This window comes from Parasteatoda tepidariorum, chromosome 3, assembly GCF_043381705.1.
Source record: "Parasteatoda tepidariorum isolate YZ-2023 chromosome 3, CAS_Ptep_4.0, whole genome shotgun sequence".
Taxonomy (NCBI): domain Eukaryota; kingdom Metazoa; phylum Arthropoda; class Arachnida; order Araneae; family Theridiidae; genus Parasteatoda; species Parasteatoda tepidariorum.
In genome coordinates this window covers 30,906,430-30,969,148 of record NC_092206.1, presented here as the reverse complement: position 1 = coordinate 30,969,148, position 62,719 = coordinate 30,906,430, and the positions used below count along the sequence as shown (strand labels likewise).

General features: G+C 28.8%; 1 protein-coding gene across 1 annotated transcript; it reads left to right on the top strand.

Moving 5' to 3' along the window:
- The first annotated feature begins 21,569 nt into the window (after positions 1-21,569).
- Positions 21,570-34,041, top strand: LOC107456078 (acanthoscurrin-2). The gene is made up of 2 exons (XM_016073846.3): positions 21,570-21,700; positions 33,053-34,041. Exons 1-2 carry the CDS (start codon positions 21,689-21,691, stop codon positions 33,656-33,658), a joined length of 618 nt encoding a protein of 205 aa, XP_015929332.2. The 5' UTR covers positions 21,570-21,688; the 3' UTR covers positions 33,659-34,041.
- The last annotated feature ends 28,678 nt before the right edge of the window (positions 34,042-62,719 follow it).

Here is a 62,719-nt window from a genome sequence, read left to right as displayed (position 1 = left end):
AAGAAGCGGTTGATGCATTCAAAACGCATGTTTTGGAGTTACCTCAATCGGACTGGAAAAAGTGCTTTGAAAATTGGTTCAAACGCATGCAAAAGTGTATTGATCATCATGGAGAATATTTTGAAAAACAATAAAACCAATTTCGATCCTACATATTTGTTTTTTCATTATTAGGCCAGAAATATAAATAGCAACCCTCGTATTATGCCCATTATGCTTTACATTTATAATTCGTACTATGCTCAAAGTGCCAAAATTTCCCTTATAGGTAACTTTTGGAATTTTGTTTTTAGAAATTAAAACCCCAAATTTTACTGATTATATGTATCAATTTTCTGATATTTTAATCAGTATATCAAATGCTATTGAGCTTTAAACTCCTCACAGTTGTTATTTGCACCCGATATTTAAAGAAGCATTAAAATAAAAAAAAATAATAATCTTAGTAAGAGCACGAGTTATTCTTTGGGTTGGTGAGTGATAAGAAGTAGACGCCTAGCATGGAGAAATCATAATTATTTTATGAAATAACAAGAGCTGTTCCTTGGATTGCTGAGCGATAAGAAGTAGACGCCTAGCATAGAGACATTTTAATTATTTTATAAAATAACAAGAGCTGTTTCTTGGGTTGGTGAGTGATAAGAAGTAGACGCCTAGCATAGAGAAATCTTAATTACTTTATAAAATAGCAAGAGCTGCTCCCTGGGTTGGTGAGTGATAAGAAGCAGACGTTTAGCATAGAGAAATCTTAATTATTTTATAAAATAGCAAGAACTGTTCCTTGGGTTGGTGAGTGATAAGAAGTAGACGCTAATCATAGAGAAATCTGAATTATTTCATGAAATAGCAAGAATTGTTCCTTGGGTTGGTGAGTGATAAGAAGTAGACGCTTAGTATAGAGAAATCTTAATTATTTTATAAAATAGCAAGAACTGTTCCTTGGGTTGGTGAGAGATTAGAAGTAGACGCTCAGCATAGAGAAATCTTAATTATTTCATGAAATAGCAAGAATTGTTCCTTGGGTTGGTGAGTGATAAGAAGTAGACGCTTAGTATAGAGAAATCTTAATTATTTTATAAAATAGCAAGAACTGTTCCTTGGGTTAGTGAGTGATTAGAAGTAGACGCTCAGCATACAGAAATCTTAATTATTTCATGAAATAGCAAGAATTGTTCCTTGGGTTGGTGAGTGATAAGAAGCAGACGTTTAGCACAGAGAAATCTTAATTATTTTATAAAATAGCAGGAACTGTTCCTTGGGTTGGTGAGTGATAAGAAGTAGACGCTTAGCATAGAGAAGTCTTAATTACTTTATAAAATAGCGGGAGCTGTTCCTTGGGTTGGTGAGTGAAAAGAAGCAGACGCCTAGTATAGAGAAATCTTAATTATTTTATGAAACTTCAATGTTTCAATCTTTTAATACAGTAGGGAACCGATTATCCGGAACGATCGGGACCATCGATATTCCGGATAACTGATTTTTCCGGTTTTCTGAATCTCTACAAAAAGCCGTTTTTTTATAGTTAATCCCAACTAAAAAAAATTGTAAATAATCTTAAAAAGAAGAAAAAACGATGAAGTAATACACTAATGATTATTTCCAAAATGATGGTAAGGTAAACAGCTTTCAAAAAAGAACGAAAAATCCTAAAATCTTATGAGGAATTTTTTTTTTTTTAAAAAAGCGGGAAAACTAATTGAATTTCGTTGCGGTTTTTTGGTTTTCTGATTTCCGGATAATGGGTTCTGTACTGTACTACTGAATGCTAGTTTTTAGTTCACAATTTTATATCTTAATGAATACCGCTTAACTGTTTATAGCATTTAATAGTTTGAGTTTTAATAATTTATCAATACTCTACATACGGGATATTTAGTAGCCTAATTTGAGCGAACAACTTCTTCTAATTGATCTATTATGATTTAGTAGTTATGCATTATGAAGATAACTATATAGCCAAGTATTATTAAATAAATATCATGTTCAAGGCTTCGTGACTGGCCAATCATATTATAATAATCAGTCACATGGCATTATAATGATGATTTAGATGACAATGGATTTCACAATGTTAATTGCTCGTCATACTCGTGAATGGATTACGGTTACTTGAATTTGAGCAAAGTCTAATGATGAAATGGATTTTCAACAATTATGACCGTATAATTCAGATATAATTATGAAAAGAGACAGTACTAGTACTCACAAATAGGGAAAAATGGAACTTATAATACAACAAGTAAATTAAGAATATTATTTTTAAAAAAACTTAATACTTTTTCAGGTCATTGCAAAAGCACATGACTGATCTTCTAATTCTTCGATTTTTCAAATAAAAATCTACACAGACGCAAAAAGATGCATTTATTTTCGCAAAATCTAATGATGAATTCAATTTTCAGAAATTCTGATCAAATAGTGGACTATATAAATATACAAAGAGACGATATTAGTTTTCCCTATTGAGATTGCTGGCATTTATAATTCAATAAGCAAACAATGAGTAATGCTTAAAGTTAGAAATTAAAATTTTTTTAAAAGCTATTTTAGAACAGAAATATATCTATTTAAGTAATGCAAGCGTATATTTTGATTATTTAAAGTTTGACAATTATTCATCTCCTCTCATTTTATCATCATTCTCATATTTTATATAATTTTATATTTTATATAATGCCAAATTTATTAAAATGCATAAATGGTATTTAGCTTAAATTTGTTTTCTAACTCGGATATTACACTGGGGAAATTTTTTTAAAAATTTGTTTTCGATTGCATGGGATTTTTTTAACAGATCTTAGACATGATGCCAAATTTATTAAAATGCATAAATGGTATTTAGCTAAAATTTGTTTTCTAACTCGGATATTACACTGGGGAAATTTTTTTAAAAATTTGTTTTCAATTGCATGGGATTTTTTTAACAGATCTTAGACATAATGCCAAATTTATTAAAATCCATAAATGGTATTTAGCTTAAATTTGTTTTCTAACTCGAATATTACACCGGGGAATTTTTAAAAAAAAATTGTTTTCTATTGCATGGGATTTTTTTAACAGATCTTAGACACTTTTATATCACTGATTTCAAATCTGCAATTTTTCTTTCCCCAAGCTCCAGTTTTTTTTAATGGCATTTTTTGTCGAAATGCGCAATTTTATAAACGTCATGTACAGGAGACCGCATAAATGTTTCAACTTACTTCCAGTGAAGGTAGGAAAAATTATCAGGATTAAAACTGCATTAGAACCCAAGCCCAGAAACGCCACTGTACCCGGCTAAAGACATTTCCCTATTACGACCAGTTCAGAAACATACAAATAGTTCATAATAGAAAAGGGCCCCCAGTTGTGTATGCCAACATTTTCGGGCACCTGTAAAATTTCAGTCCTGATGATGTACCCTAACTCCCCTAGAAGTTTGTCGCAACACTTATGCGACCCCCTGTTACGGATAACGCTTTTAAACTTGTATATTTCGACAAAAAATAGAATAAAAATGTTATTAAAAAACTAGCTTTATGAGCCAAACTAATTTCAGATTTGAAATTGACATTTCCAGATTCAAGTATTTGTATAAATACTACAGAAAATTTGATCCCAGTGTTATTCATTACATTGCTTATCTAATTAAATATTATTGTTGAAAAACTTTTAAGAATACCTATAACCTTAAAACAGTTAGCTACCAGGTGATAATTATTTAACTGTATGGAATAAAACCGTCATAACTTCTGAATGGTTTGGGTGATGGCAATTAGTTTGGACATGCACTCGCAACTTGCGGTAGTCGACTATTTGCACGTGAAAATGTCATCGGAAATGTCACAGAGTGTCTTATCGTATATTGCTTGCGAAGGATGACAGCCCGATTGTGGCTCAAAGGAAGTTTGCAACCGAATCATAAAAGTGTGTTAACAATCAAGAATTTGATTCGCAAGTTTGAGAGAACTGTTGGCTTTTCTGATGGCAGTGTTGGTAATGTCGGTCTGCAAACGAGTGGAAATACGTCTGAATCCGTGCTGTGTTTTGAACTAGCACAAGAAAATTGACCAGACGAGCTGCACAACACGTGGGAATCAACCCTGCGACAAATTGCTGTTGAAGACCTGCATTTCTTCCCATACGAAATTCAAACTCATCAGCTATTAAGTCCCATGGCCATGAAAAAACAGTTGTGTCTCGCCAGCACTGTTGTCGAGAGAATCAACAAACAGTATTTTGTTGTGAATTTGGTTTGGTTTAGCGTCGAGGCCCAATTTTTTTATTTGGATTTGTTGGACGATAAGTGAAATTGGCACATTTGGGGGACTGCAAATTCACAATTCGTGATCTAAAAGTCTCTCTACCCTACACGGGTGACTGTGTGGTGTCCAATTTTAATTCATGGAAAAATCGATGCGATATTTATTGACGACAAGGTGATTACTGAACGGTGTGTGAAGGTTTTGGAAAATGATTTCATCCCCAATATCAAAAGCACCCCTGATTTCGACAAAATGTGGTTCATGCAAGACAGATCTCGATCCCATCGGATTAAGAGAATGCTTGATATCCTGGAGAAGCACTTTGGGGACCGCATACTGGCTCTAGGGTACCCAGAAGCTATTAAAATAGAACTCTCTAGGCTACCATATTCTCCGGATCTGAGCAGATGTGATCTTTTTTTGAGGGGCTACATTAAAGGCATGTGTTCCGAAATAACCCTAAAACCTTTGCTGAATTGAAAAATGCCATTCGGGAGTTCTAGAAGAACATCCTTAAAATGCAACGTTATGAGCACTGATGAATTTGATACATAAATGGACAATATAACTGGTTTTTAATGATTTGTAAAAGCATTTGACGAAATTAAAAAAATTATGACATTAAGAATTATCCTTTATGTAAGCAAAGTTTAATATTTCCCAATTTTTTTTTTGCTTTAAATGTTTTTTTTAATAATATGAATGCATTAAAATAAAGAATTTATTGTGTAATAATATTTTAAAATAAAAATGAACTTAGTATTGCTTGAACTTTTGCGCGTACTGTTAATACTAAGCTTTATAAAGGAACTAAATAAACTGTTATTCCTTTTCGTTCAACACAAAAAAAATATTTTTATTTCTTTCAGGTAAATAAAAATAAATGCTTTCATTAAAACCTATTGTTTCTATAACAAAGAGATTTTATTCTATTTCACATTTCGCTGGATTTGTGATTTGTATTTTTAAACTGATATCTCTTTTTTTTTTGACAAGGAACGAAAGAAGTTTAATAGTTGTTATGGTTCAATTTAAGAAGGAAAACGTGTGATGCTTACAAAGAGGTAAGAAGAAGATTAATTTCTTTTAAGGGTTAAGAAGTTTGATCTGTCTCATTTCCTTTTGTAAAGAAAAATTCTGTAAGCAGAGTCAATATTTGTTCAGTTGCAGATTAGCATATAAAGAATTTGATATTTAAATAGATCTGAGTTTGCTTGAGTTAAGATGTTTTCGTATTAGTAAGGTTGGGACTGTAATTATGTTAATTAATGCTCCAATTATGCTGAGTTTATCTGATTTTTTTTTTCTTTCAATTAAATCTTAAAAAAAGGGAATTTGTCCTTAAGAGTCCTTAACGTAGTTAGAGACTAACGACAACGCAGCAATCACCTACAAAATTGTTCGAAAAACAGAGGTAGCACAGTGTTGGAATTTTGATTCTAAAATTATGGAAAAATAGCCGACAGCGGTCTGTCTCGCTAATTAGTCGCTAATTATTCTGTCAAGAACATTAAAATTTTATACCTTTACGGCTTTGAAACCGTTTAAATTTTGTATGGTAAAATAAAAAACACATGAATACGAAAATATGCTATTTTATAATCTTTTACAATTACATGGTTTTCAAACCATCAAATAAAGTTTAACCAGACGTTGGAGTTAAATTATGTTGTGTTTTTCGTTACTTAACGATATTGAAGTTAGGATATTTTAGGCTTTTTGCTAGGTAATGGACATTGGAGTTAGGTTGGGATTGAGTTAACTCAAACGGTTAAGATTACATATGAATATTTTTAGTTGCGATATAAGTATGTTTATATTTTGATTCTCAAGTCTCTATAAACTCTAAATAAATTTATAATTTACAATTTCTGTATACTTCCATTCTGTTAAGCATAGTTCAAAATCATTTTAATATTCAAACTGCTACAGGTATTTTTGATTTACAAGCTCATTTTGTTTTGAGAACTAGTGCATTTATGCAACCTAAATTAGCGATTCACGCTTTTTATTGCTTTGTAAAAATTACTCTATTGATTCTTATCATATCTTACTGTAATTAGAAATTTTAGTGTTACCAAATATCAAACAAGGTCGATGGATAAACTACGTCGTTGGTCATGGATAAACTACGTTATACTAAATAGTGTAAAAGGGCATTCTAGGTGTTTTACAGTACCAGGAGCTATTCTTGTGTTTTGGTGCTATAAAAAATCGCTTTAGAATAAAGTTGTTATCACTATTTTATTGGTAAAATGGTTTAATGCATGTCATTCGTCGTTTTAAGTATTGGATTTGTCACAGCACAATAAATTTAAAATTCAACGTGATTTTTGTTTTATTTCTGGCTTTCTTGCTGTTAACATAGTTTCCCAAAAAGTCGTTTCCCATTTAAACCAACAAAATAATTAATTTTCAAAAGTCAAGAAATTTGAATACGGCAGCAAATAAAATGACAAAAGAAAAATCTGGCTAATGTTCCAAATAAAGCAGTTTTCCAGTTAACGAAATCCTTACACACACTTCAACCTCTGAAAATTGAAATTTGTATTTACTACAAAAATAAAAAGAGTGCCACCCTTATATCTTAATCATTTAAAATATTTTAAACAGCTAATTTTGTGTTCTTTTCGTAAATGAATTCAGGCGAATCTATACAAATTTTGCTTGAAGCATAAACAAATAAATATGCATAAGGTAATTTCACATCTATTATACATTCAAATCTTTTAGAAAATGCTTTAATTCCTTTTGTCTCCTACGCTTCCTGATTTCTATGATTTTCAAAGCAATTTCAACCTCTTTATGTGCCGCCTTATTAAAGATAACGTAAACGGTAGTTCATTCATACATGTCTTTATCATTTACGCAAACCAAAAGTACATGCTAACTTTAATATAACCCAAAAGGAAAAGCAAATATTTGAAGAATACTTTAAATGAAACTTCTGAAAGAAAAATATTGTTTCACCGTTATTTCCAACTTTTATTGAAACTGTTTTAAAAGATTTTGACATTGAGGTAACACATTGCCTTAAATTTAGAAACCTATTGTGGACTTAACGATAGTTTATTTAATGATTTCGCTGGAGATTCATTCAACTGGAAATTAAAAGTAAAGTAATAAAATGAGCTAGCTTTGAAATATTTGCGAAAAAATGTTTTAAATATGAATATTTACATTTTTAACTAGATAAGGACATTATTTTGAAACATTTTTTGCAATTTTGAACCAAGTTTTAGCTATACACTGTTAGAAATTTATCGGAAAGAATGGTTAAATAACAACTTATTTAATTGTTCTTCAACTATATTCAAACAAAACGGTTAAATAACCGTAAATAAAATGGTTTTCAAACTGTAAACCGTGAAAAAACCGTCTATTGACTACTTTCCCCTAATATGGTTAAGCAATAAAATTTTATTACACCAACTATGTTATCCTCATTAAGCAACTTAGTACCTTGCAGCTGAGTAGCCGAGAGGTCAAATCTGTTTATCTCATGACTGACAGAACAGGAGAATGAGTCCCAGCGTTGACGTCAAACATTCCTCCATTACCTTCAACTCCTAAAGAGTTACCAGGGTCCCGCACTTTCCAATTTATGACCCTGGACTACTAGAATACTATACTTTTATTCACACATAGATGGAGGCACCATAAACCTTTTTAGCACAATAAAGTCCATATCTTATGATAAGTGAATAAGTTTCCATATCTTATGATAAGTGAAAAAACCAGATAAATTTATTAAACCAGTCCCCATGGTTCATTTGATAAATTGATTTTATGATACAATATAAAGGAAGAATCAGTAATTTAGGTTGAATAATACTCTAATTCTTAAAATAAAATGAGTTTGTAAATCAAACATAAGCGTAGACGAAAGAGTATTAAGATGAATTTGAGTTAGGCTTAACAGAGCAGGAAATGATAGAAATTAGACATTATAAAATATTTTGTTACAGTTTGCGTATACACAGCGCAGAGAAAATGTTAAATTAATTCCAACTAGGCTTAACAAAATCGAACTGAATAGAAGTTAAATCTTATGAAAATATTTGTCGCAATTAACAGATTTATGTAAATCTTCCCAAGAAAACAAAAATATTTTTTCTACACAACTAAAATATACATGATTTTTTTAAACAGTTTATAGGATCATTTTGTCAAATATATTCTACAAGATAATTGAAATTACTTGGCAAACAATCGACTGCAACGAATATTCTTGTTCAATCAGTAAAGATTCTTAAATTCACTTGGTAATAAATAGGCTACGATCTGTTTGCCAAATCAATCCGACCGTGGCAAATAATCGACAATAATCTTACTAATATAATGAGTAGATAGTTAAGCTTAGTTAGGTTTTGATATCCGTTATCATGAATCGAAAATTAGAAAAGCTTATATCTTCAGAAATAATGTTGATAATTCAGTGAAGTTGTTCATTGTGTGTAGCTGGAATATTCTATTATCGATTATAGTACTTCTAATACAAATAAAATACCAATTTACCTTTAATTTCAAAAATGTAAGAGGCATTCAAAAACGACAACAACATATACTCCAGCTTGTTGCCTACCATAGATGGCATCTAACTTGTTGTAAGCTTTATTAGTTGTTGGTATTTAAATTTCATCCGGAGTTGAATATTCTAATTACCGGCTGTACAACTCTACTTAATGTGCTGCCAATTTTCGGATACTAATGTTGGGGGAGGGGATATGTGTTGGGTTCGGGAATTAACTTTTCTCGGTTGATTTTGACCCAGTTTTAGCTAGTTAAAAATGGAAGCATTGGTGACGTCTTATGAAACCACACTTTAAATGGTTAACCATAGGTTGATCTTGAAGTCTACAGTTTTATATGCAGCATATACAAGTGATTTTTCTTTTTTAAAAAAAGTGAGTAAATATCAAAAAAGAGCTGTTAAGGATTTAAAATATTTCCAAGTACTAGGTTAACAAAACTAAGAAAAGAACTACTAGATAATATGAAATTTTTCACAAAATTAAAAGTTACCGTGTGAAATATTTTGGTGTATTTTTGCCACCATTTTCGGTGTTGAGGTAAACTATTTTTTTACAGTACATGTAGTCACATTTTTATACTAAATTTTTAACTGTTATAATTTTATGTATTAATTTATCCTCTTTTTGCTGGTTTGTTTACTAACTACGAATTTTCATGTGCATTGGATTTAATTAACTGCTTTATTGCAAAAGCATTACTTTTAAAGAACAAGCACACTTTTAATAATATATATTTTCATTAATTCTTTCAAACAATTGTTATTTTGTCCATTTTATATAAAGTTATGCACGATAGTTTCTGTTCTCTACTTAAAAATATATTTAGTTTACCTCAACACCAAAAACTTTACAGTGAGGAAAAAGTATATTTAATTACTAATCATGAAATAATTACTATATTGTGGAAAGATGCAACTAAGTATTCAAACATTTTTTAATTGAAAGCTGATATAAATGATATATTTAAGTTAAAAAATTCGTCTTACAACAGGAAATTTTCTCTTACCCCGAAGCGCAACACCTACGCTTTTGCTGTAAATAGGAATAATGCCCAACATTGCTTTTATTTCGATTTTATTGCATAGCATTCTGTGACCGTAAAGTTTTACTAAACAACTTTTCTTACAAAACTACTTATAAAAAAAGGAAGTCTTTTCAAGAAGACAAAGCATAAAACCTGCATTTTTCGAATGGTTGAAAAAGTATAAAAAAAAATCTCTTTTTATTTTCAAAAGAGGTGAAAATCACTTACTATAAACATGTATTGTATTCAAGAATCGGTTAAAACTTTTTTTTTATCCCCCTATTTCAACTGAATGAGATTCAAAAAAACCCCTAAAAAACTTCAAAAACAGTATTTTGGGCTTTGCATTTAAAATATATTTCTGGAGTTAGAGGAATTGTATTCAACAGTTAAAATAGACGAAAATGTCTTTTGTATTCTAAAAGTAAGACTTATTTTAGTATTAGACTGAAAAAGAAACTAAGTTTGTGAAATAGATATGCTTTTAAAATATTAAAACATTGACAGAAATTATAATTAGACGAAAATAAGAATTTAAAATAATCATCATATTAAAAAATATAAACAGTAACAAAATAAAATTTAAAAGTAGGTAGGAATTTAACTTTATGAATTGTGTAAGCAAATTGCGAAAAAAAAGAAATTGTTGAGTTTCAATTTTATTATAAAGTCAGTTATGATTTAATGCAATAAAATTTAGGTAAACGCAGTATTACATATTTAAATTTGGATTAATTTAAAATGAATAATAAGCGATGAAAATATCTTGTAAATCATTTGTCAATTAAAAGTAAAAGTTCCAAATTCCTAAGATGATTTTAGATTAATTAAAAACACTAAAACAATAGATTTGAATAAAATAAATAAGTTCAAATTTAGTTTATTGTATACAAATCAGATTTACATACTTAAATTTCGTTCAATTTAGAATTAAAATAAATCATTAAAGTATAAATTCGCAAATAATATTTTAATTCGAAGAAATAACTCCAAATTCAGAAGAATTTTTTTTCTTCAGATTAATTAAAAGTGCAAATTAATAACATTGAATAAAATAATTTCAAATTTAAGTTATTGCATTCAACCTAGACTTACATATTAAATTTTGTTCAATTTAAAAAAAAAAAAACTTAAATGCAACTTAGTAAATCATCTTGTACTTAAAAACAAAAGTTTCACACTCATAAGAGTGTTTCAGATTAATTATAGCACTCAAAATAATACACTTGAATAAAAGGAATCATCTTAAATGTAAGCTATTGCATTTATAAATTAACCATTGCTTTTAAAAATTAACGAATCACGATATTCCAATTCTTAGTATGATGTGTAAAATTGAAAAGCTATTTAAATATATTTCGTATAAAGTATTATATTTATAAGTCATTTAAATACATTGAATTTAAAAATAAAAGAAGAACTTTACAAGAATGAAAAAGAAATATATGAAAAGTTTAGAACCGAAAGTTGCCTATTAAAATATCACTTTCAGATTTCCGTAAGTTGAAAAGTAATGAACTAAGGAGAGTTCACGTAAAAATTAATTATATGCACCGAAGCCATTATATTATGACCACCCTGCTAATATCATATAGCACCACCATTAGACATCAAAACTGCTAGCACCCTCCGCGGCATTGATTCCACAAGGTGCTGATAGGTAGTCTGAGATATCTGGTACCAAGCGATCACCAACTGGTCCTGCAATTCCCTCACATTGGGAGGGGGTAACGTGGCAGCACGAATTCGGTTTTCCAAGTAGGACCACAAATGCTCTATTGGATAAAGGTCGGGTGAATTTGGAGGATAAGGCATGACTTGAAAGTCACTGGAATGTTCTTCGAACCAATCCATGACGATTCGACCCTTATGACATGGTGCATTATCCTGTTGGTAAACACCATCCCCCGCAGGAAAAACTGTTGCCATAAATGGGTGAACGTGGTCCGCAACTATGTTCAAGTAGCTTACAGACGTCAGGGATTGTTCTATGAGGATTATGGGTCCTAATGTGCCCCATGAAAACATTGTTCCTAGGCGAGCCTATTGTTATCGATGGAGGCTGGTCATCATAATGTAATGGCTGTTCGGTGTATTTAAGACTAATATAGTATTCTTTTTTTTTAAAAAATACTTAATGTTTCTCCACGGTATCTAGATCTCTATACATAATTTGCAAGTGTTGTTCAAAAAGGATATAGTTGCTACACTTTTTCCCAAACTTTTTTTAGAGTTTGGTATTTTTTTTTTTTTTTTTTTTTTTTTTTTTTTTTTTTTTTTTTTTTTTTTNTTTTTTTTGACTTGACTGAAAAATACCGTACGGTTTTAGCTCTGCTGAGTATGGTTACTTCGGGCTAATCTACCACTCAACCTTGCATTCTATCAATCAATCAATTGCTTGTTAGTTTTTCTTATATATTCTTAATATTCACAGCATTCTTCTAAAAAACCCTTTTTAAAATAATTTATTACTTCAGATAATTTTAGACAAGATTTAAAATGCATGATATTAAAATGAAAAATTCAACATAGTGGCCAATGAAAATAATCTTCTATTTGAATAAAATAATCCAATTAATTTTACTTAAGATAATGCTTTTTTTTTGTGAAGATTACTCATTTTATTTCCTAGAAGAAAGCTTCATCAAATGGTTTAATGAAGCAAAAGGCAAAATAAAAGGTTTTTCGTCTCGTTAACCCATTAGTAGTTGGAATGAGGAGTTTACTGATGCCTAAATCCATTAAATAGGAACTTACTTTTTTTTTAATTTCAGAAAACTGATGCTGCTTTTGATATTACTTCCAGATCGAAGAAACAACATATTGGTGAAAAGAGTTGTTTGACTTTGAAACTTTCTTTGTTTGGAATTGTTTTTGTACTTGTTGAGTTCGATTTTAGAGAATAAAAGATGTTAGAAGAAAATTGTTTTTAAAAATTTAGCTTTCAAGGAATATCAGAACTCACGAAACAATTCACCTTATTGTCGAACGTGTTTCGCGTTTCCAACGGTAGGGGGCAGTATTTGAAAAAGTTGTCTCCATTTCCGGTAGAAGATACTAGTTAGAGAATATTTGCTGGTGTGAATTGCTTAAATCCGCATCTAAAGGATTAGGTAGTTGCATATTAATATAGGATAATTTTTGAAGTTATACTTCTTATGCGACTTCCAACAAGGTTGCGTTAAACGTTTAACGCTACATTTTTATTGGCCGGGAAAGCGCGTGGTAGGATCCAGTTTTCCCTCATTCATTTCAGTATTGTTTTGGTTCTCACTTGCATTAATGTATTGTTTTTCTATAAATATTTTTTTAGTTTGTTTTGATACACATATAATTTAATAGGGTAGTATTTTTTATTTTCAAATTTAGTGGATAACAATTGTAAAAAATGAGTGAAAACAATCCCACGGACAATGCGACGGATTTAAGGTTATGTCAAGGTACGTCTCTTGTGAATATCAATTGATTGTTAGGTTTTCTCTTCTGAAATTACATTATGACGCATTCACATACATTATTAATACAAATACATTTTCCAGGGCGAGACGATGAGGCAACCACAAGCACTTCCACTGGTTCAAGAGGTCCACGAGGGAAAAATGCACAATATTACCGTGATTACAGAGCACGGAAGCGAGCGGAGCAGGAAAAAGAGTCGTTGAATAGAACTAGGGATCCTTCTACGACTGCTGATTCTTCTACAATTAACGTCGCAGGTTGCGAAGTTTAACTTCTTCCGCGCGGAGGGACTCCACGCACAATTTTTTTTGATGTACTTTTTTATATATCTTCATCTAACATCTTTTTACGCAAAAACGCGACACAAAAATTAAATTCTGAATAACTGGATATAAAAACAAATTAGGAACGTTAACAAAATGATATGTCAGTGCTATGAAGTCAGGGGACGACAGCAAGACTTCCAGTAGGCTTTCTTTTGGATTTGGATAGATGGTGAACACAAATTCAGGCTATCGAAATTCCTATAAGAAGTTGAAAAAAAAGTTCCGAGAAATTGAATTTTAAAAAAGTTGTATAGTTAAAATTTTATTTCTCATGAACTATTCTACCGATTACACTCATATGTTACTCATGAGTTACTTTCTTTAAAATGATGTACAACATTTTATTCCTTACTATTAAAATTTTTTTCGACTATCATTAAATAAAATAATTAGAAATAATAAATATTAACTAAAATTTATTGTTTGCATGGAGTTGTTTTTGGATAAACGAATTTTATAATTGTATTAAATTTTTTTTTTAATTTGATTAAAAAATTTCTTGAGACGTGGCGAAATACCCAAAAATTAAAATTAAGACTACTAGGTCCCAACTTAATATCACTTTTCTGACCAAATTGTGGGGACAATATTTCTCAAGTTGCTCATTCAGAGAAAGGGCGTTCTTGTTTTCGTAACTCAAAATATTCTCGGCACTAATTAATTACCTTATTTGAGGTCATTCTCTTGAACCATTAAAATTGAGTCTTAGAATGTGAAGGCCCGATCATTAGATCAAACGTCACTCAGGGTTGTCCGTTTTTTTTCGTGCGCTGTACATTTGGACACAATATAGACTAAAAATGGCATTTAAAAAATTGTAATTTGATAGAGATAAACAGATTGCAGATTTGCAAACAGTGCTACAAAAGCATTTAGGATCTTTTAAAAAAATCCCTTGTAACTTAAAACAAGCAAAATGAATGAATGAATAATAAGTAAATATATGCAAGTCAGACGGGCGAGCGGTTAGCGTGCCTGACTGCTAGGCCAATGGCTGCTGGTTCGAATCCCACTTAGGGCATGGATGTTTCTCTCTGTGCTGTTCTCTGTTGTGTGATGTGTGAATTTTGCACACCCTATAAACGGCTATCTCTGGCAGTGGGGCGTGGGTAATGTTGCTCGCCTCCGTGACTTAGGTTCACAAGTTCCCACTGGGTAACGTTAAATGAGTAATACTTCCGGCATGTTCCTAGGCGAAGGACGTAAAAGTTCTGCCCGTGCTATTAGAAAAAAAAAATAGTGCGTGGAGTCCCTCCGCGTGGAAGAAGTTAAACTTCGCAACCTGCGACTTTAATTGTAGAAGAATCAGCAGTCGTAGAAGGATCACTAGTTCTATTCAACGACTCTTTTTCCTGCTCCGCTCGCTTCCGTGCTCTGCAATCACGGTAATATTGTGCATTTTTCCCTCGTCGACGTCTTGAACCAGTGGAAGTGCTTGTGGTTGCCTCATCGTCTCGCCCTCGAAAATGTATGTGTATTAATAATGTATGTGAATGCGTCATAAAGTAATTTCAGAAGAGAAGACCTAACAATCGATTGATATTCACAAGAGACGTACCTTGACATAACCTTAAATCCGTCGCATTGTCCATGGGATTGTTTTCACTCATTTTTTACAATTGTTATCCACTAAGTTTGAAAATAAAAAATACTACTATATTAAATTATATGTGTATCAAAACAAACTAAAAAAATATTTATAGAAAAACAATACTTTAATGACTTTTATTATTTTTATGCTAGTGAGAACCAAAACAATATGGAAATGAATGAGGGAAAACTGGATCCTACCACGTGATTTCCCGTCCAATAAAAATGTAGCGTTAAACGTTTAACGCAACCTTGTTGGAAGTCGCATAAGAAGTATAAATAACTTCAATAAATGAATGAATTGTTCGACAGTGTCATTTTAGTAAACTGGATTTTTATTTTTATTTTTAAAACGCGTCCTTCTGTGTTCAAGGGAATTAAAGGCAGAGGTTTTATCGCAAGCCAATATTTTGTTGGAATAAATCTACTCCATACGCACTTCTGCCAATATTTAAATGATTTACTCTAGCTTTAGAGAATATTCGACTCAAAAAAGCATATCCATACATGCATGAAAAAATATTTTTGAATAGGAACCACGACAAAAATGCATAGATATTTTTTTAAAGGTATCGGATATGATTTAAAAAGGGTAGGAAAATATGTATCTCACGGTTAACATTGATAAGTATCTACAATATTTTCTCGAACAAATATAAGAATGCGCAGAAATTCAGAATGGATATCCTGCTCTCTTTTATTTCCAGAGTGCTTCCGGAAGATCTTTTCATCAAAATCTGTGTCAGGAAAAAAATAACTGATTCTTTCCTATCCAGACACCAGCACATTTCCTGTCTGTTTCGAATCAAAACAAACTCTGATTTTTATAAATAAAATGATGTTTTCATAAAGGAATTCAATTTAAATTTTTTGTTGCGAATTCGAAGAAAGGATTTTTAAATATTTCACCGTAAGAATAAAACTTTTATTTCCGAATTTAAAGAGCAAAAATGTTCATACATTAGAGAATAGATAAACTTTGTTACTTAAACAGAGAGCAAAAATCTGATTTTAAGTTTTTATTAATTCAAAATAATTCACAATGTGCGATGATAATTTCACAAAGTGTGATATTCACAAAATAATTCACAAAAAGCGATACAGTAATAACTCTTTTAATACTTCTTTTGAAGATAATGTATTAATAATCTTTTAATTCCTTAATTTTGAAAAATTGAGAAGTGTTTTGTAAAAATTAAAAGAATGGTTTTAATTTAAAATTATTTCATATTTATTTTAGTTTGCAAATTCAATCTAAGTGTTATTTTTAATCTCATATTTATAACTCTTTCTGAATAATTTCGTTTCTTTTAACATAAAATTACTCCATTTCCTCTGAAGAATAAAAAGTCTTTTTGAAAGCTTCAAACCTTTTAATCCTTAAGTATAAATTAAGTTAAGGCAGTGTTATAAAGTTAAATTATTTATAAAAATTTGAGGCTTATTTTACGTTTTTAAAAATATGTATTAAGAATTTTCAATTACTTATTAAAGTAAAATAGAAAATTGAATTAGAACTTAGAAATAATGCATCTTAGCTGGACAACTCAAAAATGTACATACAAAGAAAAACAAACAGCTAGGATTTATGAATAAATGTAATGCTGCCCGCATAAATCTAATTTTTAAACAGTTTTTATTTCTTCAGAGAATCCTAATAAATTTATTACAATAAGGAAGTAAGTGGATTAATAAAATTTTAATATAATATGTATATAGTTTGCAATTTTTATAAAGTGTTTTTGGTATTTTAGTAAATATAAATATTTTGATGAATAGCATTACGAATTATAAAATAATAAACAATAGGAAAAGAAAAGGTTTTGAAAATATTTAATTGTTTTTCAAAATTGAGTCATCACTTTTTTTACGAATTCTTATATAGTTAAAGAAAATTTAAATGACGACATTAACCTTAACTAACGTTTCTCAACACATGTATATTTGTATTGACGAACAATATTACTTCATTTTTACAATCACTAATTGTAAGCAGCATTTGTGGAAGCTTAACAATATGTACGATTTTATTGATGAATAACAGTATGCGTTAGTTAAATTACATTATTATGTAACATCTATACAATAACAGATGAATTTGAAGAGATATTTTTGAAGGATTAAAATAATTAGGTGATATTTTCGAATGACTAAAAGAATATAACGCTTATAAAATGGCTTATAGTATAGTCTGTAACACTTAAGGACGACTTACATCATCATGAAATATTTGCGAGTGGCTAGCAGCATCATGTAACATGTAACACTGTAAAATAACAGTATTACAAAATATTTGTCAATTACGAGTAAAATTATGTCCCTTTTTAAAAGGACTAACAAAAGGTAAAATTTGAAAAATTGCGTACATTATTGAGTATTATTTTTGATTACTTACTGCATCCTGCAACAATTATAAATAGCATGAAATCTTTGTAATTAACTAACTAGTTATAGTTAGCTAATTTTTTAATATCAAATTAACTAACAATAATGTATATTATTTGTTATAACCAAAAAAATATTAATATTATTTTATTTATAACTTAAAAATCGAATTATTTGTTTGAACCTTGTTACTAATAATACAAGGTGCACTTGTTAACTGCCTACTGGCATAAAAGTACAAGAAGAAAGTGACTTGTTTAATTCCAGTAACCATACATTATGTAATTTATGGGAACAAAATCGAACAGATTTTCTAATGCATAAGTACTGTACTTAGGAGTTTGATTTCTTACGCAAATAAATCCAAAAAGTAAATGAAAATTTGATTTGTTTGGTTGAATCTTGTGATAAACAATACATGGTACTCTTATCAACTATCTTCCGGCATAAAAGTACAGGAAGAAAATGACTTGATTGATTCCAGTAATAATATATTATGCAATTTATAAGAACTCCATCGAATAGATTTTCTAATACGTCAATAACTTACAGAAGTATTGATATTTATAAGTTTGATTCCTTAGGCGAATCAATCTCAAAAATATATAAAAATTTTACTCAATTCTTCTTTATCATGTACAGACAGATCAACCCAAGAAATGTTGGCCATTTTTATGTAAGATGTTTACTGATTTATATTGACAGATACATTCATTCTTGGCGCCATAAAATAGCATTTTTTTTCTTGCTGTCCATTTCAAAAATTGCTTCGCAATATTTTTATAAATGTATTCCATTTCGAAGGATCAGGATCTTTTTTTACAAGTACTTCTAGTGTAGGTTTAAGTGTGAAATGATATTGTGTAGACTTAAAATGAAATGTATCTTTTATTGACACGGAAAATTTTTTGTACATTTTGTGTTAGATATGTTCATATTCTTAAGACATATTTTTCATTTGATTTATTGTGCGTTTTAAGAAAATAGTAATACTTAATTTTTATTTTCTTGCCAAAATATTGCATGTGTTTAAGGCATTATAACTATTATGTTTTTAGACCAACTTTATTATTTTGTTACGTTTTAAGAAAAAAATTCGATTCATTTATAATTTGTTTATTGGTGAAAATTAAAGGCAGGCTCTGTTCAATACTGACTAAATAGCTAATATTAAAACATTGATTACGAAATTGTAAATAGTTAGCCTTTTGTCCGGAACCTGGTTGTCGCTTTAATTAATGTTATAGTTAAATTATTTAATAATTAGTATTATATACAATAAATATTAATCGAAATTTTGCAGTTGTTTAATACAATGTTGCTATGAAATTGGTTTGATGATGGTCTTTCGGTTTCATACCATTATAAAATTAATTATTCGAAGCAAGGAAAATTTAATAATTATGCTATGAATATTACATAGTCAAAATTTTATTAACTTAATTCACTTAAACATTCAGTAGAGTAATTCTATGATCTTAAAATATTATGAATAAAAGGTGCTTTGAATTTTAATTACCTCCTACACGTGCTTCAAAAATAGCTGTTTGTTTTGATTCTTTTGCATATAAATTGAATTTTGTCCATAGATGAAGTGAAGAGAGGGGGGAGGCAGGAGAACATATAAAATTTTAATACTATTTTAATACGTTCAAACTTGTTTAGCAACCAAACAAGAATTTTTTTTTCGCGTTCTAAAATGAAGACACACACTGAGGAGAAAAATTATTAAAATTACCAGAATATAATAAAATATAATATGTTTCAGGTTTTCTTGGTAATACTAAAAAACTCGTTAATGTTTACAAAAGGTTTTATAGTATTATAATGCATGATTATATGATAAAATTATGTAAAATTTAATAATATCATCTTGATATCATAGGACATGGCATTAAAACCATTTATTCGGTTAAATTTACTTTTCAGTTTTGCATATTTTGCTAAATATGTTGATGCAAGAAGTACAATTATAAAATTCAGAATTTCCGGCCAACTGTTACCATCTAGAGGAAGAAATTACCAAATGGATGATTTGAATACTGCATATTTCAGCATTATTAACTAGAGTTTTGTTCTATTTCTTGCCAGAAATTTCTTTGATATACAGTATTCTGTTAAATCTACAGTATGGTAATTTTACCAGAATTTTTTCTTTGTGTAGTTTAAAGGGGAAAATGAGTTTCAGGCAGTATTTTAAAGTAGTTTTTTGACTCATTTTATATTTTTTTGTATACATTTATTATAAATTATGATTTTGAAACATTATGATTTTTTTAAAAGTTCAGAGATAGATAAATTGCATTGAAAGCCATTTAGAAGTAATGGATAATTGAATTTTTGTTTTCAATATACATTCTTTCCTTGAAATTAGAAATATATTTTTACCTTTCAAAAAAATGTCAAAAAATAAAACTTTTTGCCATTCTTTTTAATGTAAATGAAAAATAAGAAGAACTAGTGCTCTGCAGTAAGTTCTGTATTCAGAGAAGAATTTTGAATATTTGCCGATACATTTAATATTTTTTAAATGCAGAAAATAACACATTCTTTTATTTAGGCATCTACAATGCCTTTTTCTTGTGTATTTTGTGAAAAATTATTATCCGAAGAGAAAAAAAAATCTGCCTACCCCCTCCCAAAATATACTTTTTCTTTAGTCTGTTTCTGACAAATAAAAAATAAATCAAAACTATGTATATATATATATATATATATATACAGTCAATTCGCTATAACTCGAAGTACGATAACTCGAATATTACTATAACTCGATTTTTTTATGAGGTCCCGACCCTTTTATCTTCAATTTCATGTTAATTATTCTCGATTACTCGAATTTTACTCCCTTTAACTCGATTTTTTTTGNACACCAAGCGACTACGTGAATGTCGACATTCTCCTGATTCCGGTGTTTCACCGTAATATATATATATATACATATATATATGTTACGGTGAAACACGTATATACTTTTTTTAACTTTCTTAGTGTTTACTTGTATTTATTTATTTATTATATATATATATATATATATATATATATAGTTCAAAGTGTAGAGAAAACAAGGGAAAAATTACAGAACAATGAAAAAAGGGAAAAAAAAGAAAAATAGCAATAAAAAAAGCATAAAACCGGAAAAAAAAACAAAAACATTTTTTAAAAAATTCGGAAAATAAAATATATAATCTTTTCATCAGCTCACACGATTATATCCGCAAAAAAGAAAGCTTTCTAATATTGCATCAATATAGCCAACGCAAAATATATTAATAAAATAGTGTGAGAAGCACTCAAAAAACTTTTACAAAAAAATTACAACAAATAAATTAGAACGCAATAAGTAGACATATATCACGTAAAAACAGAAAATAAAATATAAAGAAAAAACAGAATAAAACAGAATAAAAATTGTTTTTCTTTCTTATCATGGTAACTTAGAGCAAGGCATAAAATCTATTTATTTGGTTAAATTTACTTTTCGATTTTGTACTTTTTTTGAAGTGTGATAATAAAAACTATAATTTTTAAAAACAGAATGTCCGTTAAACCGTTTAATATGATTGGAAAAATATTACCAACTGAATGGCTCAAAGTTCAAAATGTAGAAAAAACAAGGCAAAAATTACAGAACAATGAAAACAGAGGGAAAAAAAGAAAAGTAACAATAAAAAAAAAGCAATAACAATAAAAAAAACGGTTGTACAATATTTTGTTTGTTTCTATTGGCATGCGTTTTGGATTTTTCGTTTGTTTTCCTTAGCAAAAGGAAAAAAATATATAATTTAATATAGCCTAAAATTTTGCAGCCATCAGAAGTAGTATTTATTTATTTTCAAGAAAAAATACTTCTTTATACATCTGTCGCAAGAAATTATGACTTACATATGAACTACCAAATGTTTTTTTTCTTTTTGAAATAAAATATTATATTTTGTTTATATTCTGTGAATTTTATATTAAATTAGAAAAATAACAAACAACCGATATCCTTCCTGCGTTCTAGAAAAGGAAGGAAGATCATGATAAGATTCTATTCACATATATATTACGAAAAGTTTGTCTTAAATTGTCAGGATTTTCATCTCTAAAGCGGTTACCGGAATTCCGAACCGCAGCAGTATGAGATTATTCGTAAGTAAATAATATTTCTTTTTGTCTTAATTTTTAAATAAAAATTGCGTAAAATATTTTGAGATAAACTAAAAGATTTATTTCAGTGTTTTAGTAAGGATTTTAGTATTTTTTAATAAAATAGTTTTTAGTATTTTTTAATTAAAATCTCGTACACCTTGCTATTTATTATCATAAAAAGTTTATGAAGCAAATAGAAAATACTGCTTACGTGGTTTTCTTTCATAAAGTCATAAGGAAGTTGTTGTCCAACAAGAATTTCGCTTAAACTTTTCCTCCTTTTCATAATTTGAATTGAACTGAACTTAATTTTTATTTTGTAGCCTAAAATGCATGTTTTTCAAAGTATGTATGTTCACTATTATAAATCTAATTCAAAAAAATTAATAAATGATTTATTCACATTACGTGAGATGATTTAGCATACTGATTTAGTGCTATGATATAATAAATTATATGTTTCCAAAATGGGAAAAAAAATACTAGAAGTTAATTACGTGAACATTGTTCAAATTACATGAATGAATTGAGCCGAATCTCTCCGGGATTCTGAATATATTTTTGGGTGCCCTTACCTAACTCGTGCCATTTGTTCTTCAATTTGATAAAGGCTTTTAAGCCGTACTATGTGATGAGTACCCATGCCTGCATATGTATGAGCTATAATAAATAAATTAAGAACATTTTTCAAATTGCTCAAAGGAGTATTTTTTACGAAAAACGCTGAGCATCTTGAAAAATACACCAAGCTTTTTGTTCGTACTAATCATAAGAAATAGGTGAAAATTACAAAAAAATATTTCAAAATAGAATAGATTGTTGCTAATATGTGTGTATTGAGATAGTCGTTTTATGGTCCACATGGGAATTCTTTACCGAGAATGCTATAAAACGCTATTTACCTTTGATATAAATAGATATTTATTTTTGATGAAAATGTAACTGTAAAAAATTTATAAAATATAAAGTAACTTCTTTAATTATTTGTTTGTAAAAAAAACGAGACGACTGCTTTTAACATATTTTAATACTATTTTTGTATTTAACAATTTTTATTTCGAAACATAATTAAAATTTAAAGTGAAATTCTTCCTGAGAAAGCAAAATAAAATGCAACGTAAGCAGATTTTGGTGAAAAAAAAGTTATATCTTTTACGAACCTAACATTGATACGTAATTCTTACTCGAAAGTGGTATTGCTAACAAGTTCAAACACTTACTGAATATCTATTTTCGTTTGTAACTACCATGAACGAATTATTCCTGATGAAGATAAACTGCGACGGCAACACATTTTGCAGACTATCAAGTGAGATTCCAAATCATAGAAAGAAATATTTGTCAATTAGTAAGTCATCCTTCATTCATTCACTGTGAATATTTCAACCATAAAAGTATAACGCTTAAGTACAATCCACCATGAAGTCATCATCATGTATTTTTAATAGCTTCTTTTCTCTCTATTCCATACACCACTGCACAGATATTAGGCACACACATAGTTAGTTCAACCACAGTTATTACCCCAGTACAACTCTCTAGTAACACTGATGGGAAACGATTAGTTCCTGGCTCGTATTTGAAGCGCAGTTAAATTCACAGCTCATTTGTTTAAAAGTGTTTATTTTCTTTAAATTTGCTCTGTGTCAAAAGGAGAAAAAGAAAAATCTATATTAATATTTAATAGAAAAACGTTTCATGTAGTAATTATAAAAAATAACACTTACCCATAAATGTATTCTTCTGATAGTTAAAAGAGTTAATGGTGCAGGGCAAGATATAAATGTGTATTATGTGCAACATAGATATAAGTTTACGAACAAAAAATGATTTAGTGAAATTAAAATATTTTAATCAAATTACTTTAAATACTAAAAAATCCTAATAATTAGTATTCCGAATATTTAGTTATTAGTCATTAAAAGAACAAAAACATCCACGCATTTTATGGAATAAAAATACTAAAAAAAAACGGCTAAAGAGAGTATTTCAAATTCTATAAGAAAAATAAATGAAAACGAGCAACTCATTTTCCAACTAGTAAGAAAGCTTGATATAACGGTGGGGCTCTGAAAACGATATGCAATTGTTGTCGTTTTCATTTTTTTGAACAGAAATGTTTAGTTTATCTAGATCTTCTGACTTTAGAATAAAAACTTTTTAATACTTTTTGAGAATACAACTTAAGTTTCAAAATAACATTGAAACTAAAATTTAGAGATTTCTACTTTTGAAATATGGATATAACTGCCTAAGCGAAGAATAGTTATTTTTCCCTAATTAAATTTAAAAAATGACTTTACAAATATTTGTGATAAAATAACTATTCTTCTTTTTTTTTAATAAAACCATAAAGTTTGCGAAATAAGTGTATCAAATGGCACAAGTCTACTAACGAAAAGAATTATTTCACGAAAGTAATTGTTGCGCGATTTTTTAAAAATAATATTTTTCATTATTTCATTAACGAAACAATTTAAATTATAATATTGTTGATAGTTAAAATATCCCATGTATCACTCACAATTCGAGCTGATTTTTAATACAAAGAGAATTTAAAGTAAGTCTTAAAATACGACAAAAGTTTTGTCTTATTTTCTTCGGTTTTGGAAGCATAAGTATTTGAAAAAAGAAGTTTGGATGAAAAAAATTTGAATAGAATCATCGATTTTTTATCGAATTAGAAACAGAGGCTTGGGATGTAGAACTATTTTACGAATTTTAAAAAACTTATAGATATTTTACCAGTTCTATATAAAGAACTAGTTCATTATTCAAAACTATTCTAAAGAAATTTGAAAAACAAATAATCAAAACAATAAATTATCGTCGAAACAACTGGTGCTCTTCATTTTCCAATAGTTGAAATAGAAATTAATCATGTAAATCTAGTACTCTGAATGATACTTTTCAGCAAAACAAAAAAATTTTATATTTCAAAATTAAAACTGAGTCTCTGAGATAAACGTTTTTGTAAATTTACCGCTTTGTATGGTAATGAGATTTCCGGTAAAAAAAATCCAAAACATCGTCGATATTTAAACCATTCATTTGTTAATTTTTACGGAGACGTTTTTCAGGAAATTTTGATTTCAACATTATAGTTCTTATGAAGTAAAAAGTACAAAACTGAAAAATAAATTTTACCTAATAAATAGTTTTTATTCCATGTTCTAAGGTATAATGACAAAATTACCAAAGTTTATTACTTATTATAATACCCTATTTTATGGTTTATTTTACCAAAATTATTTGCAAGGCCCTTAAGTAAAAACATTGAGTTTTTGGGAGCTCCCATAGAGCTAGAAACGTGACAAATTTTATCAAATTCTGATAATTTTGACCACACTTTTTTGGCAGTGTTTATTTACGCATGTCTAAAAACTGGAAAACGTTTATGATTACGTTTCTGTCTTATTTTGAAAAAAAAAAGGTTTTTTCTTCCTCTTGAGAGCAGGTAAAATAGTGAACTGTTTTTTTTGAAGTGCGGCAAAGGATTTTAGGTAACCACTTTCATCTAAATGGTTTTAGAGCCACGGTACGGTAAAAAGTTTACCTACTACTTCACTGACAAATTCATCGTTTTTTTATTTCTTTGAATTGAATTCATGTAGTTTGCTTCTTTCAGATATTTCTTTCAGTTCAGTCCCATAAAATTCTTAGATTTTAACTCTTTAACGATGTTGCCTGTCGATAAATCTAAAAATAAATTTTTTGAAGTAAATTATGATTTATTATAAGTCTTTAAATTGTTCACTATTTTTTTTAAATCTTAGATCTATTCTTAGATCTTAGATCTGTTTACTAAAATTCACATATATATTAATAGCATACAATATTTATAATTTTAAACTAATAGAAAAATAAATACGAGAAAGCATTGTTATTGTAGATTTTTCTTTTCTCTGTTTATTGTAGTATTTATCACATGACAGAACAAAAAACAGGAGTAATAAAACGGAATAAAATATGATATATAAATAAAATGAATGATAGAATGAATGAATATGATATATAATTATGATATATAAATAGAAACATGTCGGAAAACATTTTAAAAATGATTTATAAACTGTAAGAAAAATATTTAGAATTGATTAGAGAATTTTACGTTTCTACTTAAGGGCACTCTATGAAAAAAATTTCAAAACTCATCTTTTACGGATAATTTTTATTCAAATTTCGTAAAATACTCAACCTAGAAGTCTCAAAGAAGCATTGTTCGGCCATGCTACAAATTTTATCGTTACTAAATTGAAAACCATCTGGTATCAGCAATTTAAATCTACTCTATCAAATAACTGTTTCATTTTCGGGTTGCTAGAGGGCTCAAGTGTCACGTTTGGATACTGAAAACGATCCACAGTGACGTAATCATAATACTTTTTATAAAGTTTCTTTTCCCCAAACGCGCAGAACGATCCTCTTCAATATTAGAAAGAAACGATTAGTTTTATAGATTTGACAATTTGCAATCTATAATTTAACATCTCGGTCTTATTTTTATGTATTTCAGTGCGATTAAGTGACATGAACGAATAATTCTTCTCCGTGGTTTATAGTTACTGTTTTGTTTTCTTCTTTATAAAATTTATTAAATCGAGACAGATTGCTTGAATTTCTGTAAGGGTTTTTCAGAATCATTTTTATGTCAAGTCTTTGCATGGAAGCATACAATTTTATTTCCTAACCAATTCGGAATCTTTTATTTTTAGATTTTATTTATATTATTCGTAAGAAGTGTTCCTATCATATATTTATTTATGCATTCTATTCATTCTCTCATATGTTAAATTCTAATCTAAGCAGATAAAAGAAAAATCTAGATTAGTAATTTTTCGAATAACATTTTGTAGGAATAATAAGCAATAACGCTTTTCCGTATTTACTCTTTTATCAGTTTAAATTATTAACCGTTCCTGGCATCCATATAATTATGCATTTCATTCAATTTTGAAAAAAAAATATTAACACAGACAAAGGTGAGAAATTAAAATATTTAGGTTAAATCGTAATTTACCTCATAAAATGTAATTGCGCCTTCATAAACACGCGGGAGCTTTAAAGAAAAAACATTAAAAAATTTATGGAATTAAAATAAAGCAAATAATCGAACAATTAAAAAGTATTTTTGAAGTTCAACTGAATAATTTTAACAAAAATAAAAGGATAAACTAAAAATAACAAAAATAAAAGGATAAACTGAAAATAATAAAAATAAAACTAAGCTTTACCGTAGCAGTTTAGCTTTTTCTACCATTATAGGGCACGGAACTCATTTACTTTAAGCGTGCCGCCATTTTAAATCATTTTGAAAAAAAAAAGTGTATATCTCTCCATTATGAGCATTTCTTAAATTCTTTACACTAAAATATCGGCACATTAAAAATTTTTTTTTGTAAGAATAATTTGCAAGATTTGTAAGGTTGTGAAGCCTCTATTTTAAATTACTGCATGAATGAACATTACATTTATATTCAGGCAACTTTTTATGGCAAACACTAATAGTCTATGGCTGATTTCATATTTAGAACAAAAATTGCCCGTTTGAAGAACATGTAATTTTATAATTAGTTTAACACAGACAAAAAGATTTTCACAAATTATTTCCCAGGATTAAAATTTATGCATATTTGCAAACAATATACAAAACTTAAATTGGATTGGTTAGTAGAGTTAATTTTCGAGTAAGACAATTAAATTTGTTTAATGTAGTTTTATTTAAGTATTTACAAAATTTAACAATGATTTAATTATATTATTATTTCGATAAATATGCATTTATATCATGATCATGATCATGATCATTATCATAAATGATACATATACAGTGGTGGCCAAAAGTTTCGTGGTGGTTTTTGAAANAGTGTGGACACTTTTTGAAAGTTTCATGTTTTCCAACTTTGTGTGCTTGTAGAATATATTAAGTTTCACTTAAGTTTTGTTGCATTCAGTTCTTAAAGATATCTAAATTTTTATTTTGAGCTTATTTAAATCTTTTAAAATAACATTGTTTGAAGTAATACAATAATTCTATCAAGCTTGAAACATTTTCAAAGTCAAATTCTTGGCCATAGATGGCGCCACTGAACAACAGGAAACGCACACTCTGCCTTAAATCTGCTCGGTTTCACCAAGCAGGTCTGCCCGTGTAGCATTAGAAACAACAACAACATTTTCAAAAGCAATATAGACTTCAAAAGATTTAAACATATAATTATTTGACTGAAAAATTAAGAGGATTTAGTTGAAAATTGTATATTATTTTAATATTTGAAATAACTCAATATGGCTAACTTGCTTAGAATGAGTTTTCAAATCAATATTACATTTTAATTCAAACATATAATTGGAAGTTTTACGGAATTACGATATTTGAAGTAATCACATTTAGCAAACTTGAAACATGATTTCAAATATATGCAACTCGAATTTATGGAACATTTAATGAGTTTTAGTATAAATTACATTAAATTAAAATCTAAACTTAAATTTAATTTATTTTGTTTGGAACATTTTTCATAATAAATCTAATTTGCCAAAAAGGCTCCCAATATCCCTATAATCTGAGCAATGCGTTTTATATAAGAATGACCAATAGTTATTAAATTTGTTTTTGAAGTAATACAATATAACGAATAAGCTTGAAAACTATTTTTAAATCAATACAAATCAAATTTCGCGATACTTAATATTTGATTTTTCGTTATTTGTTCTGTCGTAAGCAGTTAACTGAAAATTTTAACAGTCATTAGAAATAAATGAAACAGCACAATTTAAATAAAAACATTGGACAATATTTAAATTAATCCAATTCCAATTCACAATCTATACAATTTAATATTTTATTTCATAATTTATATTGATTAGGGTATTTAATTAAATGTTTTATAGCACTAAATTGTTTGAAGTGACACAATTCACCTTACACATAAATACTACTCAAAAAACATCACATAAATGCTCATTAAATTGAAAATTAGATTTTTAATTTAATGTATTAAATAAAGTACACAAAATGAAATCATCAAATCACTATTGCATGATTTACTCTTAACTTATTTTCTAAATTCTAGAGCAAAGGTTTTCAGAACTTTTTTTTAGCCATAAAACCCTAAATAATTGGCATTCTTTTGATGGAAGCCCAATAAATTTTCTGTTGCATTTATATGAATATTTGACTTCGCCTAATTCGGATGTAAGAGCATTAAATCTGAATTTTTTTTGCATCTAAAGCTAAAGATATTTTTAAATGACATGATTAGTCGAAACACATTCGAACGAAGCAAAAGTGCAAAAATGTTATTTAAAACGAACGCTTAAAAGGGAGTCACCTCAACTGTTGCGGCATCATCTGGATTAAAATGGCATATGAACTCGGAACTGTCAAAGATGTCTCCATACGTGGTTAAGGACACTTTTCTCTTAAAACATGTTCAGAAACACACGAAGAAATAGTTCATAAAAGAAAAATTATCCTAGCGGCATATGACGACACTTTCGAGCATGGTTTTCTGTGTAATTTTAATCCTGATGATTTACTCTAACTACTCTAGAAGTTTTTCGCAATATTTGCGTGAGCCCCTTTGACTTTGATGCTTATTAACTTATACATTTCAAGAAAGATAGAATAAAAATGTAATTACAAAAATAAGAAGAAAAAAACTGTAACTAGGATTAAACACCGATGGCTGATTTGAAATCAGTGATAAAAAGTATCTAAGCTGTGTTACGAAATCTCATGAAACAAAAATAAACATGTACACCTGTGCAATCCATTAAAAATAAAAATCATGAGCAATTATGGACATATAAGCCTAAGAAAGACTATTTATTTAGAAAAACTGTGAGAAATGAATCTTTTTCATTCTTTTGTCAATGATAGTCTTAAAATTAAGTCTTGTTTTAAATTAGTTTTTTGTAGCATGCAAAATGAAAAATGCTAAAAATGAATTAAATTTGCTGAACTACGTCTTTCGTTAAGCGAAAAAGAACTGTTATAAACGTTTGATTTTTTTATCATTTGAGTATCATTTACATAGCTGAATTTAGATATATTATTTCGAATTGAAAAATTTGATAGGAAATACCAATGCAATTTTATAAAAGCATATTATTTGTATAATGAATTCAATAAGCGGTTATTAGAAAGTAATTGTATATATAAATATATATTTTCAATTTTGATTTTTTCAACTGGAATTTTATTCAAACGATTTTATGAAAATAAGTAAAATATGAAAAGAACAAATTATTCTACGGATATAATTAGAAAATTAAAAATATATAACAATGTTAATTACTTTAATAATGATTAAAAAATATCAAACTCTCGAAACCGCTATGATTTTACTACGGAGCAATAAGGCTTTAGGGAACGCCTTTTGGGAACCCGAGTCCGGAACCAAACTAGTACATTTTGAAAAAAAAAAAAAACATTAGATAACTTTATATTCCTATTAATGAAACTTATTTTAGAATTTTCGTTTGACAAACCATTGTTAAATTAGTTTTCACGATGAGTTTGCACTGTTCACAAATGATAAGCAGCTAAATTACATTGAAAATTTTACTAAATAACATTATTTGTAGTACTACAATAAAACTAACAAGCTTGAAACATTCTTTCAAATCAATACAACTCGAATTCGCGACACTTAATTTTCCTGTCACGGACATACAATTTCAGTTCTTAGGGCCATGTTGAGGGGAAATTGCCTTTTTAACACAAGCTTTGATAACGACACTGCTTGAAACTGCATTTGCTGGGGATGACTCTAATCTTCATCGATCTGGGAACGGATAAAAAAAAAAATTCCTGGGGCGATAAACAGGAGAAAAAAAAACTTAGAATGAAACATAAAACTCAGAAAAAGAATAAAAACGATAATGCACTCTCTATTCTGCTAAGACACAAATTAAGTTGAAATTCTTTGCTATATCGAAAAGAAAATACACTGTGAGAATAATGATTATTTGTTATATCGAAACTGCCTTTAAGCGGATAAGCTGTGTTTTAGAGTAAAAGCTTTGATACTTCTCAAGGATGAGAAGGAAAAAAAAATGTAAGTGTTTTTCGTAAAAAAAAAGTTAATGCGTTCTTTTGCATGTGTTTTGCATATTAGAAGAAATTGAGAGCCTTAAGAAATATTGGTTTGCTGCAACTCAAGCCATTGCTATTTGCTATTTTATAGTAAATATGTTTTGTTATCACCGTCTTTATTTATTAAAAAGTTATGGCAATATTGGTGCTGTGATTTAAATGCAGTTCATGCGTATGATCTCGTAAAAATTCCGTTAACTTGAATATAATCTTTCTGCAAAATATTCCGGATCAAATTACTGTATGAAGTACCGGCACTTTGGATGCATCATCCGTAAAATCTACTTTTCCGTAAAATTCATCTTTGACAAAAAATTTTATACCATAATTTTTTCAGTAATATTGATTCAATTTGAGTGATTCAGTGATTTTATGATAATTATTACTGTAAAAATTAAGGTACATTAGATTTTTTGTTTCGCAATATGTTGCAGCAAAAATTGATTTTAAGGTAAGGAACTACCGGCGCACTGAATGGTGGTACTTCTTACAGTAATTTTTTACAGTGTACTTAACAATTTGATATAAATATGCTATCTTTAGAATGAGCGTGGTCTATACAAACCTAGATTTTCATATATATTTCGAAATTTTAACAAATAAATCACTCTTTAAATGAGAAGCAAAAATAAAAGTTATATACAGATTTGATGTAATAGTATTAACATTAATCAAATCTACGCCAGAATCTAAATTTCCAAAACATGTTTGTTTGTTGGATTTAACTCAAAAATATTCTTAATAATCACCTTTTAGTTTCATTAAACAAATAAGTCCGTTTTGATGACATTAATTTTTCACTGCCTTGATTGCTAAAAATAATGTGTTATTAGATATTAAAGAAACTTCATTAAATGAAAAAGATATGGAGTTGGTCTTTGTAGCAAATAAATTTTTCTTACTATCAAGTATATCTTTCTATCGCGACAAGGTGGTATGGTGGTCAGAGATTTCATCTCATGTTAGAAAGGTCTCGGGCTTGAATCCCGGTCAGATGTGAGGAACTATCTTTGAACTATTTGTCCTTCTTAGTGGGGGAACAACGTTGGCCCACCTTATATGATGCCCCTGAAGAAGTGGTTAACACATCTGCCTGATTAACTAAATCAAATATAAATGGGTGGACATTGAAAAAAATACATGTCTTTCAGCTTTAGTTCCTCGGAATTATCCATTTCATGGTAAATCATAATTTTATCACATTTTGTTTAAATTTAATTATAAAATTGCAACTTTTAAGGAGCTAATTTCAATGATGATTGACACTAAATAATACTAAAACCAAGTATATGCTAGCAAAGGAAAGACACTCAATCATCTAAATAGTGGTCATCATGAGTTTGAAATTGTACTTTGTTCTAATTTACTTAGATCTTTGATTACAAAATAAAAAATGGCATTACTTCTGAATTCTAAAAACAAATTTCATTGGGTTAATAAAGTGTTTTTAGACTTCGTACGTGATTGAGATCTCACTTTTTCTCCAAAAAAAACACACACNAAAAAAAAAAAAAAAAAAAAAAAAAAAAAACGTATGCGTGAAAAAAGTTTCATATGCATAAAGCTTCGTTTAAGCCAGTCCTAACGTATGGTTCAGAAACCTGGCTTATGACGTACATAAAATATCAGGTTTTGAAGAAAGGTTTGCAGAAATATACTTTGTGGTATGGGAGAAAATGGCCTTTGGTCATTTTCTGTCACAGAATGGAAATTCTGTAAATTTTCATTTTCGGAGAAAATTTCATCGAATTTTTAAAGAACCCAATAGCACTAATAATAATATAGTTAAAAGAATGATCTGGGCTTCTCATGTTACCAGAATAGGTTTAAAAGAGAAGAAAGGAAATTTTTCATGTCGAAGTCCTTCACTAGTCTGATGGAAGGAAAGCTGAAATAACAATGGTTCGATTCTGTGGAATCAGATTATAGAATGATTGGGATGTCCCAGTGGGATCTTCAGCAAAAGTCCTTGGCTCACCTTGGACTGTTGCACCAAATATGATTAAAAAAATCCTTAAAAGGATACACCAAGTTACTTCTGTTTAGTTTCGTTTCCTTCACTAATTTTATTAACTAATACAAAGATTGCATTGATAAAAAAATCAGCAAATAATTGTCTTTTTGCAGTATAAAATAATTTATTAATGAATAATATTTTTAAAAAAGTAAAAATACTAAATCGATTTAATTTTACCATTTTTACCTTTAAAGTAATTTTTGAAATATCTTGTACTTTTTTTAAATTCCAGGTACCACTTTTGGCAGTGGCAGTTTTTGTCACTGTCACAGAAGCTGGCATGAGCTACGGTGGAGGAGTTTACAGAGGTGGAAAAGGAAAATATGATGGCTATAGAGGAGGAGGCGGTGGACGAGGTGGGGGATTTGGTGGAGGTGGAGGACGTGATGGCGGATTCGGTGGTGGTGGACTTGGTGGAGGTGGATTCGGTGGTGGAGAACGTGGTGGTTTTGATAAAGGAATCGGTGGAGGAAAGTTTGGAGGTGGCGGAGGGCGAGGAGGAGGCGGTGGATTTGGTGGTGGAGGACGAGGAGGTGGATTTGGTGGTGGAGGACGTGGGGGTGGATTTGGAGGAGGAGAAGAGAAAGGTATTGGAGGTGGATTCGATAGAGATGATTTTGGTGGAGGTGGAAGGGGTGGTGGTGGTTTTGGTAAAGGTATTGGGGGTGGATTAGATAGAGATATTGGTGGAGGAGGAAGAGGAGGAGGAAGAGGAGGAGGTGGATTTGATAGAGACATTGGTGGAGGTGGCTTCGGAGGCGGGCTCAATCGAGGAGGTTATGATGAGGAAGACTTTGCTGGTGGACGAAGAGGTAAAGGAAAATTTGGAAAAGTCTAAGATATGGATTAGTTGAATTAAGGAAAAAAGACTTGAAGACTTACACTCAAAAGGTTGTGATAAATAAAAGTGAATAAAACTTTTTTTTCTATTTTTTAAAATACACAGTTTGTAACAATTTTACAATATTTGTTTTCTTTAACTTTTTTGTGGACAGCATATTGTTTTCTATTTTCCTGGAATTGATTACTTTCTGTAAAATGCATTTACTTATTTTTTGTGATTGCAATTGTGTTGCATTGTTCTTAAAAATAAATTTGTATTACAATTATTAAAATTTTTTTTATTTCCCTGAAGCTAATTATTTTTGTGAAATACTTTATTATTTTAAATGATTTATACTGTGCTGTATATTTTTTAAAAAATAAATATTTATGAAGCAATTTGATATATTTTTTAGTGTTGGCCACATGTGTATAATTATTTAAATTTTACACCATATGAATTACTAACCAATATTAGTGTGACTGTCAGAAAAAAAAAAGATAATTCATAAAATATCAAGTATATTTTTAAGTTAAGTTCATTTTATTTGAAAAAAAAAAAGAAAATAAATAAATAAGTAAATAAATATAAATAAATTGAAATCAAAGCACTCTACTAAATTTCTATCACTTTAAGTGAAAACGTAAGGAAAATGCAAATTATTACTTTCAAAATATCAGTTCTCTTTGGAGACTTTTTGTTTTTTAAGTCGATTAGGTCATTCACTCTACCAGGAACGTAATATCATTTATTTATTCAATCACAAAGGCCGTCGAAAATGTTTTCAGTTCATTTTCAAATCATGAAATTAGATTTAGTTTTAAAAAACTCTTTGATTGCGTTTATTTGTTTTTTATACTGTATAAATTTAAAAAAAATGCAAGAAACTTCAATTAGAGAAAAAATAAGCTCAATTTAAAATATGCTATAGTAAGTAAGATGTTTTGAAAAAATTACCTTTAACGAAATGAAGATAATTTTTTTAAGATACAGATTTCATTGAAAAAATTTATACCGTTTAAATTACGTTAACTTTAAATGTTGTTAAATTGTAATTTAAAATGAATAGATATTTGCATTAAGTTTATTAATAATTTCGGGACAAGGGTCTTGAATATAAAGATTGTTAAATAATTAAAAAATAAAATAAATAAGAATAAAAATGGATTCTCGAAAATTTCTGGTGCTTTTTCCTTCTTGAAAAAGAACTAAAAAATCACTTGCAGAAATTTAATATAAATTTATATTCATTTTTGAACATAGGAGTAAGTACGATGATAATTTGACTTATGATTGATGTTTTAAATTTCTTTGTAAGTCTCAGTATAAATCGTATTAGCATGGCTAGTAAAAAATAAGGGATTTTTTTTGAAATAACTCATATCATTTCGATATTGTAGAACATTTTCAAAGCAGAAACAAAAAACAAATCGATTCTTTTTCGGGGGGGGGGGGAGAAGAAAAACGAAACTTGTTTTAAGAAGAATGTCTTGAAGGGGACATGATCAGCTACTTCGAAAATCATCACCGAGGGAAGAGGGGGATAAAGTAATCGCATTAGAGCAAGTCATTTTCAAGATTGTTCACTTTATCTCTCCGCTAAATGGACCAGAATAACTTTAAGGGTTGCTGATCCTCGTCTGATAACGCATTTTCATCCGAAGATTATTTTATTCTTCTTTCCAGAAAGGAAACAGATTAAAGATTCCCATCACTGGAGTAATGAATTGATGCACTTCCGAAAATTCTAAAAATTAGAATCAAAAAAGTTTTAACGTGACAACGGTAATGGAATGCTAAAAAGAGGTGCGTACTGCTCTTTTTATTTTGTTTAAATCATGATGTATGAAACAGTATAGTGTCAAGTCTATATGATAAATTAAGAAATTTTCATGAATAAATGAAAAACACAAAATTTTGGCGATGATTAGGTACTCTAAGAATAAAAAAAAACACTTATCACCTTGAATAATTTATAAACTAATAATTTTCGCTCACATTCTGTGGTTTTTTATTAAGTCTACAATTATGATACAATATACTGCAAGGTCTATACAATAAATTGGAAAGTTTAAATGGATAAATCAAAGTCAAAAAATTTTTGTACAGAGATTTCCGATAATTAGGTGCCGTTTAAAAAATAAAACTTAAAATCTTAATCAATTTTAAACTAATACTTTTGATAACATTCTGTGTTTTTTTTTTATTAAATCTAAATTAATGATACAATATATTGTTAAGTCTATAGGAAACATTGTAAAGTATACATGAATGAATGAAACAAACAAAATTTCGATATAGATATTTCCAATCATTAGGTGCTCAGAGAAAAAAAAATTATCACCTTGAATGATTTCTAAACTAATAATTATCACTCAAATTCTGTGTTTTTTTTATTAAAAGTCTACATTTATGATGTACTATACTGTTAAGTCTGTACAATAAATTGGAAAGTGCATGTAGATAAATGAAAAGCAAAACATTTCTGTTCAGATAATTAGGTCTCTTTTGAAACTGGAAACTTATAAACTTAATACGTTTTAAACTAATAATTTTTATCACATGCTGCGGTTTTTATTAAATCTACCTTAATAATAAAATATATTCTTAAGTCTACCTGAATAAATGAAAAATAAAACAAAATTGGCACAGATATTTTCGTTAATTAGTTGCTCTGAGAAAAAAAAATATCACCTTGAATAATTTCTAAACCAATAATTCTTGCTCAAACTGCGTTTTTCTTAATTAAGTCTACATTAATGAAACAATGTGTTGTTAAGTCTATATGATGAATTCTGAAGTCAACTTGAATAAAGATAAAACACAAAGTTTTGGAACAGGGATTTCCAATAATTAGGTGCTCTAAAAAAGGAAACTTATCGCCTTGAATTATTATTAAAGTAATAATTATTGTTGGCATTCTAATGCTTTTTTTATTGAGGCTACATGCATGATACAATATAGTGTCGAGTCTATATGATAAATTAGAAAGTCTGCGCAAATAAATGAAAAACACAAATTTTGGTGTTGAGATTTTCAATAATTCAGTGCTAATAATTTTTTTAAATTAACAATTCACAACCTTAATTTAACCACAATTTATGCATGATTTTTTGAAAACATTTTGATATGCATATTAATTAGAGTAAATTATTGTACAATATAGTGTTAATAAAATAATATTATACAATGTAGCAACGTTCAGTTATTATACAATATATCGTACTAAGAAGTTATGGCATAATTAAACTACGCAATATATTGAATCAAAATGATGTATTGAGAAACCTTAATGAATGCATTAAAGACACAAACTTTTGGAACACAGATGTCAAAATATTGTGAATAACGATGACAAGATCCTGCATATAAACTTGAAAACTTGCAACTTGTAAGTTAGCTTTACGAATCACATAAATTTCTGAAAATCGAAGTTTTCACGTTCTTTGATACAGTCTTCCTGCGTATAGGGGCACACAAAGATATGCACATTAATTGTCATAAAATATAATACTATAGAGTAAAACTAATATTGGTGTAAAGTAATAAAGTGAAATGAGATATTAGAAAGTAATTAGGGGGGAGTCGGGTAGCCCCGCCCACTGTCAATTTCATATGTATAGAATATTTTTTCAAGTCAATGGGCCATCGGACATTAATTGTTATATTAAAAAAAGATTATTTTCAAAGTTTCAAGTATTTATGCAGCTGTTAACATGGTAAACAATAGTTTTGAAAATATGTTGAATGCAGTAGTCATGAAATTAAGAAAAATTGGTTGAATGTTTCCATTAAACTTCATTTTAATACTAAAAAAACAATTTTTTCTATACATACAGCATTAAAGTATGTAGTCTTAAGTTTAATTTGCACAAAGCAAGAAGTCTATATGTGAAAAATTGTTCGAGTAATTACAAATTTACAAAAAAATTGGATTTCGGGTAGGCTCGCTCACAATAATGTCGGGTATCAACGACCAATTTTATTTCGTCGATAAATGTACGGTTGCAAAGATTATTATTTTATTGCTTCAAATTTGAATGTTATATGCATTTTTAACAACAAATATTGTTGTTATTAAATGATAGAATTCACTAAAAGTATATAAATATGTAATAAATATAATAATTTTGTGATAAAAATGATAAACGAGGTTTACCTATTGTCAATACATTGGTCATTTTCATTGACACCTGAAAAAATAATCAAAAAACATAATTTTTGTAATTGGGCGGGGCTACCCGACACATTTTGAAAAGAGCTTAAAAACATGCTTTTTTGAATTTTTTTTTTTAAGTTAAACTATTCTTTTTTTGGTTTATTATTTTTGTATTATTTATTGGATGATAAAACAATAGAAACATACAAAAATATTGATTATTACTCAATATTATACAGAAATATAAGCAATACTCCTTAAATGAGGGGGCTGCACGACTCTCCCCTAATTACACAATATATTGCTGAGTAAAAAGATGAGTTCAATAAGAAATAATATGAGCTTAATTTCGAGTTTAAAAGTTAAGATAAAAAATATTATTTTGTCAACATTTAACGGACAATTTTTCAAGATCCGTTTCCCAGAAATTGTTTTATAATTTTAAATAATAAAAATTATGTATTAGGTATTTTTTATGTAAACATACTTTTGCATAGATTGTCGACATATGTGTCTGATATTTTTTGAATAGTTTCTTGTTTTAAATAGCGTTATATGCTTATTATATGATTGGAGTTTTTTTTCTTTCTAGAAAAGTAAATTCTATCACCCATTTTTCCCACGTTACAGAAGAAATGTTGACGATGAAAGAAAATGATAATGAATTTGGTTTTGAAACAGTTAAAATAAAAAGCTTAAACTTGTTCTTGGTCGTAAACGCATTATATTCTTACCCTTTTAACGGAATTTAGTTACCGTTTAAGTAGCGAAATAACAAACTGAGTCAGAGAGCTTCTTAATTCTACTGGTATTTTCCTAAAACAACACTTTTATTGCAGTTGCAAATAACTCTATTTACGGTAGAAAGCTTTAGCATGTAGTTTCTCTGGAAATGACAAAGACTCATGAGAATGACCACGCAGAGAAAAAAATTTAGCGGGAGTGGTCAAAACTCTCCATTTTATGGTAAAAACTCTCAGAATATGGTAAAGTTTATAGCTATGGGAACATCAAAAGCTCGGTAATTTTTATTGAAGATATCCTTTTAATTAAAACTGGTCTATCTAACATAAAGGCTAAAGTTGAGTTACTTATTATTAGCTTAAAATGACTGTTTTTTAAACTTTTAAGCAAATATGTCATTTTCCTGGCATTTAAGATTTGGTGAATTTCTATTTTATTTTTTTCATGAGTAAATATCAATAAAATACACTCCTGTCTGTAAGATATTATTAAATGCAACTAAATAAGTATGCAAAAAAATTAGATTATTTTGAAGATTTCAAATTTGAAGAAATTTTTTGGTCCGAATGTCATGTTTCCAAGGAATCACCTATATCTAATTTAACATTACAGTTTTATTTAGCTAAAAAAAGAATAACGAAATTTAAAAACTTTCGATGCGATTTCCGCGAAGTATTTCGAAATATTCTTTTATATTCACTTTGGTGCAATATTGTTTGCAATGCCAAGTTCAAATATTTGATTTTCTTTATGTATGTATGATCAAGGAATTTAAATACGGAAACGGATAAAAATATCCTCGGGGTTTATTTTTTTCCTATTTCTGTCCTTTACAATTTGATTTTCTTGATTTCTCCAGAAAAAAATAATCTTTCACTTCCTATATTCATAAAAAAAATATTTTTAAAGCAAAATAATTATAATTAGGAAATATTTCTTTCTCAAATACCCAAATTGGAAAGTTGTCCACGTGTAGGTATTTTTGATTGAAAAATGCTCCAAAGAAAACGAAATTGGGAGATAAACATGTTTTTAAAATAAATATAAATAAATAACTTCAAACACTCCGAATATTTTTAAAAGTTTTTGCTTTTCATTGCTTGAAGTGAGGCTCGTTTTCCAACAATAAATGATGGTGGGGATGCTGGAGCCACTATTTTCGACAATTCTAAATTTTGTCAGTTAATTGTTGTTTTTAGAATATCACTGGAAAACAACACAGAAGTAGAGTTTATAATTATGAAGAACTTTAATATGACTTTAAAAAATGACACAAATGAAAAAAAAAATAAAGATATTCCTCATATTTATTGAATTTCGGAAAAAATACACCATATTTCAGTAAAATATTTTATAAATCAAAAAATTCACTAGAAAAAAAGTACGGTCGAAACTAACAGAATATGGTAAAATTTACCGTGTGCTTCTGGCTCTATAAAACATCAAAAACCTCGGTAATTTTTACCGAAGTGCTTTGGTAATGATTTTTATAAAATTAACAATAAAATATGGTTTATAATATGCGATGAATTTTAGTAAATGTGGTAAAATTTGGTAATTTCCTCATGATGGCATAAAAGCCATGGCATGAAAACCATTTATGCGGTTAAATTTCCTTTAATCTTTGTATTTTTTATTAAATGTAAGTTGAAAGAACTTCGAAAACAAAAATTTCATCAATTTCCAAATAAATAGCTACCATATAAGGGGAAAAATCAGCATATGAATCATTTAAACTCTGCATATTTCTATTTTATTTACAAGAATTATGTTTATTACTTACGAAAAATGTCATAACTAAAATATACGGTAAGTTTACCAGAATTTGTTTCTTCATTTAGGGATCGTAAAACTGACTTTCTCAATGGAAATTACACCATTACTAGAAATTAAGTCTCATAAACGAAAAATGCATATGACCGAAGTATGTAAGACTGATATTTCCTCTTAAAGAAGTAGATGTACTTTGTATGTAGAGGAAATTGAAAAAAAAATGAATTGGGAAAGAAAAATTAACAGTATACTGCTGTACCAATGTTTTTTTTAATGTTTTTTTTTCATGCATTGGTCCATCCAAACATAGATTCACATATATACAAATTCATTGACTTCTTGTTACGCCAATTCATAAATTAGCCAGTTCACAAATACTGCAATTCACTCATTATCTAATTCACCAATTTACCCATTCATTGTTTGGCTGATTCACTGACTAACTTATACGCCAATTCCCTGGTTCATTCATTTGATTCATTCCTTCTTTCGCTCTTTTATTACTTTAGTCACTCTCTATATCAAAAATCATTCTTCCTTCAAATCATTTCATAAACAAATATCAGTGATTTTTCCAATCGTTGACTCAGCTTTCACATATTTTCTGATTCTATGCATCGCACTACCCAAAATCACTGATTTTTCCTATTTATCAGAACTCCAATTTACGCTTATTCATCCATCAATTTCTTTAACTAATAGACCGATTCCTTTGCTGCTGATTTGCTTCAATTTTTCCTTCGTTCTTTACTTTCTGTATTCACTAGCTATACCCAAGTCAAAATTTTTGATGGTTTTCCTTTGATGCACCAGCATAATCTTGATGGTAACCATCAATAATTCCATCATGGACCATTATATTTTTTGACGGTATCTAACCATCACCTCAATGAAGGAATTCGGACCGATTTATGCTGGTCCAACATAAGAATAGCGACTTGTTTTGATAATTTGTTCTTGCTAAACCATCAGAAATTTCCTTCATAGTTTCTTAGAAATCAAATGTTCCAACAATCATGAACCACCATTACCTCAATGTAGGAATTTGATGGTGATTTATGATGGTCCAGCATAAAAAAAAACTCAAATTGTTTTGATGGTATATTCCTGAGAACCAACAAGAATTCCCATTAAACCATCATGAAAAGATATAGTTGGAACCATTATAGACCATCAAAGACTGTTGATCCATGAAAGTCAAACTTCTCTTGATGGTTAACCATCATAACCATCATAGAAGCATCTTCCGTCACGGAATGATGGAAGTCTACCGGCATATCAGAAATCATGAATATGTAAGGGAAAATGTTGGATGATGTTGACTATCATGAATCTCACTGAAACCAAAATAAACCATCAAATTTGTTTAATGGAACCATCAAGAATTTTGAGTTGGTTATCAAAAATAATTTATAGCACTTATCACCATAGAAAAGCTTCGATTCGTAAGAAACATAAAATATTAGCTACATTACATAGGTACCTAAAATAAATAGGCTTCTAACTGATTTCATTATTTGCATTGATTTGGTTCCTTAATTTATTGTTTTAAGTCCAAAGTTCTTAATGGCATTTTAAATGGCCATTTTCTAAATAATGCAGTTGCAGGGTCATAAAAATCGAGAATTCTAACAACAATAAATTCCTAACTTCGGAACTTAAACGAGTTTCTGTCACAATGTTCTTTGTCAACTAACACGCCGAAAATAAGATTCAATCTAACTTAAACTGGCACTTTCTTAGATTTTATGACTTCAAAATAAACTTTGCTTTATTCCCTGGATTTTGTCAACGACTTTGAAGAAAATTGAGTTTATTGAAAGCCGTTTTCTCGTCTCTAAGTTTAAGATAGTTTCTATTTCTTTTTCTTTGCAATTCGTAAGTATCAAGAGAGGGAATTCAAATAATGGAGTTTTGTAAGAGCGTTTTTATAATGTCCTAAATCCCATAATCGGGGTTGGAATAACTTTACAATAAACATAAATATTGCACTAAATGCAATTTTATTGTAGAAAGCTCCATTTTGAGTAAACTGACAAAGATTATAATTTTACTAGTCATTAAAAACAAGTTTCTAAAGCAATTGTCCCTCTTCTCATATATTTGTTACTCACTGTTAGAGAATTTTGTTTCCGAAATTATTGTAAAATAACAGGCAGCAGTATGCCCATTCAATCAACAGTAAAGTTTACGTTAAAGAAGATTATTTATCTTAATTGTTATTTTTAACCATTTACTACTAGCATAGTTTCAATACCCAAAAAATAAAGTTTAGTTTTTTTGAACGAAAGCAACACTGAGACTTGAAGCACCATTCTGTCGGTCAAGGGATGAATTGACAGATAAGTCCTCTTGGATATAACATGTACCCATTTAATGCTTGGCCTAGTTGATGCCACAGCATTCTGGATATTTAACCGTTTTCGAAAGTTATTAAACGCTTTTCTTCACAATTCACAATTTGAATACCTTCTTTTATGGTTATTTGGCTGCTTTGTTTGAATATGGCAAAATAATAATTAAAAAAATTGTTATTAAACCATTTTCCCGAGAAATTTCTGACAGCGTATGTCTACCGCATATATATTGTTTACATATCGTAAAACATTAGACGAAACTAATAGCTAGAAGAATCTAGGTCATATCAATATTTGAATTATTTTCATAGCTCCTATAAGTTGATTCTGAGATTAGCAGACACTATTTTTATTTCTAAATTATGAAAATATTTGATCTATTAGAAACTAAAATTATTTGTTATAAAAAAGGGGATTATCTATTTAATGTATTAAATTTTCCAATTGCGGATCAGCAAACGTTCATTGTAGAGACAGAAAAAATGAGGGGAAACATTGTATTGAGATATATCTTGTTATTTCTTAAATTTGATTAAAAATTAGAAGAAAAGATAGATAGATAGAAAAAACAATATTTGATGAATAAAAACAGAACTATGTAAAATGCTCTTCGTTTTTTCATGTTATTTCAATTACATAGTAAAGAAACAATTTTGAAAAATTTTTCGAAAGGCATTTTTTTTTGAAGAAATTTCTGCGTTATTAATTTTAATTGGCTTAAATATCAAATTAGTTAAAGAAGTATGTTGGACGCTTTTCCTTCTTCTAGACGTTTCCTGCATATTTATTGTATACTTATATGGTTCATAAGCCAATAAGCTAAAGTAATAGCTTGAAAAATCTAGGGAGCATCAATGTTTGAATTATTTTTAGCAATTTAGAGATACAGAAAGAAAGAGTCTTGATTTTTCGAAAATTGTTAACTACTAGTTGTTGGTTTTTGTTAAAATTAGGAAAAAATTATTATTATCTTTAAGCTATTATTTTGTAAATTTGGATTCCGCTACAAAAAAAAATATCCTTTTTATCATTCTCTCTAGAATAATGGCGAAAACAGAGATTAAAAATATTTAAGAATAGCTCATCTCTTGTAATGATAATAAAAAAATCTTTTATCATTTGCATTTTTAGATAAAAATTTAAAGATTCTGATAAAGATTTAGATAAATTTAAAGATAATAAAAAATATTTAAGAATAGGTTATTTTTTGTAATAATAATAGAAGAATCGTTTCTTACTTGCTTTTTTAGATAAAAATTTAAAGAGATTAACTCAACTCCTTTTTTCTTCTATACTCCACAATTTAAAAAAAAATCAGAAAGAAACATTTTTTTAAATTCTTTACTGCAAAATACGTAATATTATTCGAAAAATGAAGAAGCACTTGTCTTAAAAGCACAAATGGAGATTCAATTACCCAGGGGAATGGCGCCCTAAAAGAATTCTCTACAATTTGTTTCTTCTGCTGCATTTTGAATCCAAAAAAAAGAGTTACATCATTAATTCTCGAAAATGTTTTGCTCAACAGTGTAACAAGCAAAACATTTTAGTGAGATGGAGCTAATACATAAAATACGCTTATTTATGTTTGGGAATTTTTATGAAAAGAAAATTGTTTTTCGTTTTTAAAATTAGTTTCGCTAAATTTGTTATAAAATCAAAAATATTTTTTTTTCTAAGATGTATGCGGAAGATTTGAAAACACTTACATAAGGCTTTGATTTTTTTAAACATTTTCCAGAATTAACCAAACCCCTGAGACTATTTTTATGATAATAGTTAAGGATTAAGCGTAAACTGTGAAAGATTTTTAGAAGCTTTTTAATGTTATTTTTTTAAAAAAAAATGCCTGATATTAAATATTTCATAGTTAAATATGGAATAAAAATTTATGATAAGAGAATACAGAAACATTGCAGCGTTTTTCAAACAGACTATATATTGAAAATGAGTTGCATCATTTTTGCTCAAATAATTTAAATTTTTTTATTTCTTATTTTATTTCGTATTCTTTCCTTAAAAGTTTCGTTTTTTACTATGCGCGAAAATTTTTTTCTCAACTTAAGTTTGATTCAAAATTGCGTGGAAAAGGCAGCTTTAGAGGCAACAACCACTCGAATATTTCCATATCGTACCTTATTTTGCATGCTTTTAGCGTAAAAAATATTTAGATTAAAATTACTTTATAATATATTTTTACGTATGAAATGTCAAAATTTTATGCAACTCACTATATACATTAAAATTATTTAGCGATGGTGCATACCATACTCAAAAATATGAACGGACAACCCTGAATATCTTTTGATCTAATCGAAAGTTTCATGTTCGAGGACTCAATTTTAATGGTCTGATGGGGGCAATTAAATATGATTATTAATAAGAGCAGACGATAAGCAGGTACTTTCTCTGAATAAGCATAATTTTTTTCCCCGACGGATTTGAATATTTGACCCCCAAAATATAGGGTGTAGCCCAGGGCTCGAAAAACTGCCCCTCCGTCCGTCCTCGGCGGTCAAAAATTCCTCCCGGACTACGAATTTCTCTCGAATCCGACGTCCGCGCGGACGGCCATTTTCCCGTTAATGTTCGTGGTACATTTTCAATTTTTGTTATCTTGCAAGAGTCTAGAACTTCACTTCTAAAATGACCCTTTAATTTTGAAATACAGCAACATACTGCGCATGGTGGAATTGATGTTTTCTCTGTCTGGGAGTACTGCTGCGGTTGAAAGGGGCNAAAGGTCAAGTTATTTCATAAAAGAAATACTTGGTTACTATTAGTAACCTAGTATTTCTTTTATTACTGCATAATGTAATCCTAGTATAACTACTAATTCATTGTGCACTTTATATAAATGCTTGTAATAAATATGAGAAAATTATATTTTTATTTATTTAGAAGCGACGGGTTAGTTTCAAAGGAGGACGGGTACATTGTTGGACAAGCCGTCCTCGGGGACGGGTAAAATTTCTGAGTTACTTCGAGCCCTGGTGTAGCTGCAATCTAGAAAATATGATCCCCATAGTTTGGTCAGGAGAACGATCTAAAATGTGGGCCCCTTAATATTCATTTTACTTTTTGCGTATTTCAACATATCTCGAGAACTTTTTAAGCGAATTGAAAACAATTTCGGCACATAACTATAAACTTCTCTTATCCAAAGACAATTCCATGCAAAAAAGTATTTTTAGGTAAATATTTATTATTATTTATCATTATTAAATAAAATAATAAAAAATAATTAAAATTTATTAAAAAATAGTGTTTTCATGTAATTATTTTTTGTAAAACAAATTTTAAAGCCTGTTCCTAGTATAATTTTGTTTCTACCCTTAGGATGTAAATATCTGATCATTAGATCAAAAGTTATTCAGCAGTGCACAGGGAGCAAAAAATAAATGGACCACCTTGAAAAACCTTTGATCTAATACTTTGATCTAATACTTGACACAATTTTAATGGTTCGAGGGGGAAGATTTGAAATATGCTAAATAATTAGGGTAGAGGATATTTTAAGATACGAAATCAGAGACAATGCGTTTACATTTTCTCTGAATAAACTTAACTTTCTCTCAACGTATTTGGATTTCTGACTCAAAATATAGGCTGTAGAAGCAATCTGGGATCTATGTTCTCAATAGTTTAGTCAGGTGAGCAGTCTAAAGTTTGGACCCTTTAAATGTTCAATTTATTTTCTGCGTATTTCGTCATGTCTCAAGAATGTTCTAAGTGTTTTGAAATATTTTTTCACACAATTTTGACACTCGTTTAACCAATAATAATTCCATGAAAAAGTTAACTTTTAGTAAGCATTTATTTTTTATTTAACGATAGTTAATAAAATGTTGAATAGTAAAGCATACAATTTTTTACATCATTTTCAAGTATGTAATTTTAGTTGACTAAATACAAAATTTGATCAAAATCGGTAGAGATTTGCATTTTGCTGTGACAGAGAAATCTCATTTTAAGTATACGACTTTTCAAAATTTGATTTCGTACGAGCCATTTGAATGATTTTGTGTAAATTTTTTTTAAATCCTTAAAATGAAATAAGAAATTGCAAATCCAAGCAGTTAAAAAATTTTTTTCCGTTATCATTAAGTAAAATAATAAAGAGTAATAAATATTTAACAAAAGTTGTTTTTTCCCAAGAAATTATCTTTAGATAAATGAACTTTATTGATGAGCACATATTTTTTTTTAATTCTTTTAAAAAGTTCTCGAAATGTAGCGAAATATTATGCAGCCATATTTTGCAACCGATTGCAACCATATTATGCACAGCGAAATATTATGCAACCTATTGCAACCATATTTCCCAGATTGCGACTTCCCTCCATATTTCGGGGGTCAGAAATCTAAATCCGTCACAAAAAAGTTATGTTTATTATAAGAGAAAGTATGTTTTTTGTCTGCTTTTGTAGCTTAAGATATCGTCTGCACAAATTAATTAGCATATTTGAGGTTAACACTTTGAACCATAAGGATTGAGTGAAGATCGAATCATTTTTCAAAAAATAATCATGTTTACTGTACATTAATGACAAATTTCGAATTACAAGTGCATATAGATGATAATAAGTTTTGACACATGTAAGTTACGAAGATAAAAACTGCTCTATTTAATCTCAGCTTTCCTTTTTTTGAAAAAAATAATTCCGAGTTGACAATAAAAGAAAAATGTTTTTTCTTTAGTTAAGAACTTAATTTCTTTGATTCGCAAATTTTTTTAACCGGCTAATTATTTATAATATGTAAATAATGGAAAAAATATCAGTATAGGGAATACTGGACACTAGCTCCTCCCTTTTTTTTTAAAAAAAAAAGCGAAAACTAGTTTAGGGAAAATCGAGTAATGGACCTTACCTTTAAAAAAACATTTGAAAATCCTCAAATTGATTACGTAAATTAATGTAAATAACCATTTTCTTCTAATGCTTTTACTTATACAGTCATTGATTTCATCTCTGAATTAATCTTAAATTTTTTGTTCACAAATTTACTTCCATTAAAAATTTAAAACTTAATTTAATACTATGAATATATATAAGAGTGTGATAAGTATTTGAATAAATAAATTGTTTTAAGAAAATTACACTTCTGAATTATTCATTATCTGTTATGGTAACTATATTTCATTAAAATAGTTTGAAGAAAAGAAAGAAAAAGTGGATTTTTATTTTAAGGAAAAGTTCTTTTAATAATTAATCTTTTGTAATAATCCCAACGTTAATTAAAAGAATGATATCTTTTAGCAAAAATAAAAATTGTGAAGGAGTTACACACTTTTATATAAAAATACAAATGTATCATGTTTAATAGTATAAAAACTTCATTAATTACTTATTTTTTACGAGAGATTGAATTGGAATTCATTTAATATTGTGAAAAAAGAAATATTTTCCTACTTCTTCTTTCTGATTACATTTATTTTGTATCACAAATTATAATATTTCATTGTTTTTTTTCTATCTTAAAACAAAGCAATGTAAAAAAATTTTTTTTTCATTATTTTTTTTTTTGTATAGCTTAAATTTCACTTCAACTTAAGTATTTTAGTTTCAAATAAGTTAAAACAAATGATTGAATAAAAGGGGATAATATAAAGAGGTTTTTTGCTTTTTTCTTACTTTACTAGAGTACTTTTGCTTTTACTTTGCTTTTACTAGAGTACTTTTTAATTACTACATTATAAACAGCATTTTAAAACACCATATAAATGCAAAGGAAATGGAAGTTTTAAGTTTGATTGTAGGTAAAATTAAAATCAGCCCTTCTCATATATACACATCGTTGAGAAATTCAAAATAAATAAATATTTAAAAAATAAATAAACCTAAATTTCCTTAATTTCGTTGAATTTAACTAGCTCTTTACAACCAATAAAGATAAACATAAGCATTAGTTAGAAACAGAATGATTTGTGTTCTAAGCAACCATTTACTGTTAGTCTTATGAAGTATGAATGTAAAGTAATGGATAATAGGAAATATAATTTTAATCCATTACGCACAATTTTTTTACATTGCTATGATTTGAATGAAGGAAAATAGTTGTATATGCTAATACTGAAATTAAGTTATCATGTATTTTTTCTTTTTCTTATGTTATTTCTTTCTTTTAACAGCTATCAGTTAAACTTATAAAATAATGGCAACGCGAACATTATAAATCTAAGTTAAAGTCCTAAGCTACTTCAATTATCTATGCATGTTTTTATTTTTAATGATAATAGAGAGTTTCCGAAATCGTACCTCTCCTAACTCTAATCAGTTCTTATTATCGAAGAAACATCGTATAGAAAATGCTCTAGCTGATAAAGTATGAAGCTTTTTTCATATGGAGATCAGTGCAGAAGAATTAGCCTCGTAGTGTACTTGTGTTCAGTTTTTACTTAAGTTAATCGATTTTACTATTTTTAACCATTATGTGTAAGGATATAGCACAACTACAGTTATACGCAGTATGATTAAGACATCATATTATTATTAAGCAACTTTGTCTGTTATGTTCTACTGGTTTTTTTGTTGTTTTTTTCCCCTTGTGTTCAAACAGTTGTTTGAGTACTGGAACAAACGCTGCGTAGTTGCTTAGATCATACCTCGCGTGCAGTCGTAAATAGTTTCGGTATAAATTAGGAGCAGCGTATCATCTTCAAATCAGAACCAGGTTAGATTTTTAGCGATTTAAACTGTACTTAATCTAAACTGTCTGAGAACTAAGCTTTTACCATTTACCAAATTTCTCATCTTGCAAGTGATTATAATAAGATTGGAAGCAAACAAATATATTGAAATAATCTGGTGCGTAAATATTTTATCAAACCGACTTTTTGACTGCAGAAACCCTCTTTCTATACCTAAATCCATCTATACATGACTTCATACCATATCTATATATATCTCATTTTGTTCTTCATATCCATACATACCGCATTCTATACGTAAAATGATCTTGCAACAATTGAAAAAAAAGATTGAACACATCCGATGCGTAAATATTTAAGTAAGCAGACTTTTTGGCCGCAGAAAACCTCATTCCATACGTGACCTCATTTCTATATCATAAGTATACACGCCTCATTCTATACGTAAATTGTAATCTATGTGTAAATATTTAACTAAACGGACTTTTTGACTGCAGAAAACCTCATTCTATACGTGACCTCATATCTACATCATAAGTATACACGTCTCATTCTATACGTAAATTGTAACCGATGCGTAAATAATTAACTAAATTGAATTTTTAACAGCAGAAAAACTCACTTCATACGTGACCTCATATCTACATCATAAGTATACATGCCTCATTTAATACGTAAATTGTAACCGATGCGTAAATAATTAACTAAACTGATTTTTTGACAGCAGAAAAACTCATTCTATACGTGACCTCATATCTATATCCTAAGTATACACGTCTCATTCTATTGAGTTATTACACGCCTCATTCTGTTGAGTTATATTCCAATGGGCCTGAACCCATTGGAATATAACTCAACAATTTCAGTAAATTAAATTATATTTAATATCCTCATGATTGCCGACCGGCCTGTGCAGGGGCAGGGAACTGTCCTTGCATCAGAAAGGTTCTGGGTTCGAATCCCGGGCAAGGCATGCATGTTCTTTCCTTCTCTGTACTATCTGTCCTCACTGTGGGAGCGACGTTGGCCCACCTAATATGGTGCCCCTGAAGGAGAGGCCAACAAGATCGCCCTGTAAAATGCCTGAATTGACGGATGTTAACACAGGTGGGCATTGGAAAAAAAATATCCTCATGATGATATTTATTTTTCTCATTCCAAAGTAAGAAAAAGGGATGAAAAATATTTAAGTGATGAGCTTTCTGTCGTGTCTTCTATGTTATAGTTTTTAATCGAACCAGTTTCCTCGCTTTGTAAAACTAAAAAAAGAAAGATGATTATTAATTCCAAAAAGATACAGTACAACAAATATATGTATATATATTAATCAATAAATAATACATGTTAAATAATATTACCCAAAGACTATTCTTCCTCATGCTGACATAAAAAAATAAGTGTTAAAAAGGAAATTAAAATCAGTTAATAACGAAAAACAATCAATTCGCACTTTGGAAGTGATGAAACAATTGTGACTTCTCGATATTTGATTTTTTAGAAAAAGTGGTATTTCATATTTCTGTTACCGAGAAAGTGCAATTTCAATATTCGGTTATCAAAGTAGAGTCCCTTTCTCTTCATATATAATTCTCTTTATTTCGAGTTACAATGGAAACCGATTATAGAAATCTGAGTTCATCAGAAATGGAGAATACCAGGTAGAATAGTATTTAAATTTATTGAAACTTAATTTGAAATTTTAAGCCTTTTCCAATTATACTAAAGAGCAGAAATTAATTCTCATTCTTTCTATTTCTATGGGATAAATTTAAAGATAGGTTTGGTAGCTAAAATTACGTAATTGCATCAATCATTTGCATCAAATTACTGTAAATACTTATTATTTCAGCTTTAATAGATATTTAAGCGAAGAAAAAAATATAAAATTGTTAATAAAGCATTAAGTGGACCAATCTTAAAAATCTAAGTTTAGCTCATTTCTGCTGCTTATTTTAACGAGCATTTTAAAAGATCTCGATTTTTTTTTGTAGTTGAAATATCGACATTTTTCAGATAGAAGATGGAGAAAAGTTATGAGGCGCTCTTTTGAAACTTATTTTTCCCGATTTTGCTTACTCTCTCCTGAAATAATCAATAGATTCATTAATCAGAGCACCAAAAACAGCATTTTTCGGAAATTAATTAGAAAATTTCTTTTTTAAAGTGTTTTCCGAATAACTATTTATTCTCTGAAAAATAAGTTGATAATTTATTTTTGTGACAGCCAACAGTTTGTCTGGTGAAAAAAGAAACTGTAACTAAGTTATCATCATTAGGGCAACTATGCGTGAACTGGGTTGAGGAAAATAGCAAATGATGAAAGAACTGAAAATACGTGTTCGTTCAACCAAGTTTTGAATAGCATTTATTCGGTCTTGTTGCATTTGCAGTAATATTTTTGAATGGTTAGACTCAATCATGCAGGAAAATAAGCACAAATGGTTGAATTTATAGATTTATATTTAGAATAGTATTTTAAGTCAAATATAAAGCTAATTAAAGCGCGTATGTTTTCTGATATATTTAAGATAAGTGTGTTCAAATTACAGATTTTTAATAACATTATATTTCATGGATAATCGAATAAATGAAAGGTTTCAAATTTTACTGGAATCAAATATATAAAAGTACACAGTTATAATCTTATAATTTCTTTTTCATTTTCTGCATAGTAAAAACTTAATTAGTACTTTAAATTTGTAAGATTATAGATATTTTTACGAGAAACTTTATTTTAATAAAGCCTAGCAATTAAACAAACAGAAGTGTTTTATAAACATTGCTGAAATGTCCATGAAAGATAATTTATTCATATCTATGATGTGCTGCCATCTATATATTAGAGATTTTAACTATATTTTGTAACCAGCTCCACTAGGATTTGAGCCATGGACTAAAAGTTTTTGCATATCTTTAATAATGTACTAAGATAGCGTAATTTTTTATATTTTACCAAAATTTATATTTCTAAGATCGAATAAAAAAAAACATTCCAGCGAACATATATGGAAAACAAACTATGTTTTTAGGAGATTAAAAAAAAGTCCGGATTCTTGAATAGAGTGTTTTGTTTAATGTAAGATATCTAGAACATTTATTTTTAATTTTGCTTTAAAATCACTGTTATCATTAGGTAAACGTAGGCTTTTTTCTTATTGATGATAGTAATTGAAATTAAATCTAGTTCTTCAACATTGATCAGATAATAAACACTTCACCGATAAATATATGTTTTCGTGGGAAAACGATATTATCAATGTCGCAACTTTAAATTTGATACAACTTTAGTAAATGGTTTAAGTAGGAAATTTTTCCTATTATAAATGTGGTATCTTGTAATCAAAATTGTGACTATTTTCCTCAAATGTTTCCTGAAAATCTATGCCTGATGACAATCTAAGTTTTAATCATTTTACGTCAATTACAAGCAGAATTTATCGCAATATTGTTGCTGAAGAGAGTTGAGATGCAGTTGGGGTTCATGCTATCGCGCTGTTTTCGCCATACCTGAACCCTACATTCTGCATGGTGCAATTGAAAATGCTATTCATCAGATCACATGGCCCTTTTCCTGTCATCTACTGTAAATACTTATGCTCCTTTGCAAGCTGGAGAAGTCTACTCTTGTTCAAGGCTGACAACAGAGGCTTTCGAACAAGTCGCTGGCTCCTATAGCCTATACCAGGGATGGCCATCCTGCGGTTCGCGAACCACATGCAGCTCTTTGAAGGATTATTTGTGGCTCTCGATAAACGCACCAGAGTTCTCTTTTCCTTTTTGTGCTATTATATTTTAAAAAAATTATTATCGTTCCGTATGAGTTTCAAAATGTTTTTTAAATTACTGAGAGCTAATATGAAAGACTAAGTGCAACGTTGTTCAATTTAAGGTGAGTTTTCCATTTCCAATATAATTATGACACAAAAAGCATCGGGAGAATTAGAACTAATTGAGGTGCAAGAAGATCAAGCTCTGCAATTAAAATATAAGTCGACGCCGATTACTGTATTTTGGAAATTTGTACCAGATTCTAAGTATCCTGTATTAAAAAGGGCTGCTTGTCGAATGATTTCAATATTCGGAACAACGTAATCAAGTGAATAATTTTATTCCACTTTAAAATTAGTAAAATCCAAACACCGATCAGTATTAACCAACAAGCATCTCAAAGAATTGCTGAGAAGTGCTGTCACCAATTATTCTCTAAATTTTAAAGAATTATCAAGAGAAGTAAAATAAATGTGTTTAATTTTAAATTCAAAACACATATTTAATACTTTTACTTATATGTTTTCAATAAATATAATTTATGTAAAGAAAATTAATACCTCTTTTGCATACCTTTGAAATACGTATTTAATTGCGGCTGGCGAAAAATTTAAAATTTTGAAAAATGGCTCGACTATGTTAGGAGCTTGGCCACCCCTGGCCTTTACAGTGTAATGTGCGGCGCACAGTGCGTTCAGAGACGTTTGCAGTTGCACCTTCATTAAGATTCCCAGCTATTTATTGTTGCTCTTCTGTAAGACTGGAGAACTCTGGCAAGTCTCCTTTCAGGTCGAGTATTCAGTAGCTTGTGACGACCACAAGCCTGACGTTGAGGCCAGGTTTTCTGCTTGGTAGTCCACAATTATAACTGCTGCTCTCGAACACTTCACAAGAGCAGCTGTTTTGCTGATACTGGTTCCGACGCTTCGAGCGCCTACAATCATACAGCATTTCAAACTCAGTTAAATCACGTTTTTTTGCTCAGATCTTCGCGCCTAAAACAGTGCAATTGATGGTTCACTTGCCATGATTTTCCTTTTTGTATCTGTTGATTCATGTAAACGTAATTAAATCACAACTTCAGTATATTTTGAAAGAACACCATCTATTTTTATTTACTTACGACTACTACACGAAAGTGTTGCCATGCAGATACAACTAAGTTCTTTTATTTAATCTCGTACTGGCGTGCAACAGTATCTATCTCGCTCTCTAGCGGCAAAACTGTGACGCAATAGCTCATTTTGCATAAAACTGTCAGGTGGCTATAGTAATTTGGCCACTCAATGTACATGTCTTCTTCAGAATCATTCATAGGGCTATATTAATATACCAAATTAAAATAGCAGAAATAAACAGGTTTAGAAGGTTCTTCTAATTGAAATTAGCATTTTTTCTAAATTTTTATTTTATTTTCTCACATTAATTTTTCCTCATTTTAAAAGGAAATGTTGTCTTCACAAAATATATAAGTTGTACCAGTCAGAATTTACTTCTTTGGCTTAAAAATGGGATAAAAACTTTTAATCTATTTCATAAATTTGCATAGTATCTTAAATGTGATGGAATAACTCATTATTTAGATGCTAAAAATTTAGGAATCTAGTGTGCGTGGGGATTTTTATTTTTTTTCCACTAAAAAAAGAGATTGTGTTTGCTTTTTTATATGTTTCTCAGTTAAAAACAAACTGCTCATTATGAAAATTTCAAAGCTGAAGCATATCAGTGTTTATTGTATCAAAAATTTAAAGCATAATTTTTTCAGGTTTTTCAATTTTCCTTTTATAAAGATGTTTCAGAAAATGTATAAGCTACTTTTATAATATTCTTCTTGAATGGTGCATTACAGAGAAATCTAAGCAATACATTCATTTTAAAATATTTTCAAACATTTAATTCGGACCCAATTAATGATATTTACAAAAATTTTCACAACACTAACATTTAAATTTCAAAACTTACAGAAAACTTTAAATTAACTAAGTGCTTAATAGATATTTAAACAATTCTTCTAAGCACTCAAGTCTAAAATAAGTTTTATGATCAATGCAATCATTATATTGATTCAGCGAACTGATTTTACATTCGACAAAACTCAGATAGGAATAAATATTTTATGTGTTATCAAAACTAAATGTATATATTCTGATATTTTCAATAAATTTAATTAGAACTTAAGAAAATTGAAGTCGTAAATATCAATATTATATTTCGATCTAGTTTCTTGATGTAAAAATAGCAATTCTAAAATAATGAAAAAGGAAGAAAAAAAAAGTAATCGAAGGCAATCTAACCAATGAGGAAAGCCATTAAATTGCAGCATTGATGGACCACTATCCACAAAGTTTAATTAACATGCATGAGGAGAAAAATAGGAAAGTCAATATACTTTCTGCCTCCAACGGTCGATAGCTTCAGGCAAGTTAAACAGAAGAAAAAAAAACCCAAAAAGTTGATAGTTGATCAAATATATTCTCGATTTTTCAAAAGAAAAGATATCTATTTATAACTAATTTATGTATTGATAACGATTTTTTTTAAATTTTTATAATGATATTAATAATAACTTCAAGGCAAAGCCAAAATTAATTTATTTTTAAATTTAAAAAAAAAAAACTTTTTTAACAAGCATTTGTTTGGAAATTTCATTTCTATTTATTTTGAGAATGATACAAAAAGTATGATACAAAAAGTAATTATTAATTTTATTTCTAATGGCTATTTTGTAGAAAGTAGTGTTTAATATAGATCTGGTATGTTTTTAAAACAGCTTTTTTTTGTTTCCCTGCATAAAATGCAAAATCTTACATAACATAAATACTGTCATATAATTAAAACACTTTCAAAACAATATTCAAATAAAAGGCTAATTTTTTCTTAATTTACAGCTTTGTTTTAATTTTTTAATAAAATTTTATGTAGTTTCAATTGAAATTGCTAATATAAATGTGTACAGAATATCTTCATATTAATACAAATAAAATCCGAATTTAAGACACTTTTATGAAAATAAATTTTATACCTGTCTTTAAATTCAGATTTATTCTTGATTATTCATTGACAAAGTGAATTAAATTTTAAAAAAATGCAAGTGATTTTATTTATTTGTCATGCACTTTTATATAAGAGAAAAGTAAGTCAGTAAAATTCAGTTACATTATTTAATATTTAAAATGTATATTTTTGTGCAACGGCTTGTATCTTTAATTCGCATTTTCAACCTCTATGTCCATTTTTTTAAAGTGAGTTTTGGAGCTAGGTTCATTTTGAAGCCAACTTCCTTTTTTTAAACTCGAATTTTGAGTTATATTCGAAATAAAGAAGTTTAGAAGAAATATACTTTGAAATGTATGTCATGGTGCACAGTGTACGAAACCTTCTGTTCCGAACTAATTGAGTTTTTTTTCAATGTCAAAGGTTTGGGCACTTTATTATAAGTCTTCATATAGCATCGTGCGAATTGGAACCTCTTTACCTCAGCCTGTCAGTGCTGGTTGCTCTGGTGCTGACCATGAGGACAATACCTGAGAGTTGTCACCCTTATGCATTAACTGCAAGGGCGCTCATTCTGACTACTCCAGTTGTCCCAAAAAGTCTTAGAAAAGAAAGAGTTAGAGCACGTCATATGCCATTTCTGCTAAGGCTACTTTGCGTACAGTTATCTTTCAAACAGATACCCAACTCATGGCACAACAAACAGAAAGCTTAAATTAATTTAACCGGACCATCTAAATCCAGTAGAATTAATTCAGTTCCTCCACCCCCAAACTCATTCCGAATTTCATCCTCTGAAAAGTTTTAGCCTGTCGTAAAGAAGCGTCCGAAACTTCAACCCAGTCAAAAGGTTGACAACTAAAAAAAAAGATTCAAAGTTTTCGAAATATTGTCATCAGTCAGCTTTTGATGTTTTAAAGAGGATGGATGATGCTGTAGTGTTGCTTATCGGAGTAGTGTATGGGAAAATATGATTTTTGACGACTTACCCGGAGAGGTAACTTCTAAAAGGTAATGTGAACTTCGATTATCTCTTGGATTTGTCGTTGTATACGTAACATCATCATTGTATACGTAACATCTGACATCAGAGATATTGTTTTCCGATATCACGCTTCACGTTTTGTGCTTTAAGCGGCACATTTAACAACATCTGGCAATTTCAATTTAGTTTAAGTAGAAGTGATTCGCTTAACCATTTAGTGGGCCATTTATTTCTAGTAAAGGTAAATTAAAGAATTTTTGGAATTGAAATTTATGTAGGAATAGTAATTGATATAAGAAAAGAGAAACTCATTCAGCTTATAAGAAATTAATTTAAATTTTAATGCCATATTTTTTTGATGGTAAATATATTTACCGCGACCTATTAGGAACTTATTGACGTTTATTTTTCTTTACTTATAAAATTAATTTTATAAATGCTATGAACTTCAGAAGGAATTATGCATTATATAACTTTTATGCGCTTTCTTACACTAAAAAATGGTTGCCAGTTTTATTCAAATGCACTTCAAGAAAGCTGAAGTTAATAACAAATGGAAATCTATATAAAAAGTAGTAGAAAAGTTAACATGGACTTTAAAAATTGGTGGTGAGCATCCTTACCACGGCCTTAGAAAGGGTTAAAGCACTCAAGAGATATTGCGAAATACATATGAATTGAAATTGATAAAAAAGTCTAAAACTTTTACCCTTGTTCGACCAAACTATCGGAAGCGCATTTTTTAGATTGCGGATACCCTCAATTTCTCAGAGTAAAGAAATGTAATCCATACTTATTCAAAGTATTCAAATTTATTCAGGGAAAGTATGTTTTGATGCCTGAATTCGTAACTTTAAATATTTTTGCAATAATTAATTAACATATTTAAGCTTACGCTATCAAACCCATAATATGGCATTGTAGAACTTTAAAGTGCAATCATTAGGTTAAAAATTATTAAAATGTAATTTTTTCACAACTTTTTAAGGCGCTTAATTTAAGAATCGTTTTAGTGTGATATTTAGACTTTGTTTTATACAATAAAAAAGTCTTAAGAGCTAATTATGTAGATTTACTGATATTCTTCTTTATCTAAAAAAATAACAACAAAACAAAGATGCTAATTTGAAAGTAAATTTCAGTCGTTAAATAAAATGCTATTAAAATATCTCTTAGAATGCCAGAACTTTTCAGGACCCTTAGATTGAGAATCCTTTTAATAAGAAAATTTGTTTGGCATTAAAAAATCTTAAGTAAGAAATACAATAGATTTCTAACTATTCTCCTTTATCTGAAAACCACCCAACAAAACAAGGTGCTTATTTGAAAGCAAATTTTAAACAAAGAATCAACCGCCTAAAGAAACCATTTTGAAAACCAGAAATAAATTCAACAAAATATATCAAAAACTCAAATTTTTGTTTCGGGAAAAAAATATCTAAAAGTACTACAAGTGCCTTTTATAATACTGAGAAGTATGGGAAAAGAATTCTGATTTATCATAAGTGGAAATCTCTTACGGTAAACAAGTATGGTATTCACAACTTTCCTATGCTTTTTTTACTTTACTTTTATAGCCTCAAACCATTTTGAAGTACTTACTGAATACTTTCAAATATTGTTCAGCATTCTTTTTGAAAATCTTATCCAAGAGCTACGAAGAGAGATGTAAGTGTATAATTCTAACAAATATTTGAAGAAAAAAAAGTAAGATATTATTTGCTTCTTAGGCAAAATTTAAATATTCGTTTTTCTGAATATGATAGATAGCCATTTTTTTTTAAGTTGAAAGTTTGAGATGTTATTTCAAGTATTGAAAAGAAACACTATTCTGAATCTTTAAAAAAAATAATTTTTAAGAACCAAATTATTTTTTTAAAGCATATAAAGCAATAAGATAAAATGATTTTTCAAATGTGAACTTTTGGAAGAAGTTTTGATAATCACTGTGCATTTACGTGTGAAAGGTACCTTTGTACCTGTAAAAATTAATTACTTTTTCAACGAATTACTTTTTCAACAAATTACTTTTTTAACGAAAACTGTTTCTGACAGGTATATTCGAAACTATGTTGGGGATTTGCATTTTGACTTTATGATATGAAATATAAATTGTTTTGGTACCAATATTCTTGAATTTTTTCTTAGAATTAAGAAGTCAAAACTGCAAAACAACTAGAACAATAAAATGCAGCTTTTTAAATGCAGGAAATATTTTGTTGTAAAAGAAAACTTTTTTATAAAGGCTATATTTATTGATTACATCTCTTTTAAGTTTGACTTAAATACGCATAATATTCATAAAAGTTTAATGATACAAAATAGTCCTTGCTAGAAAATGTTTAACACTATTATAATCGGATTTTAGATAAATGTTTTCAAGCTTTATCTAATAATGCTAATATTTTTTATTCTAATGACTTCTTCTTTTCTGTTTTTTTCTTCAGAAAACTATGCTATGTTTTTTCTTTACAGAAAACTATGCTTTTTTACAGAAAACTTTGCTAACTGTCCTCAACTTTTATTGAGTTACCAGCTTGTTATCATCTAAGTAAGATAAGTCAGCAATATTGCTAAGTCTGCTTCTTACTTTTGAAATAAACACGTCAGAAAAGTGTAGGAAGAGATAAATTTCACGGAAGTTAGAGGGAGAGAAGGAAGGCAGAATGATGATCCATATTAAACTTAAAAAAAAAATTAGGTAGGTAACACTTTATCGCCTCAATGTTGGTAACTACATCATTTTTCTGAGCAAACATGGAAGTAAAAAGGAAATCAGGATGGATTTCCGGCAGTTTTGTTTTCCTAATACTTCCGGAAGATTTCCCAACTGTGAACAATTCTAGAAGGGAACAGAAAAAAAAATAATTATTTTTTTCCAGATGCCAAGCACACATCCTATCCTTCCAGAAAGAAAAACTCAGAGATATTTCCTCCAGAAAGAAGTAAACCTTTGGATGCTCCATAAGCAAGGGTTTAACCTACTTTCTTTCATTAATTGGCTATAGCGAAGGAAAGGATTTGTTGATAATAGAAGAGGTTTAAAAGGATTTACTGGAGATTTCGACTTTAAAACTTAATTTTCTTTCAAAGGATGCCTTTTTAATTTCTTTTTTTTTCGCACAAAACTTATTGTTGATAGAGATTTAGTTTACTTTTCAAGAAGATTTACCACTGATGGAATTAATTGAAGAGTAGTTTTAATAAAAAAAAAATAATAACGGAACAATTTTCTGTTGAGCAAGAATGTAACTGAAAAATGCTTGAAACTTTTAAAATTGTAGCATTATCTAATAAAAAAGAAAAGATATATTGAACTGTCTGAAAATGATGAGTTTATTACTGGGTGGTATTATTTTTTATTTAGTTTCGATATCAATTTCGAAGTAAATTTTTAGTGAACTACGAATTACTTTGTAGTAAATGTGAGGAAATGTATCAAATAGGTTGTTAGTGCTGAAGAAATGTTACACATTCTAGCGCAATGTTTGATGTTATGTAAAATATCGTAAGAATATTTGAAAACTGAATTTAATTAAAATATAGTTTGACATTAGTGCTAAGACTAGATTAATGTACACTGCAAAAAATCCGGATTGAATTACGGTATTAAAGTACAGGCACTTTGGGTGCCTTATCCATAAAATTCTATTAAACCGCAAAATATTATACAGCAATTTTTACAGTAATATTTATCTAATTAGAATGATTCAGTGATTCAACTGCAATTATTGCTGTAAAAATTACAGTATATACATTTTTTGTCCCTTAATATGTTCCGGAAAAATGGATTTTACGGTAATAACGGCTCCCTTAATTCTTTACTGTACTTTGATCCAGAATTTTTTTACAGTGTATCTGTTATGAAGGAATTATGTTATCTCATACTTGAAGAGTTAAGTAGTCATAAAATTTTGGTTGGTTGGTTCTAATACCATTTGCCACACGGGCAAGCCAGCTTGGTGAAACCGAGCAAATTTAAGGCTGAGTGTGCGATTCTTGTTTTTCAGTGGCGCCATCTATGGCCAAGAATTCGACTTCTGCCACATCATACGTCACACCTGATTATAAGGCGGACCCATTCATACATCCATTCATTCATATAAAATTTTGATGCTATAAATAAGAAATATAATCTCAAAAAATTTATACTATCCGCCTAACCAAGGAACTCCTCCGACCGAAGAGTCTGGGGTTGTTTGTAGCCAAGGAAACAGGGAGATTTTGATAATTGTTATCAATCTGGGAAAACGCAGTCCTAAATGCTTACCCAAACATTGAGTTGAAATACTTTATACTTGTAGTCATAGCCACCGATAGTGATGCAGAGAAGATGCGCTCTTTAGTTAGCAAGATAATATGTTACCGTTAATGAAAATGAAAAGTTTTACTTTTTTCTCTTGTTCGAACAATTATCACACGATACGTGATTACACATTTATTAAATCTCTGATATAAGTTGAAATATTCAAATTTTGCAGTTAAAAAAATAATAAGTTCAGGATGAATGCGTATTTATTGTCCTTAAAGTATATTTTTAGGGTCTTTGTTAAAAATAAATTTAAAAAAAAGCATGCAATAGGGGTTTAAAATTAATGTTTAAGCGACGGCAAAACAAAATAGCTTTTAAATTGTGTCTTATCTCACTAAAGTTATTGGATTCAAATTAAAGTAAAATTAACTTTGAGAGGCCCACACTTTGGAAAGCTCTCCTTACCAAACTGTGGGGACCTCAGTTTCCAGATTTCGAGTAACCCTTATATTTTGGGAATCAGAAATCTAAAACCGTTGAAAAAAAGGTATGTTTATTCAAAGAAAGTATGTTTTTGAATCTGATTTTGTGCTTGAAAATATCGTCTGCACTGATTAATTTCAATATTTGAGGTCACCCTCTCGAACTTTTAATATTCAGTCCTTGAACGTGAAAATCAGATCATTAGCTAAAAAGTTATTCAATGTGTTCCTTTTTTTGGCTCCCTGTTTTGCTTATAGAATGACTGAATTAAGTTTCTGAAACATGGTATCAACCAAAAATTATTGTATGGTATGACCATCGAATGCAAATAAATTTTTAAACAGCAAATCAATTAAACTTAAGCTTCAAAACTTATACTTCAAAACACACAATTCAAGAAATGAAACTGATTTAATAAATGAAATATCTTCTTAATGAATGTATTACTAAATCAAGGAATGAATATTTCTTTTATTCTATTTGTCGCAAATACTAATTAATAAAGACTAGTTATTCTTACAACCAGAAAAGTTATGTGGAAGTAGTTTTTTTCCACATAAGCTCAGTAAAATGATATTTCTTAGGATTTATGGAACTAATAAGGTAGGGATTTCTCTTGGGTTGATTGGTTTAGGCAGAAAAATCAAAACCATTCATATCATTTGAGATCTGAAGGCGCCATAGAAAAAAAAAGTGTTTGTTTTTCCGTGTCTAAATAAAATCAATGTAAGTACAAAATAGTGGGAGAGATCTGTTGTTTTTTAACGATCATTTCCGGGTTGGAACTAAAGAATGTATTGCTACGTTGATCATCAAAATTAATTGATATAATATTTAGCGTTGAATGAAATTTATGTAATTTATATAAATTCATACTACAAAATAAATTTAATAAGAAGTAATTTTACC